Source organism: Triticum aestivum, chromosome 3B (genome assembly GCF_018294505.1).
Source record: "Triticum aestivum cultivar Chinese Spring chromosome 3B, IWGSC CS RefSeq v2.1, whole genome shotgun sequence".
Lineage (NCBI taxonomy): Eukaryota > Viridiplantae > Streptophyta > Magnoliopsida > Poales > Poaceae > Triticum > Triticum aestivum.
Window position 1 is genome coordinate 395,020,795 of NC_057801.1, and position 72,089 is coordinate 395,092,883.

A 72,089-nucleotide genomic window follows, 5' to 3' on the forward strand; every position below is an offset into this window, starting at 1 on the left:
CCACCGGGGGTGATTCCTTGGGTTTTCCTCTTGATGTTTGGACACACGGATACTTGGACTTTACAACTGTTACTTGGAAAGTGATGTGGAGACGGGTTGACCTGGAAGGTGCCCGTGAGATAATTACGAGGCGTGGCCGGGCATTCTTAGCCCTTGCCGCAAGTCCTCGAGACGGGGCAACGGGGTCACCTCTTTCGTGAGGCTCTGCTTGTTACCGCGCGTTCCTAATCCACTACGATTTGGATATTTGATCCGAGGGGCCTCTGGCCTGATAGCACTAACCATCACGTGGGCATAGTATGGGCGTTCTGCGTCGTATACATCAGCCAAAGCTTAATAGACGTCAGCGACGGAGCGGCGCGCGCCGGGTTGGACTGGTAAGCTCCTGCCTTTTTAGGGAGGTAGCTAGGTCTGCTCACCGGCCGCGTACGCAACGTGCAGGAGTTTCCGGGGAGATGGCCCATGACCCCTGGGGGCATAGGTTTAGTCCGGCGTGCTTGACCTCTCTGTTAAGTCTAGGTCGGGTTGCGGCGTATTGTTTGGCCGAGGCCGGGCATGACCCTGGAAAGTGTGTCCGGCCGGAGTTAAGCGAGCGTGGTGGGTAAGTTGGTGCACCCCTGCAGGGAAGAAACTATCTATCGATAGCCTGTCCTACGGTAACGGACACTTGGAGTTGTATCCCGATCGATACAACTAGAACTGGATACTTGTGATGAGAACTGGATGGTGATGAGGTTTTGATTGTGATGATAACTGGATAGTATGGCTCTGGGATTGCTTTCTCGCAGGGAGTCGAGAAAGGATCTCTGGCCGAGGTTGATAACACTACTACCACTTTACTTTATGCTACTCTACACCCTCCTGTTTGCTGCAAGATGGTGGTTTCCCAGAAGATGCTAGTCTTCGATAGGACTAGGTCTTCTCTCTATTCTGGCATTTCTGCAACCCAGTCCACATATATAGCCGTTCCTTTGATAATGTTGCATATGTAGTGTAGATCCTTGCTTGCGAGTACTTTGGATGAGTACTCACGGTTGCTTTGCTTCCCCTTTTCCCCTTCTTTCTTCTTTCTGGTTGTTGCAACCAGATGGTGGAGTCCAGGAGCCAGATGCCACCTTTGACGACGGCTGCTACCCCGAGGGTGCCTACTACCACATGACGGACGCCGACGACCAAGAGTAGTTAGGAGGCTCCCAGGCAGGAGGCCTTGCCTTTTCGATCGTTGTTGTTTTGTGCTAGCCTTCTTAAGGCAAACTTGTCTAACTCATGTCTGTACTCAGATATTGTTGCTTCCGCTGACTCTTGTGTTTTCAAGCTGATGTATTCGAGCCCTCGAGGCCCCTGGCTTGTAATATAAAGCTTGTATTATTTTAATTTGTGTCTAGAGTTGTGTTGTGATATCTTCCCGTGAGTCCTTGATCTTGATCGTACACATTTGCGTGTATGATTAGTGTACGATTGAATCGAGGGCGTCGCAGCAGTGGTTCCTGATCCTCTCCGGCATCGTCATCCATACCGTCGATGTCTTCGGAGTCGTAGTCAAGCATGTCGGTTAAGGCATCGACAATGGCTATAAAGTGGGTGGTGGGTGGGGAACGAATTTCTTCATCATCCACTTCCCATTCGAGCCGGACATAGTTCGGCCGAGAGTCCCCTGACAAGGAGAGGGCTCGTAATGAGCTTAACACATCGCCAAAAGGCGAGTGCTGGAAAATGTCTATGGAGCTGAACTCTAAGACCAGCGCCCAATCAGGTTCGATGGACATGGAGGCACGCGGCCTGGAGATCATGGCTGGAAACGAGTCTGAGGTTCCGGTAACACAAGCCCAGCCTCATATTGGGTCTATGTGCGGCTCGAGCACCACTGAGTCTGCAACCTCCGTGGCGGGATTAAGCTTCCCGTCTTCGGACGACGTAGCCCGCTCCGGCTCTAGGGCCAGGGCGGTCACATGTGCTATCTCCTGCGTGTGGCCTGATGACAGATCTAGGTCATGTTCATCGTGGTGGCCAGGGACAACCGTCATGGGCTCGAATCCGTTGAAGATCAAGTCTCCCCGGATATCGGCCACAAAATTCAGTCTTCCAAATCTGACCTTATGGCCAGGGGTGTAGTTATTGATCTACTCTAGATGGCCAAGCGAGTTGTCCCGCAGTGCGAAGCCGCCGAATACGAAGATTTGTCTGGGGAGGAAGGTCTCCCACTAGACTGCATTGTTGTAGAGGATTGATGGAGCCATCAAGCCTATCTTCGACGACATAGAGGAGCTGTCAATGAAAGCACCAATGTCGGTGTCAAAACCGGCAGATCTCGGGTAGGGGGTTCCCGAACTGTGCGTCTAAGGCTGATGGTAACAGGAGGCGGGTGACACAATGTTTACCCAGGTTCGGGCCCTCTCTATGGAGGTAATACCCTACTTCCTGCTTGACTGAACTTGATGCATACAAGTATTACAAGAGTTGATCTACCACGAGATCATAATGGCTAAATCCTAGAAGTCTAGCCTATGAGGGTATCATTGTCATGACTTACTGACTAAACCCTCCGGTTTATATAGACACCAGAGGGGGCTAGGGTTACACAAAGTCGGTTACAGAGAAAGGAATCTACATATCCAAATCGCCAAGCTTGCCTTCCACGCAAAGGAGAATCCCATCCGGACATGGGACAAAGTCTTCTATCTTGTATCTTCATAGTCCAACAGTCCGAACAAAGTATATAGTCCAGCTGTCCGAGGACCCCTTAGTCCAGGACTCCCTCAGCAGGGCTCTGAGGAGGTGTTGGATGTCTCTCATGTCATGTGGTCAGAACTCGTTGTGCGATCTTGGAGCACAAGTGCATCATTTATGGCCCCTACCTGATGCAGCTAATTGAGGAGACATGGGCATCTACGTTCCCTGATGAGGAGCTTCTCACTGGAGACCTTGTGTCTCATGATGTAATTCAGCTAAGACAGGAGGAGAAGTGGGGAACGACAACTCCTGCTCCCCGAGAGCATGACACAGTTAGGTCAGATGTTCATGACGATGATGAGCAAGACTATGAGCCGTCAGAGGATCCATCTTGGGCTAAGAAGCTCAAGCTGAAGATGAAGAAGTTGTTTTGCCTTCAGGCCAAGGGACATAAGGCTCATGTCGCTGAGAATAAGGCCCCTTGTCGTGACAAGGCCATTATGAGGCAGTTTGGCCTCAACATTTCAGATGGCTTAGAGGACAAGATCACTGATGAGGAGTCTTGGGTCAGAGTGCAGTGCCCATGGTTAGATTCTGAGGAGGGCACTGGGGGCCCTACACCTGCTGGAGAGGAGTCTAAGGAGGAGGAGCATGATTGGTGATGTCCTAGAGTTTTGCTACCACCGTTGTTCTTAGGTCTCCTCTCTACCCTTTTGGTGTCTCGATGCCAAAGGGGGAGAGAGTGTAGGGATTTGCAGTGTGTTGTCATGTGCCGTGAGTCGAGTGTCGAGTATGTTTCTCTCTTTGTCATTGCTTTCCTCGCTCGAACTCTTTCGTTTGCTTCGGTTTGTGTTTGTCCCGTGTGTTCGAGACCATATGGTGTGAGACATATGAGCTATCCTACCTCTAGAAATCTATGTCAAGTACTTTAACTTATTAATTGCTTGTGAGATTTATCTTATGTTTATGCTCTTATTCATATGCTCACAATGTATCACTTGCCTGCCTTCATCTTACTTTATTTATGCAAGTTTGGTTTGGTTTATAAAATATAGGGGGAGTGTGGATCCTATATGTGTGTACTTCGCATGCCAAAAGCATATCTAAAATAGTGCACACATCTAGGGGGAGCATGTCTATATTTTGTAGATTGTGTGGTTACACACCTCTTTTGCTATATCGTTTGTGCAAATCCCACATTGTCATCAATCCACCAAGAAGGGGAGATTTCTAGGGCATATTTCTCCCTGAGTGGTTTTGGTGATTAATGACAATGTGTTTGCGGACGAGTCATGTGCATTGAGGATTTCGGACTATCAATCATATGGCACAAGACAATTCGTGCCCCTCGGAGTCTCAAGTGAAGACGGTTTTATTTCCTTTGGTTCTTTTTGGTGGTTTTGAGTCGTAGGGAAAACCGTACTATCAAGAGGGGGTCCGCTTCCAAAAGGTTCAGGTTGAATCAACACGTACACACACTCCTATTGCACCCATCGTCCCTTTCCGCTTCTTTGGAGTTATCCTTCGTTTGTGCCGAAGAAGGGGAGAAAAGCTACAAGCGGTAGTACCGCGGGCAGCAGCGGAAGTACCGCGCCTATAGGTTGTAGTACCGCCTATAGGCTATAGTACTGATGTTACTTCCACTCGGACTATCGCTTGTAGTTGGGGCCTCGACTTTTTTGTGTCGGGTTTTATGGTAGTACCTCTGAGTCTCAACTGTGCCACCTATTCGCCCCTAGAAAACTGGCGGTTGTAGCAGCGGTAGTACTGCCTATAGGTAGTAGTACCACCCCTACTACCGTGTATACCACCGCCCGGTTCTCTACTTCCTCCCATTTTCTTCCAAATCTCCTGCTCACCGTTCAAGGAGCAGTAGTACCGCTCCCAGAACGGTAGTACCGCGCCTGGAGCGGTAGTACCGCTTGCTTGCAGGTTGAGAGGCACATAATAGTTGGATTTATCCTCTTCTATAAAAGGGGGTCTTTTTCCCCAAGAAGACTAACCTCTCCCTCCCCCAAAACTCTATTATTGCTCTAAAGCTCTTTTCACCCGATCTCTATCCCTAGCCAATCAAACTTGTTGATTTTCTAGGGATTGGTTGATTAGGCCCGAATCTACACTTCCACCAAGAGAAATTTGATTCCCCCGCTAATTCCTTGCGGATCTTGTTACTCTTAGGTGTTTGAGCACCCTAGACGGTTGAGGTCACCTTGGAGCCACATTCCATTGTGGTGAAGCTCTGTGGTGTTGTTGGGAGACTCCAACCGAGGTGTGGAGATTTCCCCAACCTTGTTTGTAAGGGTTCGGTCGCCGCCTTCAAGGGAACCTCTAGTGGAATCACAGCATCTCACATTTTGTGAGGGCGTGAGGAGAATACGGTGGCCCAAGTGGCTTCTTGGGGAGCATTGTGCCTCCACACCGCTCCAATAGAGACGTACTTCCCCTCAAAGGGAAGGAACTTCGGTAACACATCCTCGTCTTCACCGGATCCACTTGTGGTTATCTCTTACCTTCACTTTGTGCAAGCTTTACTTGTGTTGTATCCTTTTCTTGCACTTGTTGTAGTTATTGTTAGCATCATATAGGTTGCTCACCTAGTTGCACATCTAGACAACCTTTTTGTTGCTAAACCTAATTTGTGAAGAAAGGCTAAAAATTGGTAGTTGCCTATTCACCCCCCCTCTAGTCAACCATATCGATCCTTTCACTACCTAATGAGTCTAGGTTTAGCATCTTTCTTTTCCATAATATATTCTATAGCAGCATGATCAGTGTGAACAATTACTTTGGAATCAACAATGTAAGATCTAAACTTATCACTCACAAACACAACTGCTAAAAACTATTTTTCAGTAGTAGTATAATTTCTTTGAGCACTGTCTGGACATTACTAGCATAATGGATAACATTTAATTTTTTGTCAACTCTTTGTCCTAGAACAGCACCAACATCATAATCACTAGCATCACACATAATTTAAAAAGGCAAGTCCCAATCGGGTGGTTGAACTATAGGTGCGGAAGTTAGGGCTTTCTTAAGTATTTCAAAGGCTTCTACACAATCATCATCTAAAACAAATTGAATATCCCTTTGTAAAAGATTTGTAAGAGGCCTTTAATATCTTTAATATCTTTAGGACATAGCATTTAATATCTTTAGGACATGGCATTTTCTTAATTGCATCAACTTTAGCTTTATCCACCTCAATACCTCATTTGGAAATTTTATGCCCCAAGACAATACCTTCATTAACCATAAAGTGGCACCTCTCCCATTTCAAGACAAGATTAGTTTGCTCACATCTCTGCAAAACTCGATCAAGGTTGCTTAAGCAATCATCAAAGAAGTTCCGTAAACCTAAAAATCATCCATGAAAACCTCAACAATCTTTTCACAGAAATCAGAGAATATAGCCGTCATACATCTTTGAAAGGTAGCAGGTGCATTGCATAAACCAAAAGGCATATGTCTATAAGCATAAGTTCCAAAAGGACAAGTAAAAGTGGTTTTCTCTTAATCAGGTTGTGAAACAGGTATTTGAGAAAAACCAGAATAACCATCAAGAAAACAAAAGAGTGTATGTTTAGATAATCTTTCTAGCATTTGATCAATAAAAGGCACAATGTAATGATCTTTTCTAGTAGCTTTATTTAATTTTCTGAAATCAATTACCATTCTATAGCCAGTAACAATTCTTTGTGGAATGAGTTTATTTCTATCATGAGGAACAATAGTAATACCTCCCTTGTTAGGGACACAATGAACATGACTTACCCATCTACTATCAGCTATAGGATAGATTATACCTGCTTCCAGAAGTTTTATTATTTCGGTTCTTATCACTTCTTTCATCTTCAGATTCAAACGCCGTTGGTGACCAACAACGGGTTTAGCACCAGGTTCCATATTAATCTTGTGCTGACAGAGAGTGGGACTAATGCCCTTAAGATCATCAAGAGTATATCCAATAGCAGCACAGTGCTTCTTCGGAATTTTCAATAATCTTTCTTCTTCATGTTCTGAAATGTTAGCACTAATAATAACATGATATATCTTTTTCTCATTAAGATAAGCATATTTCAAAGTGTTAGACAATTGTTTTAATTGAAACACAAGATCACCTTTAGGTGGAGGACGACCTCCTAGAGTTTCAATAGGCAAATTGTGTCTAAGGATAGGTTGTTGTTCAAAGAATATTTTATCTATTTCATTTCTTTCATGTAAGTGCATATCATTCTCATGGTCTAGCAAATATTGTTCTAAAGTATCAGTAGGAGGCATAGCAATAGAAGCTGCCGGATTTAGGGTTCCGGCAAAACCCTTGAGGTTCTAACACTATGGTGCGCACGAAGATTTCCCCCTACCAAATCTCGCCCTCAGCCTCGCCACGATCTCTAAGCTTATCTCGATGAACTCAAAACACAAGAGACACAAGATTTATAAAGGTTTGGGCCACCGTTGTGGTGTAATACCCTACTCCAGTGTGGTGGTGGTGGATTGCCTCTTGGGCTGATGATGAACAGTACAATGGAAGAACAGCCTCCTGAGGAGAGGTGTTCTTGTGCTTGGTGGGTGCGAGGATGAACTGAGATTGTTCCCGTCTCCTTTTCTACTGTGGTGGCTAGCCCTATTTATAGAGGCCCTGGTCCTCTCCCCAAATATTGAGCGGGAAGGGATCCAACAATGGCCAATTTGAAAGGGGACAACTAGTACAAGCTATCCTGACTAAAGGTGGTCTTCGCCTGTCAAAGGCGCTGGTGGTGACGCCATCTTGGGCTCCACGATTACCTCCGTCCTGCCATCCTGCTGGTCTTGGTCTTGTTGCACCAATATGGAAACCTTTGCCTGATGCCTCGAAACTCCACGCCTGCGCTTGCCCCCTTAGCACCAAAGGGGAAACGAGGACACTGCGCGTGTTGGGGCCCGCTTGGCCTTGGTCATCATGGCTTGCATCACGGGAACCTCAGGAGGTACCCCTTGCCTTGATCTCTCCGCCCCATCGCGAGCCTTCCTGGGCCTTGTGTCGTCCGCCTCGCGAAGCTTGGCCCCTCGCGAGGGTCTTGAGTGCCGGCTGATGAAGACGGGCCGTACTGGGCCACTGGTGGAGCCATGCCATGGGCCGCAGGCAGGCAAGTCTGGGGACCCCCGTTCCCAGAACACCGACAGTAGCCCCCGGTCCCAAGGCGCGCTCAGACTTGGCTTGGCGGCGAAGCCAAAGGGCAAGTGCGGAGCGCCGCGGGCCTTGGCCGACGCGTGGTGACTGATTGGACATGGGCGTCTCCGCTTCCCCATGCTGCATCGGCAACCGCCCGTCTGACGAGTCCCTGCTGCATGCAAAAAGGGTTATCATCACCTTCGATCATGGAGGTCGACGACTGGCCTCCCTTGGGCTATAAATGAGGAGGGGTGAGATCCCTCGTCGCCCATTTCTTCTTGCTCCGCCTGCTTCTTCTTCCCTACTCCACCTCCAGTCTTGACACCAATGTCGTCGATCCGTAGATTCTCAGCCGAAGAGAAGGGGAAGGCTCCCTGGGACAGACCCGATCCGCTCCCGCCGAAGAAGAGGCCAGTCCACTGCCGTGGCGAGGTCGTGAGGCGGGAGATGACGAGGCCTTGGTGCGAGCGGCCACCTCCTAGGTAGCCGCTACCCCAGTGTGCCCAAGCCGAGGGCTCCGGAGAAAGGGGCGGCGAGCGGCGCCGCCCGCGCCATAGCCACGGTCGACACACCGTGGTGGCGCGCGCCGCCGCCCCTGGAGTCCATGCCGCGGACTCCTCTCACGAACTCGTGCTGCGGGCGGTGATGCCTCCAATCACCTAGATCTGCTTCCCTTCGTTCTTCGCCACCGAGATGCCGCCGAGGGGGCCTCTCGAGCTTTGGCTGCAGCACGTGGACTGTGGCGCCCCAGCGACCTGAGCGGAGGTTGAAGTCATTCCCTCCGGCAAGATCTTCATGACACGAGGCTGGGGCGAGGTCGCCCGGCTCTGCCGAACGGGGGGCACCATCCCGATCCATTTTGAATACGATGGCGCCTCCATGTTGTCCTTCAAGGTCTTCGACGCAGAAGGCCGCCGTCTCGAGTGCTGCCCCGGAGGGGGCACTCAGGATATCGATGCGGCAGGGGCTGGGCCTGCCGTCTGATCCTCCAGCGGCTCCTCCGGCAGCAGCAGTAACGCTTGGGATTCCGGCAACTCTCCCGAACTCTACGAGACTCCGGAGACGAGCGACGATAGCTACGCACCCCCGAGCTCTTGCCGCGCCCGGAGAAAGGCGACAGCATCGGGCCATCACCGCAGATGATCTGGATGGGGTTGGCGCCGGTCTCCCGTGGCCCATCGTTGATGATGGCGTCGGCCACAAAGGCGCGTGTAGTTAGGGCTCCTCAAAGTTCTTTTCTTTTGTTCCCTGCGAGGAATCGAGAAACACCCCGCGGGGGCGTGTATAGGGTCTGCGATGTCTTTTGTTGTTGTTATCCTTATTATGAAATCGTGCGAGTGCTTGTCCTGTCCCGGCTTGGCTCCCCCTTTCTAACCTCGCGGCGACTTGGCGCTCTACGCTGATAGGTCCCGGTCCCCAGGCAGGCTACAGCGGTCGCTGGTATGCCAGGTCGCGATGTTGTGGTCAAGGCCAGGAGGTGAGCAGCCCGAGGTCCAGTAAGAGCCCCTGAGGCGCAATGCTCAGGAGGTCCCCTTTAGCGCGCAAGCAGCCGCCGAGAGGTAAGAAAGGAAGGCAATGTTGCCGCCACAGGGCCGCATCAAGTGAGGATTTCGCGTCATAACGATTAGTTGTTCCAAGCGTGAAACTTATCTCGGTAATCTGGAGTCGTTCCCATGCGTTGTGCCAGACTTGTGCGTCGGCAGCCGTGGCGTATCTAGGTTAAGCCCGTGCGAGCCTCCCCCTTCTTCCCCGCACTCTCCTTCATGCTCTACGTCCTCAGGTCCCGGTCCTCGAGCGAGCTCAGTCGTCGCTGGTATGCCAGGTCGCGATGCCGTGGTCAAGGCCAGGGGGTGAGGACTGGTGAGCCACTAAGATCTCCTAAGTCGCGATGCTCAGGAGCCCCCCTTTTAACGCGCAAGCGGATCACATGGGAAAGAGAGGGACTCATGGTGCCGCCCGTTGTAGACCTCAGGAGGTTCCTGCAAATCAGCACGAGAAAGGCACGGGTTGCCATTATGATTGCCGGCTGGCCACTGGTTTCTCTGAGAGAAGGGGTGAGGGAACTGAGGGCCTGGTGAGGTGACGCGCGCGGGGCATGCTGCGGGCCAGAGCTCGACCGCTCAGATTTGTCAGGGTTACAGGGACGGACCCGTGCGCAAGCGTCATGCCAGCGCGGGCGGCTCCCGTGGTAGGTGGTAATTGAGCAGGTGATAATCATAGGTAGATTAGGCATGAAAAGGCAATTAGCTTAGGTAAATGCAGAATGGATACATGCCACTGGGTCAGACCCAAGCGGCTTGGGGATGATGCAGCCCGAGTGGTGCCCCAAGCAATGTAAGCCAAAGACATAAAAAGAGATACATGCCGCAGGGACGAACCCACGCGGCTTGGGAATGATGCAGCCCTGAGGGCGCTCGTAGCTGAAATGAACTTGGGAGATGTCACCTGGTTCTATTGTAGAGGGGGTGTTGGGGCAGCTGAAGATGCGCGGTGAAGGGGCCGACCCTCACGAGCCACCGGGGCCCTGAGCCTCAGGAGGCTCTGGGGGCCAGGTGGTTCTTTGAGGACAATCTCAATCTCTGCTAGGATCGCGTGGTGCCTGGCCTCCTGAGCCACCAGGATGCTCCGCAGGTGACGCCGGTAGGTGGCAGTCGCGTTCGGGAGGCCAAAAGGATGCGAACATAGCAGTGCAGCGGACCCTCGCAGCGTCCCACGCGCGAAGGCCAGAAGCGCTCCTGAGATGCGACTTGGTTGAGCCCTGGGACGTCAATGTAGACGCGCATCCCACCATCCTCGCCTGGATGGGGAGCTACACCAGGCGAGCGGCGGTCGCCACGCACGGCCCTCACTCCTTGAAGCTCCCGAGTGGTCTTGGAAATGAACTCCTAAACATTGGGCTTTCCACTCCCCGTGTCTTCCTGAGGGAAACGTGTCACGAAGCACACCTCCAAGTGGTGCCCGAGCGCCTCCCTCGTGATGTTTGTGAGGTGTGAGGCCCTCCAGAAGAGAGCCCCTGAGCCCTGCCCGAGGAGGGCACCGGGCGTGCCTTCCTATACGATGGAAGGAGGCGCCCCAAGCACGGGCGTTGATCCTGACGCGGCACCACCCGAGGTGCCGACCTCCTAAGGCCCTGTGTGCAGCGGTTGCTTCTTCTTCTTGGAGATGGCCTCAGGAGGGTTCTCGCCCTTGCTGTTTGGGTTCTCGATTGCTGCGGCTTGGAAGGCACGCTCGAGGGAGCACACCGCATCTCTCTCTTCACAGGGGACCGTGATGATTCCGCCGCTTCCTAGCATCTTGAGGACGTTGTAGCCGTGGTGGGTCACTATGAACTTGGCCGGGGCTGGATACCCGAGGATGGCATTGTACGGCAGGTGGATGTGGGCGATGTTGAAGTCGATGAGCTCGGTGCGGTAGTTGTCGCGCCATCCGAAGGTGACAGGGAGGCGGACCTGCCCTATCGGGGTGGTGGAACCGTCGGTAACTCCTGAGAAGGGCTTGGTAGGCTGAAGTTGATCGTATGGTACTTGAAGGCTGTCAAACATCTCATTGGACAGGACGTTAAGCCTTGCACCGCCATCGATGAGGGTCTTGGTGACTTGCACGTTGCTTTTGACGGGTGAACAGAGCATCAGAAGAACGCCAGTAGTAGCCGCGCACTTGAGTTGATCTGCTGAGCTGAAGGTGATGGCGCACTTGGACCACTTGAGCGGGCGCGTGGCCTCGATCCTGGGGAGGGCTGCGTTCACCTCGCGATCAAACTGCTTGAAGATACGCTGAGAGGCTGGGGCCCGAGCCCCGCCCAAGATGCAAGCGATAGCACGTGGCTCCTGAAAGCCCCCAGCCACCTCGTCCTGATGATGGTCGTCATTCCTTCTTGGCGGCGGCGGCGGTGGAGGAAGGCCTGCGTTCCCCTGGGGGCGGTCTTCGCGAGGCTGATCCCTCCAGGAGCCCTCATGAGGCTGATCCTGCCAGCGATCCTCGCGAGGTCGGTCATGCCACTCCTGGCGAGGGCCACGGTCGTCCCATCATCCTCCACCACATCCTCCTCCTTGGTCGTAACCCCGGTCGTTGCGCTTGGGGCGTCGACCAAAGCATCCTTCTCGAACAGCCCTAAGCTCTTGGCAATCGTTGGTGTTGTGGGTGTGGAGGTTGTGGTAGGCGCAGAACGGTCAGCTGCCCTTGGACGACTCCGGCTGGTCCCTGCCATGCTTCGTGTCTGGTTCCGTCGTGAGCATGGCCACTCCCTTGTGCTTCACATCCTTGGCCTTGGTCTTCTTTTCTTCCGGGTCGGCAGCTGGGAGCTAGAGGAGGGAGAGGCGTCCCTCTTCAGCTCTTGCACACTTGGTCGCCAGGTTGAAAAGCTCCAGGGATGTGCACAACTCCTCGTGGATGGCGAGCTCCTCCTTCATCTTGATGTCACAGACGCCATCAGAGAACGCTGAGATGATTGCCTCGTTTGTCACTTTGGGGATCTTGAGGTGGACGCTGTTGAAGCGCTGGATGTATTTCTGCAGGGTCTCCTCGTGCTGCTGCCTGATGCGGTGCAGGTCACCCGCGGCCGAGGGGCGGTCGCGAGTGCCTTGGAACTTGGCGATGAAGCGGCTAGGCATCTCATTTCAGGAGGAGATCGAGCCGGGAGGCAGGTTCAGGAGCCACGAGCGGGCATCGTCCTTGAGTGCCATGGGAAACCAATTCGCCACGACTTTCTCGTTGCCGTCGGCCGCCTCGATGCTCAGCTCGTAGAGCTGCAAGAACTCCGCAGGGTCGGGGGTGCCGTCATAGCGAGGAGGCAGGTCCGGCTTGAACTTGCCCGACCAGGCGACGGTACGCAGCTCGGGGTGAAGGCGCAGCAGCCTGCTATGGTCACCGGGGCCCTTTGCTGACGCAGAGCTTGCTCTTGATGGTACCCACGCACTGCTGCCATAGGCAGTATGCGGTCTTGTCGCGCCGGTGCAGGGAGCACGAGGGCGCCTTATTGAGGCTGAGGGATTTCTTGACAGCTTCTTTCTTCTCGCGCGGGCGTCGGACGCGGTGGGTCTGTGACAGTCTGGTTTTGCCCTCTTTTCTTTGCCTGGTTTCAGTTGAGTTGGTTTTGAATTTGGAGTTTTTGAATCACTTCATTTGGACTTAACCACTTGGGTACTCCTTGACTTTCACCCAAGTGCTCCCTCTCCTCCTCAAAACCATCACTTCACCTCTGGTTCAACTCAAAATATTGCTTGGAATATTTTTTCTTAAATGAAAAATATTCATTTTGCCCTCCAAAACCCTAGTTAGCCCTTTGTGCTCCAAAGCAACCCTAATTTTTCTTGCCCCAAAAATCCTGAGAAAAATCTCAATTATCCTTTGAACCCTAGGGCACCTTTCTGAGAAAAAATATTTCATCACACTTTGGAATATTTTGGCTACAGAAAATAAATTCATTTCTGGATAGAAATAGTAGTTTCTACAGCAACCACCATTTTACTAGCTCCATTGTAGCTGGTTTTTCTTATACCTATTTACCTTAGTAAGTGTAAATAAACCCCCAAAGCTCAGCCCTTAACTCCTAGTGGTTTGACCACAGTAAATATCCAAAGTTACTGTCCAAAAACTTGCCAGCAGTACAAATCCATTTCTACTACACCTGGATCCAAGCCAAACCGTGGTAACAGTTCAAACTACCAAGGACTACATGCCAGACATCAAGGTTAGCGCTTAGGGTGGCGTGATGTCACGGTTCACGCGGTGACCGCGTTCGTCCGAGCGTGCTGGCATGCAAAACACGCGCTCTGCGTGCCGCCTAGCGCTCTGTTGAGCGCGTGCTCGCTGCCCAGCCTGCCCAAGCATGCCAAGCCTCGCCACCATCCTCGTCTCCACCCCCTTAACACCCCCTGGCACTCACCGACGCCAGAGCTCGCTGCAGCGGGCACGGGCACGGTCCGGCGAACGACACAGTGCGCAGTGCACTATGCTCGTCGTCTTCTCCCTTGTCCCTGTGCTCGTCCAAGCCCGCCAATAGTTCCCGCATGACCTCCGTCGTCTTCCCCCTCTCTCGCTGGCGCCGTTCGTCGCCGGGCGCCATGGACAGGTGTCCTCCGGTGGAGCCCGAACCCTCCTTGCCGCCGGCCTATAAATGTCGCCACCCCCAGCCTCTATGAGCACCCGCAGCTACTCCCACACCCTCCACAAACTTGTAGAAGCCGCAGCCCGGCCGGGCAGGCCGCGGGCTGCCGTCCCGAAGCTCGAGCTCACCAGTGATCCCCTTCGGATCGTCCCCACAGATCCAGCCCCTCCCGGGCCAGGGTGACCCTGCCAGGGCCTCCGCCACTCTTCCGTGAGGGCGCTCCGCCCTGTTGGAGCCCCTGGAGCCGCCCCGAGCCGCCGCCGTCTTCGTCTCCGGCGACCGCTGCCCTCTGCCTCCGCTAGAGAGGCCGTTTCCGGCACCATCCGGTCACCTCTAGCCACGCTACGGGTATGTGCAGGTGCGCCATCTTCTTCTCCTTCGATCCCCCTCTCGTTTGAACCCAAGAATCCTCGTCACTGGCTTGTGCTCCGACGAAGCGCTGCCTCCCTCTGTTTCCTTCTCCCCTCCTTCTGGCCTGACTAGCAGGCCCCGCTAGTCAACGACTCATTGCGCGCGTGAAGCGGTATGAGTGCTGGCGCCCCGAGCGTTTACGCCTTCGACGTCATCCTCCCCCAATATGTTTTCTTTTTAAATCAAATTCATTTAAATCCAGGAAACTTCAAACAGCCATAACTTTTTATATGTAAGTCCAAATGTATTGATTCTTTTTGCATTGTGTTCTTTGTCAAAAAATCTAACAACACCCAAAAGATGGGATTTTTCCTTGCTGCCTAGATTTTCTGGTAATTTTCAAAAGGTTTCTTGATGTTTTCTTTTTGTGATTTTATTTATTTTCAGAAGAGCAAACTTGTCTTGAGGATCACCAGGAGATTTGTGAACCTCATCAGCACTAAGGCAAGCCACAACAACATTTTCATAGTGCCACTTCAATATTTGTGATTTCCTACTTGAACTTATGATTATTCCTGCATTTAAATAATTATTATGATAATTATATTTTGTTAAGTGCTTGTCATGTTAAATATGCTTGATTTGCAGAAAGTTTGAAATGAATCTTGCTGATAATATAACAAGAACTTAGATATGAGTAATGATAAGCTGATATGGTCATGTAGGTTAATAATTAGTTTAATTATTATTCTTGCATGATGAAAAATGATGAGATTGCTAGAAATGATTTTGGTTTAAGTGAGGTTTGATCTTAACCAGAGAAGTACCTTGAGTTGATGATGGCTCTGTGGGAGCGTAGTTGATTTAGTAAATTTTCATGGTTATGTGATGCATATGTTAGTGATGCATAGCATGGCATTATGACACCGATTACTTTCACTTTAAGTTAAACCTGGTAAATAACTCAGCTTGAATATGTTGTTGACCGGGTCATGGTGCCGCTCAAATGAGTTTTTCCCAGTGCAACCACATTTGCCGGTATGGGACGGCCTTAATGCGTTTCATTGTCGTGCCTCTGGTCGGTGCCTCCATCTAGGGAAGGTTATGGGCGTGCTGTACCCTGGCCCGGTAAGCAGGCATAACCTTGTGTGCAAGTTGATGAGTTAAGTGTTTGGGTCGCAGAGTGGATCGTTGCCGTGACGGTGGTTTGAGGTGTCTTGAGGTAGGCACAGGGCCACCCAGGACTAGCCCGATGGGGATTGAGTTGGAGTGACCGGGAGAGTGTCATGACAATGAAGTGGTTTCGTCCGAATGCCGTTGGTCCACCCAAATGGGAGTGCGATGCCATGGGTTCCGTAGTGTGGGTACAGTGCGCTACCTCTGTAGAGTGTATTAATCTATCGATAGCCGAGTTCACGGTTACGGACACGCTCAAAAGTAGGGTACACCATAGGTCAACACTTAATAAATTTGCACACTGAGACTTGCACTAAGGTAATGACAGTGAGGCCATCGTGTTGAGGTTCAGACCAAGTGTTGGTCAGGGTCGTGATCGCCGTAAGGATCACGAGATTGTCGTTGAGTTCTTCATGTTTTGTGGTCTGGAAATGATCACGTTCGGTAAGCCAGTCCATGGGATGAGTACTACTTGAGCATATTCACACCATGTTGGATATATATATATATATATATATATATATATATATATATATATATATATATATATATATATATATATATATACAGACGGTCTATTCTGCTAATATTAGCAGAATAACTATTCTACACACCACTTTCGCACTGCACGCTGAACGAAAGTGCACTGCATCTTCTTGACGACGAGCACTGCAATAGAGACTAGTGAACTTCGTGTCGAAAAAACTGCACGCGGTGTTTTTTCGGTACTGTTTTTGCTCTAGTTTTTAATCATTTATCGGAACAAGGCGTATAATACACCGTTGAAAAGCTATGGATTAGGCGCAACTTCGACATGTTGAACAGTTTTCGAGATTCCACACGGTTTAAGAGTAGTTTTGAAAATGGTGCGACAGATGACGAATGGCAGCGAGCGTTTTTTCGCGTTTTTTTCTAAACCGCTTGTTGGAATGAAGCAAATGATACGCCGTTGGATAGATATCATCGAGGCGCATCTTTTCCATATATAATTATTTCTCTAATTTGTTACGGTTGAAGAGCAGTTTCAAATTTACTAAATCACGGAATTCTGTTTTTTTAAATTTTTTCAAATTTTCGGTACTGTTTTCGCTCTAGTTTTTTAACCGTTTGTCGAAACGAGGCATGTAATATATCGTTAAAAAGCTATGGACATGACGCAACTTTCATATATTGCAATGTTTTTGAGATTCCTTACGGTTTTAAGTTAATTTTGAAAATCGTGTGGCGGACGACGAGTGGCAGCTGCTGTTTTTCGTGAAATTTTTACAAACCGCTGCTCGGAATGATTCAAACGATACGCCGTTGAAAAGGTATCGACGAGGCGCAACTTTTTCATGTAGAACACTCTCTCTAATTCTTTACAGTTTAAGAGCAGTTTTAAATTTATCAAAATGCGGACACTCTGTTTTTTGCGACACACCAAATCGACGTGCGTACTTCATCCGACTGAAAACCGCACTGCATCAGACGAAATGCCGCACTGCATTAGACGGGTAAGAGAACTGCATGGTTTCTTTTATTCAAACGTAATTTTTTCAAGACAATCATTCTTTTATTTTGTCATCTTAGTAACATTTTTTCAGCACTTCACGTTGCGAGTAAGTGAACCGCAACACTACCAAGGGTGAGCCGCATGAGTATTTTGTTGTCTTTTTTTCATACATTGCTATTGGAGGGGACTGCATTAAAATTAACTTTTGTTTTTTTATACAACATGTGGCAATCTAATTAACCTCTCATAGAGTGTGTTTTACATGGGTAAAGAAGTGAACCCCATGGTCGAGAGAAATGTACTGCGACACTAGTAGTTAACTGCACTGTTTTTTCTGCTCCCTAATTTTGTTTTTTCCACTTTTTGTTGACGAGTCTAAACTCCGATGATAAGGCGAGTGAACCACACTTATTCTTCATCAGAGACATAGTGAACTTCACGAACAACAATTCTTCAGCTTTTTCTTTTTTATGTTTTCAACCGTGAGATTTTGCGGACACTCTGTTTTTCGTGATACCAAAATCGACGAGTGAACTATATCGGGCAAAAAACTGCACTGCATCAGACTGAAAACCGCACTGCATCCGACGAGCAACATTGTGCACCGTTGTTTGTATAGAAAATATTACATAGCGAGATGCAGTTTTTTATTGAGTGAACCTCTAGGCCCACCGAAGTGAACCACCCACTCCCATACTAGCAGGGTACACTTTCATTGTGTCTCTTCTAGTTTGGATCACAAGGAACAGAGTGAAGCACAGTAGACAGAGTAGCGAACCTCTCAAAGAGTGATGCAGTGCGGCTCACATGGTGATGCAGTGTGGCTTGCATGGCGATGCAGTGCGGGAGGGGACGAACATGCCTCATGGAGGAAGCCACGATGGTGGAGGGAGAGTAGGAAGAAGGTCGAGCAGGGGTGAGGGTGTGGGTGCCACTCAACTCTTCTACAAAATGAAATGTAGTGATTTAAAAAAAATACAAATAGAGTCCTCATTTTTTGCGGAAAAAATCCTTAAAAACTAAATTAAAAAGCAATTGGGTCCATTTTTTCCTCCCACACCGAACTGCATGTTGGAGGAGTCAAATTCCATGCCCAGGCATGTACCCGAACTTGCACTAGCAGCACCCATTTTTTCAATGGAACCAAGTATAGAAGCCGTCCTTGGAGGTACCTTATAATTTCTTGTTGTATGAAATAGTTCAAAAATATGCACAATGAACCTCCCAGGTAGCGGAAACGAACTTCTGATATGCCCGCACACACATCTCAAAAACACACATCCAGCACGCGTCGTCCGCTGCTGAAAAACTGCACTGCTCCTATGCGGCCGCCGGCGGTCCTTCTGCACTGCTCACTGCACACGGGAGCCAAGGAGGAGGGAGAGGGGTAAGGGACGATTTTCCCTGTGAGATACCGTGGCTGCAGATGGGTGTGGACGCAGGCGGGCGGGGGGAGCCCTGACCTGGGACTTTGGGCGCGTCTCCGCCAAGTGCACTACTCGTCTCTGCAGGGCTGAACTACACGCGCCCTTGCACTAGAGATCTTAATCCGTCGTCTTCCCATGTCATGGCCGGTTGCATTTCGTCCCTGAGGGCGTGCTGCCGAAGGAACTGCAAGCGGGCATGCTGCCGAACGGCTTGCCGTCGTTCTCCTATCGGTGCTCGGTGAACTGAAAGCAAGGCGCGGCCCGTGCTCCATCCCGCTTGGCGCAGACGAGTCCCAAACCGGCAATCATGGAGGCTCATTCCTGTTGGGTGACAGAGAGATGAGAGAGAGGATGGCGAGGATAGATACAGGGGGAAAGGGTCTTGGTGGAGCTGCTTTCTCACCTAGCCGACAATGATTGCAAGGCCGCCGGAGGCGCGGGTCAGGGCGGAGGTACTGGATCCGGATCGAGGCAGCCAGGGATCTTGAAAATGAACCACACATGGAGCACAAACGAACAACACGAACCGGAAACCCGAAGAAGTAATCGGCGCGGGGGTGATTTGGTCAGCTCACGAGGCATGGTAGCTTCCATGGTCGTCTAGAAGATCAGATCGGGGGATGGAGGGGGAAGGAGGGAGCTGCTGGCCGGAGCACATACCGGAGTGGAGTTGGTTGCTCCCCGGGACTGCAGCTCGTGGCGGCGGTGCGGTCGTCCTCGATCTGAGGAAGACGCCGGCGAGGGGCGGCCCGATGGGTGAAGGTCGTGCACAAATTGGTCAGGCCATTCACGAGCGTGGCGGTGGAGGTCCGATTCGTCGCCTCCCGTGTGCGGCCTGGCGGTGGTGCCCGGATCCATCGCCAGGGGAGAGTGGGCCGGCGAGGAGGGGCGGCGACGGGTCTAGCGTAGGAGAGGATTGGGCGGCGTGGGAGGGGCCGAGGCCGCCTCGGATCCGGCGTAGGGGAAAGTGGGGCGGCGAGGAGGGGCAGGGACGGTGCGAGGCGAGCTGGGGCGCGGTGGCCGGCGGCGGGGTGGCTCCGGCGGGGCTCTGACGCGTGGAAGAAGGTGGTAGGAGGGGGCGGTGGTTGGGTCAGGGATGGGTGGGGTGGGTCGCCGGTTGCATCGGGGGAGTGGGAGGATGGAGGGATGTGGGCTGTTGGGGCGTGGGGAGGAGAGAGAAGAAGGTGTGATGGGTGGGCGTAGTGCAGTTTCTTCGGGTTTTTTTTGCAGTGCGAAAGTGTTAGCAGAATAAGCGTTTTGATGTGCATAATAAGGTTTTAAGAGGTGTTATCATAATAGACCCACCCTCTAGAGTTCCTAAATAAGCTTATTCGAAAACCACCTCCCCGACTACCTTGTTTCTTTTCCCGAAGGGGGTGAGCAAGCGGCGCTCCGGCGCGGCGAGGGAGTGAGCGAGCTCTGGTGTGCCGCCGGTTGCTGCGCCGCCATGCAGGTCCCGAACTAAACCTGGACCACACCCACCTCCTGGATACCTTCCCCACACCAGCGCCGCCCCTGGCTGCCTACCCCACACCCACCCCCTTTCCCTAACCGTGCGATGCCACTGCCAAAAAACACTGCGCGTCGCCGCCAGATGCAACTCTGTGAGCCACCACCTCCACGTCTTCCCCCCGCAGATCTCCGACGTACTTCCCGTCATGGGTGACGACATGTCCCCCGGATCCGAGTCGAGCCACCACTCACTGGCTGCCGGGGTCTAGAGAGTTCGGGTGCCAGATCCATGGTTGCTCCGTCAAAGCTGACTCCATCGCCCTCGTACCCCCTCCCCCGTCGTGCCCCTATTTCTGGGCGTGGAGCAGGACCATGGGGACCTTTGCCGTCAGTGGATCCATCCACGCGTTCAGCAGTTAGCCACCCGTTCTTGGCAGTTACTCCCCGACATCTCTGCTTCCCGTCAGCATCGAGATACAGGAGCACAAGGAAGGAAAACACACGATGGGTCCACCACGCAACGAAGCGCTAAGGCGGTAGGGGGCGATCGCAAGGCGATTGCGCTTCTACGCTAGGGTTAGGGTTTCGTTCTGACGGGGGTGGCTTGACTCCGGCAGGGACTTGGGCGGCGACGGCGCTCCCCTCGACTCTGGTCGGTGAAACTGTGATCTCTGCTGTGGAGCGGTGCTGATGGCGGGGACAGCAGATGGGAAAGCGGCAGCGACTCCGGGAAAAAAGACTCCAATCTCAACTGCGGCAGCGGCTACACCGCCGGCGCGGGAAGAGAAGGGTTCGGCTAGCAGGGGATCCACCAAATCCCCGGTTGAGAGCAAGACACCAGATCCGGCTGCAAGTCTGTCGGCAAGGATGGGAAGTATGGTGCTGATGGACAAGGAGGTAGAGGGCTTCATATTCGAAGATCCAGATCCTGTAGTTCAGAAACGCCATAGGTGGGCTGCGGTGGGCAAGGTATGTTCAGCAAGACCAATGAATAGGACAGTGCTAGAAAGGACAATGATAAGAGCATGGGGCCTGCACCGAGAAGCCCGATTCATGGAGATTGGTCCCAATATTATTGAGGTACACTTCGGAAGCGAAGGGGACTGGAAACATGTGTTGAACAATGGGCCCTGGCAGTATGATTTTTCAGTCTTGATCATGAAGGATTATGAGGGAGACAAGAGACCATCAGAGATGGTTTTTGACAAAATTGATATCTGGGTCAGGGTAACAGATTTGCCACCGGACAGGAGAACAGAGGTCTTTGGAACAGCTTTGGGAAACTGGCTAGGAGAGACGGTGAGAGTTGATGTGGACAAGGAGGGCTTTGCGAGAGGGACGCAGCTGAGAGTCAGAACTACAATTTCTGTGCATGAGCCTTTGGTCCGTGGATTCTATCTAAAAAAGTTCAAAGAGGATGTGGAGAAAACCTGGTTTGATTTCCATTATGAGAAGATCCCTCATTTTTGTTTCGAATGTGGAAGGCTTGTCCATGCGGGGGGAGTGTGCAAGCCACCTATCGACTCCGCTGCACAGTGGGGGGGCTGGCTTAGAGCATCACCGGGAAGAAACAACCAGGGAAAGGAAGGATCAGGTAGTGGTGCTGCAAGTAGCAACAATAGTATGAGCAGTTCTCGGACAGGAGATGGGCCACGCATGCATCATGAACAACCAAGAGTGCGAGACATGCCTACCAAGAGGGACCTGAATGCAGATTTTTCTCGGACTTCTAACACTCGCACTGGCGAGATGTACAGGCAGGACAAAGGAGAGGTGAATAGCCCAAGTAAAGATAAGAACAGGCAGGGGGTAGGCAAGGAAAGGGACCTGAGAGATAGCTTAGAAGCTCGTCATGAACAGGTGTTGAGAGATAAATTAATGGAACAGAGCCAACAGCGGCAAAGAGACAGGAAGTGGGAGGAGGCGTGGGGTAGCAAAGAAAGGGACAAAGGGGAAAGCTCCAATGTCGGGCGCCATGCAAGCGCTGCGGGCCGGGTCGACCCACTGGGGGGATCCAGTATGCATGGAGGGCAAGGCAGGCGAAGGGGCACATATGTTAGGAGGGCCAGGACGGAGTATGATCACCAGCAGTATAAGGAATCACATGCTAAGTACGACCATGATAGTAGGAAGAGGAGACCTATGCAGATGTGGGTAGTGAAGGGTGACACATATAAACAGGTTCCACAAGATGCTTTCATTCGTGATACGAGGCAAAAAACGGCTTCAGTGTTTGATCGCATCTCTGAGAAGAATGATGGAGCGGCGGCCTCTGGATCCCAGGGCCGCCGAGAGCAATGAATCTGTTAGCCTGGAACTGTCGCGGTTTGGGGTTGGACCCGACAGTTGGCGAACTTCGTGACCTGATACGGTCTTACAACCCAGCGGTGGTTTTTCTATGTGAGACTAAGAAAAAGGCAAGGGCGATGGAGCATTTGAAATGGAGTCTCGGTTTCAGACAAGGGGTGGCGGTGGACTGTAATGGAAAAAGCGGAGGTCTAGCTCTGTGGTGGAGGGACGAGCTGCAGGTTTCGGTAAGACCATGGTGTCAATATTTCATCGATGCAGAAATTATGTTTGAGAGCAAACAGTATAGATTCACTGGAATCTATGGAGAGCCAAAGACGGAGCTGAGAAAGAAAACGTGGGATGCTATCCGATACCTTAGAGCCCAAGATGATTTGCCGTGGCTTTGTGTTGGTGATTTCAACGAAACGCTTCTCCAGTCTGAACAACTCGGTGGCAATCCTCGTAGCTTTGCACAAATGGAGAGGTTCCGGGAATGCTTGGACGACTGCGGCCTAGCGGATCTGGGATTTATCGGATATGCATACACTTGGGATAATAAGAGAGATGATGAAGAGAACATCCAGGTCAGACTGGATAGAGGCACATGCAATTCCGATTTTCTGCAGTTATTCTCTGGAACGACGGTCGAACATGTGCTTACTGAGGAGTCAGACCATGCAGCGCTTGTAATTAGAGCAGTTGAATCCCAAGCAAATGGGACGAGAGATGGAGTGAGACCATTCCGTTATGAAGAGATGTGGACTCGCCATGATAAATATGAAGAAATGGTGCAGGAAGGATGGAATGGTGTAGCTATGGAAGGCACTGGCCTTGAGGCTACATGCACAAAGTTAACTAAACTTGCTGGTCACATGCAACGTTGGGGACGTACAGTTTTCGGATCAGTCCGGCGGCAAATTGCTAAATTAAGGGCGCAACTAACAGAGGCAAAGGAGAGAGCTGCGGTGTCTGGATGCTCACTGGAGGTCCATGACATAGAGGCTCAGCTGCATGAGATATATGCTAGAGAGGAAATCATGCAACGCCAGCGCTCACAGGTAGATTGGCTAAAGGCTGGAGATAAGAACACACAATATTTCCAGAACCGAGCGTCCCACAGAAAACGAAAGAACACGGTGAGGGCGTTGCAAAGACCAGATGGAAGCCGGTGCACTGTTGACGAAGAGATGCGAGAGGTTGCAGCAGACTTTTATTCACACCTCTTCTCGTCGGAGGGGTCAGCAGGAGCTGATCAACTGATGCAACATATACAAGCATGTGTCACGACCGATATGGGGGCGCGGCTGTGTGAGATGTTTACGGATGAAGATATCGAGGCGGCTTTGTTCCAGATGGGGCCGACGAAGGCTCCGGGCCCAGACGGGCTGCCGGCTTTGTTTTACCAACGCCACTGGGCGCTGGTAAAAAATGACGTTTGCAAGGCAGTAAGAGATTTTTTGCAGGGGGTGTCGGCACCTAGTTCCTTCAATGAAACTGTGATTGTGATGATTCCAAAAATTAACTCCCCTGAGCTCCTATCTCAATTTAGACCAATAAGTCTCTGCAATGTCCTCTATAAGATTGCGGCCAAGGTGCTCGCAAACAGACTAAAAGTGGTGTTGCCCATCATGATTTCTGAGGAGCAAAGTGCCTTTGTGTCGGGGCGACTCATTACAGACAACGTTCTTGTCGCGTACGAGTGCGTGCATGCCATCAGAACGAGAAAGAGGAAGAAGCCATTATGTGCTGTAAAGCTAGACATGATGAAAGCATATGATAGGGTTGAGTGGATATTTTTGGAACGGATGATGGAGAAAATAGGCTTCCCAGTGCAATGGATTGATATGGTTATGAGGTGTGTCACTTCGGCGAGTTTTTCTGTCAGGCTAAATGGAGGGTGCTCCAGAAGATTTGTACCATCACGGGGTCTACGGCAGGGCGACCCGTTATCTCCTTACCTCTTTCTATTTTGTGTGGAAGGTTTCTCGGCGTTGCTCAAAAATGCACAAATGGAAAACGAGCTGAAGGGTGTCTCCTTTGGGTGCACTGGCCCCAATGTGACACACCTCCTATTCGCCGATGACAGTATTGTGTTTCTTGAGGCCTCTCATAGTAACTTCGAAGTGCTCAAAAATATTCTACATGTGTATGAGGAAGCGTCTGGGCAGAAGGTAAATTTAAATAAGTCGTCGATTTTTTTTGGAAAAGGATGCCAGGACAATGAAAAGAATGTATTAAAGGCAATCATTGAAGTACAATCTGAAGCATTAAGTGAGCGCTATCTTGGCCTGCCAACGGTGGTGGGTAGATCAAAAGATGGCGCTTTCAAAAATGTGAAGGAAGCCTCAAGGGGCAAAGTTACAGGATGGAAGGGCCAAGGACTTTCAAAGGCAGCTAGAGAGGTGCTTGTTAAGTCTGGGCTTCAGTCTACCCCGACGTATCCCATGAGCTGTTTTCAACTCCCAAAGAAAACGTGCCGGAACTTGACTTCGATCTCTTCGAACTTCTGGTGGGGTGCAGCCAATGGAGATAGAAAGGTACACTGGATTGCTTGGGACAAGATGTGCACTACAAAACGTGAGGGCGGTATGGGCTTCCGTAATTTTGAAGTTTTTAACCAAGCACTGCTGACGAAACAAGCTTGGCGGATTTTGCGGAATCCTTCATCTTTGTGTGCGCGAGTGTTGAAAGCCAGATATTTCAGAGATGGGTCCATTATGAACGCAACATGTCCAAGCAATGTCTCCTTTACTTTTAGAAGTATTATTCATGGAAGAGATTTGCTTAGAGAGGGAATTATCTGGCGGATTGGTGACGGAAGGAGTATAAATATTCATCATGATCACTGGATCCCGAGAGTGGGTAGTCTCAAGCCACTGGGCGAGATATATGTACCCGGTGTCACCAAAGTGAGCGATCTGTTAAACTCACATGGCACAGACTGGGACGTACCTAAGGTTACAGAGATGTTCACACCAGAGGATGCACATGATATCATGCAGATCAATATTGGAGGACCAAACGTGGAGGATTACTTAGCCTGGAACTTCACAAAAAACGGTATTTTCACTGTTCGATCGGCGTACCACCTCGGGATGTCCATCCGACGTGCGAAGGTAGGACAGCCGGGGCCTTCGTCCTCAGTAATACATCATAAAGGGTGGCTTGCGCTCTGGGACACTTGCGCGCCAGGCAAAGTCAAAATCCACACATGGAGGCTGATGAGAAATGGATTGGCCCTAGGAAAGGAACTAGACAGGCGCAAGATTAAGAAGGGTGTGGTCTGTGTTGCATGTGGAAGGGAGGAGGACGTGATGCACAGGTTTTGGAGATGCCCTCACTCGGCATGTTTCTGGAAAATGATGCGCTCGGAAATGGGTGTCCCGGTGGCGATCCCGCCCATGTATGTTGACTCCCAGAGCGCGTTACAGCGTTGGATGATTGAATGGCTAGCGGAAGCATCGTCAGATCAGAGAGAGGTGATGATCCAGAGCTTGTATGGCCTGTGGCTTGCTAGGAACGAGGCAAGGGATGGGAAGAGAATAGTAGAGCCACTAGCTGTTGCAAAAACGGTGTGCTCATATATGAATGAATGGCGAGCTGTGCAGGTCATACGGGAGAAGACTCATTTGTCACCCAACCACACTGTGCGTTGGCATCCACCGACGGACGGATGGCATAAAGCGAACTCAGATGGAGCTACACTCAAGGCGGGGGAAAGGAGTGGAGTAGGCGTGGTAATTCGTGATCACCACGGTGCTTTCCGGGCTGCTGCATGTCATTGTTTTGCCTCGACGTCAGACCCGGAGATCGCGGAGATCCTTGCATGCCGACAAGCAGTGAAACTTGCAAGGGAGCTGCATGTGGAGAAACTCGAGATGGAGTTGGACTGCAAGAATGTGGTTAACATGTTGAATGACCAGACCAAGAACCTGGGTGTAGCTGGACCGGTGGTGGAAGAGATCAAGGGCACGCTTCAAGATTTTGAGGCTCATAAAATTAGTTGGATGAGAAGATCAGCGAATAGCGCTGCGCATATTCTAGCAAAACTTGGTGTTAGTGATGAGTTGTGTAATGTGTGGCTTCAATCCCCGCCGGACTGCATTCTGCAGGTCGTTGCGGCGGAAATCCCAGACTTTGTTGAATAAATGAAACATGTTTCACCCCTCAAAAAAAAAAGAGATACAGGAGCACAATGCTCCCAAACAGACCCGTATCACTGGTCGAGCCGCCTAACAGCTGATCGAGCTAACCCGTCTCCCTCGACAAATCCACTGACCTCCTCCTCTTGTGGTGGCTCTCCTAGCTATCCTGAGGTCTCCCTTGCACACGGGAGGTGGGGAGCGCGTCGTCCGGCCCCTAGCCGCCTCCCGATGGCCGCATCCCCATCGGCGACTGCTCGCCTCAAGCCCCTGTATGTGGATTCGACGCTGTGGAAAGCAGCAATCAACTTTTTTATACTTGGGAAAGCAAAGTTGGTTTGCACGCAGAGGCATCACTTATCCGCTGTTGTTTCTACAGCTTCAGCTAGCAGCAACCACAGCAGGTTGTTAGGGTCGGCCATCCCGGCAGTTAAGAAAGACTAGTTAGAAGTGTGTGTGTGTGTGTGCTTGTGTATGCGTGTGTGTGCGTGATGATTTAGCTTAGGCCATGGTTCATTTTCTGATGTGTGTGTGTGGCGAGTTGGCTTAGGCCATGGTTCATTTTCTGATGTTCATATTCTTTGATGCAGTAGCAGTTCGATTATAAAAGGCAGCGACAGTCAAGAAAAAAACTGGAGAATGGGGAGGACAAGAATCTAGCAAGGGAGAAGGGCAAAAAGAAAGCCGGTGATCAAGGTACATGTCTGATTCTTGCTGTGTCTTCATGATAACTCCTCAACTAGGACAATTAATTTTGTCGTCAGTTTGAGGTGCCATTGTGTTTCCTGTAAAAATAGGTGATATATTTTGCAAGGCATTTTCTGTTTCAGCAGTTATGTGTTATTAATAAAAAAAAATGAAACTCCATGGGCACTAGCACCCACGGTTTTATTGATATAGAAGAAGCATCCCTCATGAGAATTCCAGAAATTCGTCCCCGACGTGGATCGAACTCTGGTCGTTAGGTTTACAATCATGCGCCCCCAACCACTGGGCTATGCCCACGTCCTCAGTTATGTGTTATTAATAAAATAGGGTAGGTTTGGGTTATTCTGTAGTTAACTAGATAAAAAGGGGTTCGTCTTCATCCATACATGCACGCCATCGGATGTGTTTGTGCATTGTTCAGTTAGCTTCCCTTATTTCTAGCACGCAAAACGGTGGATTCACAAACACAAAAATCTCTCTATATCTCTGTGTGTGTGGAAGTTAGCAGGCAGATGGCAACAGTTAGGGAAAAAAATGAATGGTTTATGTATTCTAAAAATATTTGTTGTTTCTATTGGTGTTTCAATTGTCACAGGGTTTGAAAATTCAGCAGGTATCCCTTCCCAGAAAAAGTGTTAATTTCGAGTGTGATAGCAGTTCCTAAGAAAAAAATTGGCTACCCAGAAAAACAGGAAGTTAACATCATAATTTACAGCGGTTAACTTTACAAATGTATACTAGTTCGGGGTCTATAGCAGTTAGTTTATTTTACAAGAACCCGTGTAGCAGTTAGCTGAGTAGATTTTATAAGTTAACTTTTACAAAAAAAGTGCAGTTAACAAGACAACATGTTTTTTTAACTGTGAGTTAATTTTGAAGTTAACTTTTACAATTTACAGTAGTTAAAATCATATTTTGCAACAGTTTTCACAAAAAAAGAGCAAATGTATGCATGCAGATAAAGTACAGTTGCTTGCATCCGAAAGGTAGACAGATGGGAAGATTTTGCAAAAACTTGATATAAAAAATTGGCAGTTAGCTTGCAAGGTACACAAACATTTTGGTCATAACCGGGATGCATTGCAGTTTGCTAAAGAAATCTAATTTCTACTGCTCATAACTCCTTCCATGTCTGTTTGATCTTATTGAGAGTACAAGTGACTGATTAATTATAGCAATTGTGTACTCTTTTCTCATCATTTTATCATCTGGAGGTGTTGAACCCGTGATGCTCCTGCTTCATCTTTTATGTCTGTTTCGTCTTCCTGGGAATAAAATTGAGTCATTTTTAGTGCGTTCTTATTGTTCTAGTCATCAGTTTATCATTTCGCGTATTCAACCATCAAATAGTTTATCATTTCGTCTTCCCTGTCCGGTTTATTATTTTGGGGATCCAGTGAATATCATTTTTCCTATTAGCAGTTAACTTCTGCTCCATTGCGCCGGGGATCGACGAGGTGTAGGACCCCTGATGGGGATTTACTGGTGGAGTGACCTCTCTACAACTAGCTCAATTTCATGTATAAGTTAGCTTAGTTTCCAGGAGCAGTTTGCTTTACTGATAGTTATGTAAAAAAGAACGGCAATGATAAATCCCGAACATTCGGATTTTAAGCATGTCAATCCGAACGTTTTTTATGACAACTTTAGTTCATGTGAGGTTGGCGAACATTAATTTTCTGACAAAAAAACAAACAGGGACAAAGTTGCCATGTCTGAACAACTAAAGTTGCCACCTCGCGTCAACTAAAGTTGTCATGTAAAAACGTTTGGGATGAAATGCTTAAAATCTGAACATTCGGATTTTATCGGGGTCCAAAAAGAAACATAGACCACTGCTCAATTAGCTCTTGCCCCCATGTTGCCAGCAGGGCAATCCACGGTGCGCAGTTTGCCAATGCTCAGTTTCATGGAGTAGTTAGTTTCAGGGACTGGCTGCAGTTATCTTGCGTCCAAAAAAATTAAGTGATGTACACAATTATGATTTTTCCAGCCCCTGCTTGCGTGAGGTACAAAAAATAGCAATCTAATGAGAGGGTTCAGTTTTGAGCCCCTCCTTGCGTGAGGTACAAAAAATATTTTTAATCCCGACAGTTAACTCAGTGTTAACTGTCGCAATCCCTAGCAGTTAGCTATTTTACTCCTGGCCGTTAGCTTGAACCGGGCAAAAAACAAAAAAAGTATTTTCAATCCTGACAGTTAACTATTGCAGTCTTGACAGTTAGCTATTCGAGTCCAAGCGGTTAACTTGACGAGGGAAAAAATAGAAAAAATAATTAAAAACAAAAAAAGCAAAAAAAGTATTATCAACCATTGTAGTTAGCTTGCTCATCGCGTGCAGTTAGGTATTTCATACCCGCAGTTAGTGTGACCCAATCAAAGAAGAAAAAAACATTTTCAGTCCCGCAGTTAACTTGGTGCTAACTGTTATGATTCCTGGCAGTTAGCTATTTCACTCCCAGAAGTTAACTTGACCTGACGATAAAAGTATAGAAGAAAAAACCAATTGTCTTCAGTCTCAGCAGTTAGCTTGTCAGCATATGTCAGTTAGCTATTCTGCTCGAGCAGTTAGCGTGTACTGTAGCAATTCGGGTAAAAATGTTGAAAATGATGTTGGTTTTTTGAAAACTGCTCTTAAACCGTAGCAAATCCGAAAACATGTTATATATGCCAAAATTCGGGCTAATCGGTACCTTTCTAACGGTATATCATATGCATCATTCTGACAAAAGCTTTGAAAAATCCTTTCACAATAACATTGAAAACTTGTTTGATGGATTTTCAATTTTTTGAATTTTGTTTAAAATTGGATGGATTTTGGGAAAACAACCAAAATGAGTTTTTTGCTCCTTCTCAATAGCTAGCCAAAGGTATATTAGTTGCATCAGTCCGATTAGCGGTTAAATAATTATGACCCAAAAACTGTGCGAAAAAGTGATGCTAGAAAAAGTCCGCCCGGCAGTTAACTAGTATAGTTCACACAGTTAGCTGTCTGTTCTCGTGCAGTTAGGAACGATTCCTGAATAACTTATTCAGGAATGGGTTGCAGAATAGCTCGGATGTATATATATATAGTTGCATTGTATGTAATTGGTTAAGTATCACGATATGGTTTGTCATTATGTTTATGCTTGTTGTGAGCTTGCAAGTACATTCAATGTACTGACCTGGCGTGTCATGCCAGATTTCAGGAAAGTCCCGTTGGAAAGGAGAGCTGTCCGAGTCTAGATCGTGTCCACATCAGTGTGCCTGTGCTATGGAGTTCCGCTACGACATTATTCCGCTGCCGCGTAGTTGTCATGATCGAGGCCCTTTTGTGTTTACTAAATAATGTACATATTGTTCAGCCACACCGTGTGTGCCGCTTGGCCTCGCTAACTGTTGTAATATGAACTATGCTCCGCTAGCATGAATAAAGCGGTTGTTTTTCTGTATCAAGTTGTTGTGTGTTGCCAGAAGACAAGGTCTTTGGGCTGGTAATGTAGGGTGAACCGGTCGCTCTGAGCCGGGGTGCCACAAGGCTTGGTATCAAAGCCGCGCTGACTGTAGGCCACGCTAAACTACACCGAGTTAACTGGACGTTAGATACGAGTTGTAGCTGAGTGCCGGTAACATTTGTAGCTGGTTGTTGAATTGCATGCACTGATTTTTATTTTTATGCTAACATGCTAATGGTTGTGAGTGTAGATGGCTTCGGTGCTGTATCCGTGCCACTTGCAGCTGATGTCGTACACGTCGCCGCATCTCCTTCGTAACGTGTGGTGTCGGCTGTACCATCACGGTGACGATCCAGTCTATCGTGTGTACCGGGAGCGTCTAGCTGACTCAGTGTATGAGTATCACGCCGTGGTTACTCTACGCACCAGTTCCGATTCCAGCACTTACACTCGTACTTCCCGATGCGGCTACGCTTCTACCGCTTCTTAGGCTGTCCAGTTTGCTGCATTCCAGGTACTCGTTGACCTCCGTTACAACGAGGTCCGGATGCAGAACCACCCAGGTTTCCTCTTTTATCCTTCTCTCCACGATAATGGTCGTGTCCGTTTCCCTGTCATTGATCCGGAGTCTGATAGTGTAGCTAGCCACCTTTCTCGCTATATCACTGCTAGCTATCTTCTAATCTACGAGTTGGCTCATGAGCTGAGTCGCACATGTACTGCTTTAGCCTCTGTTTTAGTCTCTGCTAGCTCAGCCACTACCCCATCATCGATAGGATTTACTCCCTATATTCCTGCCAGATCTCGATCTCCTATTTCCCCGGTTACTCCTCCGAGTAGCTCGGGCACCGCGACTGTGAGTCCACTTAGTGCTCCCGCTGAGTGGATTTCACTCGCCTCTCCTGTAGCCCCGATGATTCACCCTCCACCTGCCCCGGAGGGAGAACCCTCGAGGCAGCATCGTCGTGTCACTTTTAACCCGGAGGTCTCAGTTAACCCCGTTAGTTCAGGATCCGAGTCCGCTTCAGGAGAGGACACCGCAGCACCAGCCGAGCCGTAGAGCTCCCGAGTATTCGCAGTCATCAGGATAGAGTATGGTTGTAGTCGTACGAGTCATGATGTTTCGTTTCATGTATGAGGGTAGTTGGACCTGGCATGTTGTCATCTTTCATGTATGAGTCTATCTATAATTATGTTGGAACTTTATTTTATTCGCCGTATTTTCTTCGCCATTTCGGTTTTTCTCGGATTTTGTTGCTGGCTTCTCCCCAACTTATTTTGAATGCTTCTCATCTCAGTTGCGTTGCCTTGGGAGAATAATGATATTAGGACGACGCGGGGAGGCTGCAGTAGCAACGTTCGCGAGGGTTCTCTTGTTCGTCGTTCCGCACGACAGGCAGGACACTCACCCGAGCCGTACGTTCCACCACCGCCTCCACCGCCAAATCCACCCTCCACCGAGCAAATTTTGCGTATGTTTGAGGAAAGACGAAATAATGATCTGATGGAAATAATCAGAAGTATTCAAGTGTGGTTGGACAGAATGGAAATCAGCCCGGTCATCACTCCAAGCTATCTGATTTTCAAAGGACTAAGCCTCCCAGTTTCTGCCAGGCCCTTGATCCCTTGGATGCAGATGATTGGTTGAGAACTATGGAAAAGAAGCTCGAGGTTCCTCAAACTGATGAAGGGGATAGAGTTTCATTTGTAACACATTATCTTGAAGGCGCTGCTGCCATATGGTGGGAAAATGAAAAAGCCATGTGGACCGCTGATGAAGAAATTACCTGGTCAAGATTCAAGGAACGATTCCGGAAATATCACATCCCTACGGGAATTATGAAGACTAAGCAGCGTGAATTTCTCGCGCTCCTCCAAGGAAGTCAGTCTGTGGGAGAATATTTGCAGGAATTCAATCATCTGTCACGTTACTCTCAATATGATGTGGCCACTGAGGAAAGAAAGATGGACATGTTTTTTGGTGGGTTAAAACCACAGCTCCGTTGTACTCTCAGCATGTTTGATTTCCCAGACTTCCAAACCCTGGTGAACAAGGCTTTCATTGCTGAAAGGGAACACAAGATGACAACAGATAATAAGCATGCCAACAATGATCACAAGCGCAAGTTTGAGCCAGGAAAAGAAATGCAACCAGTGCAGAAGGTTCGTACCTAGCAACCGACTCAGGTAGCATACAAGCCCAATTGGCAGCAAAATGTTAACAAGACCACCACCCAAGTCAAGAATGACATGCTCAACCCAGTTCCTGTTTCAATTGTGGGAAAATCAGACATTATGCCAAGCAGTGTCCCACGGACAATCGGACCAATGCTACATTCAAGCCACAAGTCCATTATATGGAGGCATGCCCAGATCAGCACGACCTCATGGGGTACATTCATCACATCTCCGCCGACGAAGCCCAAGAGAACCCCGAAGTCGTCATTGGTATGTTCCCTGTTAATAACATACCTGCAATAATTTTATTTGACTCTGGGGCTTCCCACTCTTTAATTTCTCGGAGTTTTGTTGCCCAAAACAAATTTCCCTGTTCGCTTTTGGTCAAGAATATGCTAGTGCAAACCCCGGGATCTCTTATCAGAAGCAATATAGTCTGCCGTAATCTGGAAGTCAATATCAACGGAGTCTGTTTTCCAACTTCTTTGATACTTATTGAATCCGATAAGTTGGATGTTATCTTGCGTATGAATTGGCTGACTCAGTATCAAGTATGCATTAATTGTGCGACTCGAGAAGTCAACTTGACCGTCCAAGAAGGACAAACTACAAAATTTATTGCTCGTAGGAGCATACCCTCCAAGCAAATGGTCTTTACATCAATGGCTGAAATGGAATTAATCCCGGTGGTCAGCGAGTTTCCTGATGTATTCCCAGAAGAACTGCCAGGCATGCCACCTGATCGAGAGCTTGAGTTTGCAATAGATCTTGTGCCCAGAACCACACCAATACATAAGAAGTATTATCGAATGCCGTCATCAGAATTAGTGGAGCTAAGGAAACAACTTGATGAAATGCTCTAGAAAGGGTATATCCGCCCCAGCTCCTCGCCTTGGGGATCACCTGCTATCTTCGTGGACAAGAAAGATGGTAGCCTCCGCATGTGTGTGGAGTACCGTCAGCTGAATGATGTCACAATCGAAAACAAATACCCCCTGCCAAGAATTGATGATTTGTTTGATCAGCTTAGTGGGGCCAAGGTATTCTCCAAGATCGATTTACGGACTGGGTATTATCAGCTCAAAATTAAAAAGGAGGATATTCCCAAGACCGCATTCACCACTCACTATGGTCTCTATGAATATACAGTCATGTCTTTTGGCCTCACCAATGCCCCTGCCTTCTTCATGCATATGATGAATAAAGTATTCATGGACTTCCTCGATAAGTTCGTGGTCGTCTTCATCGATGATATACTCATTTACTCAAGAAGTGAAGAAGAGCATAAGAACACCTCCGAGCAGTGTTACAACGACTCCGTGAGCATCAATTATACGCCAAATTCAGTAAATGTGAGTTTTGGCTCAAGCAAGTTGGATTCCTCGGGCATGTGCTATCCGCTGAAGGTATAGCCGTGGACCCAAGCAAGGTAAAGGATGTGCTCGACTGGTTGCCACCCGCAACCGTATCTCAGATCCGGAGTTTTCTTGGATTAGCCGGATATTACCGTCGTTTCATTGAAGGGTTTTTCAAGATTGCTAAACCCATGACAGGGCTGCTCAAAAAGGATAAGAAGTGTGAATGGACTAAGGACTGTGAGAAAAGTTTCACTGAGTTAAAGAAACGACTGACAACTGCACCAGTATTAACACTCCCAGATATCTACCGCAGCTTTGAGGTGTACTGCGATGCTTCTAGGCAAGGACTGGGATGCGTACTTATGCAAGATGGCAAGGTAGTAGCTTATGCCTCACGACAGCTACGACCCCACGAGGGGAATTACCCCACTCATGATTTGGAAATGGCCGCGGTGGTTCATGCTTTAAAAATTTGGAGACACTACCTCATCGGAAAAAGGTGCGAAATTTTTACCGATCACAAAAGCCTCAAATATATATTTACTCAACCGGATTTAAATCTCCGTCAACGAAGATGGCTTGAGTTGGTTAAGGATTATGACCTTGGAATAAATTACCATCCGGGTAAGGCCAACGTGGTTGCCGATGCGCTCAGTCGAAAGCCCGTTAGTTTAAATGTCATATTGGAATCCTTGCCTCCCAAACTTAAAGAAGAGATTGCTCAGCTCAACCTGGTCATAGTTGAGGCTGGCCTTGCCAATATTCTGAAAGTTACCCCAACTCTTGAGGAAGAAATCCGCAAGGCCCAGCCACACGATGCCAGTCTGCAGAAACGTGTCAAGCTTTCCGATTTCTCGAAGGATCAGTACGGTACCCTCTGGTTGAGGGGAAGGATTTGTGTGCCTAATCAAGCGAATTTGAAGTAGAAGATCCTGTCAGAAGCCCATGAATTCTCGTATTCAATTCACCCTGGAGGCACAAAAATGTACGAAGACCTTCGACAAATATTCTGGTGGGATGGAATGAAGAAGGACATTGCTTATTTCATGGCCTGTTGCGACATATGCAACAAAGTAAAGGCAGAACATCAGAAGCCAGCCAGACTTCTCCAACTGCTACCAGTGTCGCAATGGAAATGGGATGATGTCTGTATGGATTTCATCACGGGACTACCTAAGACCCGACGAGGTAATGATGCGATCTGGGTCATAGTAGACACATTAACCAAGGGATGGAGTTGAAGTACAGTACCACTTATCATCCTCAGACGGATGGACAGACAGAACGGGTAAACCAAATACTCGAGGATATGCTGCGAGCCTGTGTTTTGGCCCAAGGCCCAAAATGGGAAGACTGCTTGCCGTACGCCGAGTTCTCGTATAACAATAGCTTCTAGACCAGTTTAAAGATGTCACCGTATGAAGCTTTGTATGGCCGTAAGTGCCGCACACCATTAAATTGGTCTCAAACCAGAGATAACCATATTTTTGGAATGGATCTCATGCTGGAAGCCGAAAAGCAAGTCAAGGAAATCCGAGACAGATTGCAATTAGCCAAATCGCGAGAAAAAAGTTATTACGATGCAAAGCACCGACAGATCAGCTTTGAACCCGGAGAACATGTCTATCTTCGAGTCACGCCTATGAAAGGTATCAAGAGGTTTCAAACTCGTGGAAAATTGGCACCCAGATTTATTGGTTTGTTTCCTATTATGACGAGAGTAGGTGATGTGGCATATCATTTAGAGTTACCCCCTGAGTTGTCAGATGTGCACAACGTGTTCCACATTTCACAATTGCAACGGTGCATATCACCGCCCGAGAAAAAGACTCATTTGACAGAAATAGAGCTGGCAAAGGACTTAACGTATGAAGAAAGGCCGGTAAATTTTTTGGATCAAATGGAACGGGTCACTCGCAATAAAGCATGAAAGTTTTACAAAGTCCAATGGAAGCATCACATAGAGTCAGAATCAACATGGGAATCAGAAGAATTTCTAAGGGCATGTTATCCATAATGATTTTCCCAAGCAATCGAATCTCGAGGATGAGATTCATTCTAAGTGGGGGAGGTTTGTGACAGTCTGGTTTTGCCCCCTTTTCTTTGCCTGGTTTCAGTTGAGTTGGTTTTGAATTTGGAGTTTTTGAATCATTTCATTTGGACTTAACCACTTGGGTACTCCTTGACTTTCACCCAAGTGCTCCCTCTCCTCCTCAAAACCATCACTTCACCTCTGGTTCAACTCAAAATATTGCTTGGAATATTTTTCTTAAATGAAAAATATTCATTTTGCCCTCCAAAACCCTAGTTAGCCCTTTGTGCTCCAAAGCAACCCTAATTTTTCTTGCCCCAAAAATCCTGAGAAAAATCCCAATTATCTTTTGAACCCTAGGGCACCTTTCTGAGCAAAAATATTTCATCACTCTTTGTTATACTTTGGCTATAGAAAATAAATTCATTTCTGGACAGAAATGGTAGTTTCTACAGCAACTACCATTTTACTAGCTCCATTGTAGCTGGTTTTTCTTGTGCCTATTTACCTTAGTAAGTGTAAGTAAACCCCCAAAGCTCAGCCCTTAACTCCCAGTGGTTTGACCACAGTAAATCTCCAAAGTTACTGTCTAGAAACTTGACAGCAGTAAATCCATTTCTACTACACCTGGATCCAAGCCAAACCGTGGTAGCACTTCAAACTACCAAGGACTACATGCCAGACATCAAGGTTAGCGCTTAGGGTGGCCTGATCTCATGGTCCACGCGGTGACCGCGTTCGTCCGAGCGTGCTGGCATGCAAAACACGCGCTCTGCGTGCCGCCTAGCGCTTTATTGAGCGCGTGCTCGCTGCCCAGCCTGCCCAAGCATGCCAAGCCTTGCCACCATCCTCGTCTCCACCCCCTTAACTCCCCACTAGCACTCGCCGATGCCGGAGCTCGACGCAGCGGGCACGGGCACGGTCCGTCCAACGACACAGTGCGCGGCCCACTGTCCTCGTCATCTTCTCCCTCGTCCCTGTGATCGTCCGCACCCGCCAATAGTTCCCGCGTGACCTCCATCGTCTTCCCCCTCTCTCGCTGGCGTCGTTCAACGCCGGGCGCCATGGACAGGTGTCCTTCAATGGAGCCCGACCCCTCCTCACCACCCGCCTATAAATGCCGCCACCCCCAGCCTCTTTGAGCACCCACATCTACTCCCACACCCTCCACAAACTTTTAGAAGCCACAGCCCAGCCGGGCAGGCTGCATGCTGCCGTCCCAAAGCTCGAGCTCGCTGGCGATCCCCTTCGGATCGTCCCCGCACCTCCAGCCCCTCCCAGGCCAGGGCGACCCTGCCAGGGCCTCCGCCACTCTTCGGTGAGGGTGTTCCGCCCTGCTGGAGCCCCTGGAGCCGCCCCGAGCCGCCATCGTCTTCGTCTTCGGCGACCGCTGCCCTCTGCCTCCGCTGGAGAGGCCGTTTCCGACGCCGTCCGGTCACCTCTAGCCACGCTACGGGTACGGGCAGGTGCGCCATCTTCTTCTCCTTCGATCCTCCCCTCTCGTTTGACCCCAAGAACCCTCGTCGCTGGCGTGTGCTCCGGCGAAGCGCCGCCTCCCTCTGTTTCCTTCTCCCCTCCTTCTGGCCTGACTAGCGGGCCGGGCTAGTCAGCCACTCATTACGCACGCAAAGCGGTATGAGTGGTGGCGCCCCGGGCGTTTACGCCTTCGACGTCACCCCCCAGTCTGTTTTCTTTTTAAATCAAATTCATTTAAATCCAGGAAACTTCAAACAGCCATAACTTTTTATCTATAAGTCCAAATGCATTGATTCTTTTTTCATTGTGTTATTTGTCCAAAAAGCTAACAACACCCAAAAGATGGGATTTTTCCTTGCTGTCTAGATTTTCTGGTAATTTTTAGAAGGTTTCTTGATGTTTTCTTTTGTGATTTTATTTATTTTCAGAAGAGCAAGCTTGTCTTGAGGATCACCAGGAGATTTGTGAACCTCATCAGCACTAAGGCAAGCCACAACAACATTTTCATAGTGCCACTTCAATATTTCTTATTTCCTGCTTGAACTTATGATTATTCATGTATTTAAATAATTATTATGATAACTATATTCTGTTAAGTGCTTGTCATGTTAAATATGCTTGATTTACAGAAAGTTTGAAATGAATCTTGCTGATAATCTAACAAGAACTTAGATATGAGTAATGATAAGATGATATGGTCATGGAGGTTAATAATTAGTTTAATTATGATTCTTGCATGATGAAAAATGATGAGATTTCTAGAAATGATTCTGGTTTGAGTGAGGTTTGATCTTAACCAGATAAGTACCTTGAGTTGATGATGGCTCTGTGGGAGCATAGTTGATTTAGTAATTTTTCATGGTTATGTGATGCATATGTTAGTGATGCATAGCATGGCATTATGACACCGGTTACTTTCACTTTAAGTTGAACCTGGTAAATAACTCAACTTGAATATGTTGTTGACCGGGTCGTGGTGCCGCTGAAACGAGTTTTTCCCAGTGCAACCACATTTGCCGGTATGGGACGACCTTAATGCGTTTCATTGTCGTGCCTCTGGTCGGTGACTCCATCTAGGGAAGGTTATGGGCGTGCAGTATCTTGGCCCGTTAAGCAGGCATAACCTTGTGCGCTAGTTGATGAGTTAAGTGTTTGGGTCCCAGAGTGGATCGTTGCCACGATGGTGGTTTGAGGTGTCTTGAGGTAGACACAGGGCCACCCAGGACTAGCCCGATGGGGATTGAGTCGGAGTGGCCGGGAGAGTGTCATGACAATGAAGTGGTTTCGTCGAAATGTCGTTGGTCCACCCAAATGGGAGTGCGAGGCCATGGGTTCCGTAGTGTTGGTACAGTGCGCTACCTCTGCAGAGTGTGTTAATCTATCGATTGCCGAGTCCATGGTTATGGACACGCTCGAAAGTAGGGTACACCATGGGTCAACCCTTAATAAATTTGCACACTAAGACTTGCACTAAGGTAATGGCAGTGAGGCCATCATGTTGAGGTTGAGACCAAGTGTTGGTCAGGGTCGTGATCGCCGTAAGGATCACGAGATTGTCGTTGAGTTCTTCATGTTTGTGGTCTGGAAATGATCACGTTCGGTAAGCCAGTCCATGGGACGAGTACCACTTGAGCATATTCACAACATGTTGGATATATATATTGTTGCATTGTATGTAATTGGTTAAGTATCACGATATTGTTTGTCATTATGTTTATGCTTGTTGTGAGCTTGCAAGTACATTCAATGTACTGACCTGGCGTGTCATGCCAGATTTCAGGAAAGTCTCGTTGGAAAGGAGAGCTATCCGAGTCTAGATCATGTCCACATTGGTGTCCCTGTGCTATGGAGTCCCGCTACGACGTTATTCCGCTACCGCGTAGTTGTCATGATCGAGGCCCCTTTGTGTTTACTAAAAAATGTACATATTGTTCAGCCACACCGTGTGTGCCGCTTGGCCTCGCTAACTGTTGTAATATGAACTATGCTCAGCTAGCATGAATAAAGCGGTTGTTTTTCTGTGCCAAGTTGTTGTGTGTTGCCAGAAGACAAGGTCTCTGGGCTGGCAATGCAGGGTAAAACGGTCGCTCTAAGCCGGGGTGCCACAGGGTCATGCCGAGGGGCCGCGCGCCTTGGCGCCAGGGCACCGTCTTGGGGCAGAGGTGGTGGAGGCGCTCCATGAGCCACGCCGCTCGTACCTGGCGGAGGGCGAGGCAACGAGAGGGACGACACGGGAGAGCCCCCTGCGGCGCTGACGAGCTCAGTGATGCGAGCGAGCCATTCCTCATAGAGGTCGTCGATGGGGCAGTAACGCAAGAGCTTGCGGGCCATAAGCAGCGCGGCCTGCGCGTCCATGGGGCACAACGAGCGTGGGACGACGAGCCGGCTGGGGTCAGCGATGGAGTGGCCGTGCTGCCGTCCCGCCGCACCGAGGGGTGTAGCAAGGATTCTTGCTGCTCGTTCCCCGCGCAGGCCGGTGGTGGCGTTGGCGGCAGGCGATAGAGAACGACGGGGAGGTCCACCGATAGGAGCCGTCTGGGCGACGCGCGCGGCGAGAGTGGCCCGATGCTCAGCACGGGCTTGGCGTGCATCAGACATGGATGCGATGAAGCGATGGGACGCGGATCAGCGGAAGGAAGACTTCGGCGCACCCCTACCTAGTGCGCCAAATGTCAAATTTAGGGTTCCAGCAAAACCCTTGAGGTTCGAACACTGGGGTGCGCACAAAGATTCCCCCCTACTGAATCTCACACTCAGCCTCACCACGATCTCTAAGCTTAGCTCGATGAACTCACAACACAAGAGACACAAGATTTATACTGGTTTGGGCCACCGTTGTGGTGTAATACCCTACTCCAGTGTGGTGGTGGTGGATTGCCTCTTGGCCTAATGATGAACAGTACAAGGGAAGACCAACCTCCTGTGGAGAGGTGTTCTTGTGCTTGGTGGGTGCAAGGATGAACTGAGTTAATTTCCATCTCCTTTCTACTGTGGTGGCTAGTCCTATTTATAGAGGCCCTGGTCCTCCCTCCAAATATTGAGCGGGAAGGGATCCAACAACGACCAATTTGAAAGAGGACAGCTACAACAAGCTATCCTGACTAAAGGTGGTCTTTGCCTGTCAAAGGCGCCGGTGGTGACGCCATCTTGGGCTCCACGATGACCTCCGTCCTGCTGGTCTTGGTCTTGTTGCACCGATATGGAAACCTTTGCCTGGTGCCTTGGTACTCTGCGCCTGCGCTTGCCCCCTTAGCACCAAAGGGGAAACGAGGACACAGCGCGCGCTGGCGCCCGCCTGGAGCCCGACTGGCCTTGGTCATCATGGCTTGCGTCATGGGAACCTCACGAGGTACCCCTTGCCTTGATCTCTCCGCCCCCTCGTGAGCCTGCCTGGTGAGGCCGCTCCTGCGGAGGCCTTGTGTCGTCCGCCTCGTGAAGCTTGGCCCCTCGCGAGGGTCTTGAGTGCCGGCTAACAAAGACGGGTCGTACGGGGCCACTGGTGGAGCCACGCCGTGGGCCGCAGGCAGGCAAGTCTGGGGACCCCCGTTCCCAGAACTCCAACAGAAGCAATACGAATTATTTCATCCGAATTGGGTAATTCTTTCTTATGAGGTTGTCTATTAAACTTGGAGAAATTAAACTCATGAGACTCATCACCAAAGCTAACACTGACAGTTTGTTTATGGCAATCTATAGTGGCATTAACAGTGTTCAAGAAAGGTCTACCAAAGATTATGGGACAAAAATCATCTTGCGGGGAACCAAAAATAGAAAATCGGTAGGGTATTTCCCACAGAAGACTTCAACATCTCTAACAATCCCAAGTGGTGTGATGGTGTCTCTATTAGCAACTTTAATAGTAACATCTATGTCTTCTGCTTCAGCGGGTGCTATATCAGTCATAATTTCTTTGTATAAGGTAAAAGGAATAGCACTCATGCTAGCACCTAAGTCACATAAACCATGATAATAGTGATCTCCTATTTTAACTGAGATAATTAATAGCCATGCGAACAAAAGGTCTATGTTTATCTTTTTCATCCGGTTTGGCAATTCTAGCAGTTTCACACAGAAATAAATAGCTAGCCCATCAATATTTTCTACCAGGAGATCTTCAACCATTGCAACACAAGGTTCTACTTTAATTTGCCCAGAGGGTTTAGGTGCTTTAATATTACTTTTGCGAACCATAGTTGATACCTTAGCATGTTCCTTTATCCTAACATGGAAAGGTGGTTTCCTAACATTAGCAGTAGGTACAACTGGATTAACATTGTACATAATAGTTTCATCTTTGGCTTTAATCGGTTATTTAATTTCTTCTTTGATAGGAGGATGATATTTAAACCACTTCTCCTTATGGAAATCAACATGAATAGCAAATGATTCACAAAAAGAGGCTACTATCTCAGAATCAAGTCCATAATTAGTGCTAAACTTGTGAAAAGAATTGGTATTTATAAAAGATTTAACACAATCAAACTCAAGCTTAATACATGTCTCTTTACGTTCATCGAGTTCCCAATCTTCAGAGTTGCGTTTCATTCTTTCTAAAATATCCCACCTGAATTCAATAGTCTTCTTCATGAAAGAACCAGTACAAGAAGTATCGATCATGGATTGATCATCACGAGAAAGCCGAGCACAGAAGTTTTGAATAATAGTTTCTTTTGAGAGCTCATGATTGGGGAATGAATATAACATTGAATTAAGCCTCCCCCAAGCTAGAGCGATACTTTGTCCTTCACGAGGCCGAAAATTATATATATAATTCCGATCACGGTGAACTAGATGCATAGTATATTTTTTTTGTGGAAATTCCAATTTCAATCGATTCCAGTTCCAAGATCCAATATCATCACATAGCCTGTACAATGTCAATGCTTTTCCATTTAAATATAAGGGGAAAACCTTCTTCTTAGCTTCATCTCCGGATAAACCTGCAAGCTTAAATAATCAACAAATTTCATCCACATATATTAAGTGCATATCAGGATGTTCAGTTCCATCTCCTGCATAAGGATTAACTAGCAGTTGTTCTATCATACCCGAAGAGATTTCATAACCAATATTTTCAGTAGGTGCAGTAGGTTGAGGGGTCATACGTCCATTTTGCATCATGTTTTCTTACTATTATTAATAATGTTTTTATCCATAATAATGTTTTTTGGAGTAATTCTAATGCCTTTTCTCTCATCATTTGCAAGGTACACACCAAGAGGGAGAATTCCGGCAGTTGGAAATCTGGACCTGAAAAAGCTACGTCAGGCAACCTATTCTGCACAACTCCAAATGACCTGAAACTTCACGGAGATTTTTTATGGAATATATAAGAAATATTGGAGCCAATAAGTACTAGAGGGGGTCCACCAGGTGGGCACAACCCACCTGTGCGCGCCAGGCCCCCTCGCACGCCCTGGTGGGTTGTGGCCTCCTCGGCCCACCTCCGGTGCCCATGTTCTGGTATATAAGTGGTTTTGACCTAGAAAAAAAATAGAATAATACTTTCGGAACGAAGCGCCGCCGTCTCGAGGCGGAACTTGGGCAGGAGCACTTTTGCCCTCCGGCGGAGCGATTCTGCCGGGGGGACTTCCCTCCAGGAGGGAGAAATCATCGTCATCATCATCACCAACAACTCTCCCATCTTGGGGAGGGCACTCTCCATCAACATCTTCACCAGCACCATCTCATCTCCAAACCCTAGTTCATCTCTTGTATTCAATCTTGTTACCGGAACTATAGATTGTTGCTAGGGGGTGACTAATAGTGTTGATTACATCTTGTAGTTGATTACTATATGGTTTATTTGGTGGAAGATTATATGTTAAGATCCATTATGCATATTAATACCCCTCTGATCATGAGCATGTTGATTATTTTTGAGTAGTTACTTTTGTTCTTGAGGTCACGGGATAAATCATGTTGCAAGTAATCATGTGAATTTGATATGTGTTCGATATTTTGATGGTATGTATGTTGTGATTCCCTTAGTGGTGTCGACTACATGACACTTCACCATATTTGGGCCTAAGGGAATGCATTGTGGCGTAGTAAATAGATGGTGGGTTGCGAGAGTGACAGAAACTTAAACCCTAGTTTAGGCACTATTCCGTAAGGGACTGATTGGATCCTAGAGTTTAATGCTATGGTTAGGATTTATCCTTAAACTTTTCTCGTAGTTTGCGGATGCTTGTGGGAGGGTTAATCATAAGTAGGAGGTTTGTTCAAGTAAGAACACCACCTAAGCACTGGTCCACCCACATATCAAATTATCAAAGTAGCAAACGCAAATCGAACCAACATGATGAAAGTGACTAGATGAAATTCCCGTGTACCCTCAAGAACGCTTTGCTTATCATAAGAGATCGTTTTGGCCCATCCTTTGCCTCAAAAGGATTGGGCTACCTTGCTGCATTCTTATTGCTACTATCATTACTTGCTCGTTACAAACTATCTTGCTATCAAACTAATCGCTACTTAAAGTTTAAGCACTTGTAGACATTACCTTACTGAAAACTACTTGTCATTTCCTTCTGCTCCTTGTTGGGTTTGACACTCTTACTTATCAAAAAGAGATACAATCGATCCCCTATACTTGTGGGTCATCAAGGCTATTTTGATAGCAAGACAGTTTGTTGACCCAGTCAACGGCTGACTAGGCATCGATCCCCTGGTCTATTGACCCAGTCAACGGCTGACCGGGCATCGCCCACCCAATGCCAATGGGCCCCGCTTGGGCCCTGATGATTGGTCAGCTGGTCAGCTGACCGCTGATGCATTGATGACATCATGCTGACATCATATTCCTTTTCTGAAATAATTTTAAATGGTAATAATATTAGAAAATCTTTTAAAACTTTGAAAAATCATATAAAATTAACCGTAGCTCGGATGAAAAAGTTTTCTACATGAAAGTTGCTCAGAATTTCGAGACGAATCCGGATACGCGGTCCGTTTGTCCGCCACACGTACCTAGCATAGCAAACGTTGAACTTTTCCCCTCTGGTTCATCTGTGTGACACACGACCGGAACCGGGAAAACTTTCCCGGATGTCTCCCCCTTCGCCAGTATCGCCTAGCGCTGCGTTAGAACACCTCTAGCTTCGCTTATTGTCATGTTATGCATATGTTTGCGTGTATTTACTGTTTCTTCCCCCTCTTCTCTCCGGTAGACCCTGAGACCGCTGCTTTCGCCAGTATCGCCTAGCGCTGCGTTAGAACACCTCTAGCTTCGCTTATTGTCATGTTATGCATATGTTTGCGTGTATTTACTGTTTCTTCCCCCTCTTCTCTCCGGTAGACCCTGAGACCGCTGCTGATGCCACTGTGATCGACTACGTCACCGACGACCCTCCTTCTTGTCTGAGCAACTAGGCAAGCCCCCCTTTGACCATCCCGATATCGCTCATTCTATACTCTTATGCTTGCATTAGATTTTGCTACTGTTATTGTTTGCTCCTATTCTGATGCATAGCCTGCTTTTGTACCTGCTATTGTTACCTACCTACTTATCCTAAACTGCTTAGTATAGGTTGGTTAGTGATCCATCAGTGACCCCCACTTGTCCTTGTTGCCCCTGCTTCATCCTCGACGACTCGATCAACGTGATCGACGACCAGAGCCTGACACCTCACATCACATCACGCCCCTTTTTGTTGCTCGACTCTGCAGAGCTACTATCGAGTGCCGAGGGTGATCCCTCATAATGCACTCCTGGTAATAATTCTGTAGTGTAGCTATTCGGTCGTGGTCATCGAGGGTGATTTCCTCTTTCACCATTCCCGATACGGCTCTGTCGTTCAACACCTCAAGTGTGAACCTCGAGGGTGGTCCCTCTTACATTCACCTTGATGATTACATTGAGTGGAATCCTCCATGGGTGATTCCTCGGGTTTTCCCCTTGATGTTTGGACACACGGTTACCATGACTTTACCTGAGACCTTGGTGAAAGTCGGGCGGGCCCGGAGAGCACCCGCAAGATAATGACGTGGCACGGCCGGGCATTCTGAGCCCTTGTCGTAAGTCCACGAGACGGGGCGACGGGGTCACTTTCGATCATGAGTCTCTGCTCGTCTCCGCAAGCTAATAATACACTATGGTTTGGGTATTTGTTCTGAGTTGGCCTCTGGCCTTTACGCACTAACCACCACGTGAGAATAGATATGGGCCTTGACGTCGTGGTATCAGCCGAAGCTTTTTCAGACGTCCAGTTCAGCATTGTGGCCTGGCCGGATCATGCCATCCACTTCACGGGTGGTGCTGGTATCCCCTTGCGCACAACGACCCGGAGTGCAACGGGCGATGGGCCCAGACCCCGGAGTGCTTAGGATGTAAACCGACGGGGACCTCTCTACTGAGCCTAGGTCGGGCTGCGACGTGTTGATCTTCTGAGGGCGGGCATTGACCCCAGAAAGGTGTGTCCGGCCAGAGTGATCGAGCGTGTTGGGTAACATGGTGCACCCCTGCAGGGAAGTTATATATTCGAATACTGTGTCCACGGTAATGGATGTTCAGACTTATATCCTGATCTTATACAACTACAAATGGATACTTGAGATATGTGGCTCCGGGATTGCTTTCTCGCAGGGAGTCGAGGAAGGATCTCTGGGCATTAGTGTTACAACATGCTTGTTAATTATAAACTACTATTCTTTACTCTTCTACATGTTGCAAGATGCTCGGAGCTGCGTGAAGATGCTAGTCTTCGATAGGCTAGGTCTCCCCCCCTATTCTAGCATTCTGTAGTTCAGTCCACATATACAAACCTTCCATTTGATACCAGTGCATACTTAGTATAGATCTGATGCTTGCGAGTACTTTGGATGAGTACTCACGGTTGCTTTGCTACCCCTTTTCCCCCTTCTTTCTTCCTTCCGGTTGATGCAACCAGATGGTGGATCCCTGGAGCCAGATACCACCGCCGATGGATGCTGCTACGTTAAGACCGCCGACGACCAGGAGTAGTTAGGAGGTCCCAGGCAGGAGGCCTTGCCTCTTCGATCGTTGTTGCTTTTGTGCTAGCCTTCTTAAGGCATCCTTGTTTAACTTATGTCTGTACTCAGATATTATGCTTCCGCTGACTCTTGTGTATTGAGCTTGTATTCGAGCCCTCGATGCCCCTGGCTTGTAATATAAAGCTTGTATTATTTTGATTTGTGTCTATAGTTGTGTTGTGATATCTTCCCGTGAGTCCCTGATCTTGATCGTACACATTTGCGTGTATGATTAGTTCATGATTGAATGGGGGGCGTCACAAGTTGGTATCAGAGCCGACTGCCTGTAGGATACCTCTTTCCAACTCCTTGGCCGAAGTAGAGTCTAGTTTTGAAAAAAGGTTTTACTAACATGGTTGTGTGGCTTACGGGCCCACGTCGCCAATTGGGTGGTATTAGGATCTTTTATTCCTCGTCTATACTCTGGGAATCTGATCTCTCTTCTATTCGGGTTAAATGGTTTTGCAAACTATAACTCTAGGTTCTCGTAAATACTTCTCCCAGAGAGCCCCTCCATTCCAGATGATGGCCCGCTTCACAAGAAGATTCTGAATATACTCTCCAATGCTTTCTCGAGACCCTTGTGTCCTTCGCCGTTGCAATCCCTACCACCGATAAATCCTTATGCGTAACTACCTACGTTGTCGTTCATACCTTCATCCCCAGTTGCTCTTGCTATTACAAGATGTCCTGAAATACTCTTCGATGTTCTGAGGATCCTTTATGCTTACTGCCCTGCAGTCCTTGCCACATGAATACCCTTACGGATAATTACTCGCTCTTATCGAGTATCCATTCATCCCTAGTTATTCTTATGCTTCATAAGATATTTTTAATACAATCCAAGCTTTCGATTACCTCTATCGCCTATTGCTCTAGAAGGTCTTACCTGACTACACTCTGGTTAATTCCATATGCCTAGTAGTATCCATTGACGTCCTTTGTCATTATCATTTTCAGTCTTTCGATTTGATATGTCTATGTCGCAATCATCAGTTGATCCTTATAGATTATCTTTCCGGCCCAGACGTCTTCCCGAACATGAGCTGGTTCTCGGCCAATCAGATTGCCATTGATTGTGCCCTAAGTCTATTCAACTTAACCATCCTTGGTCAGAGCGTTTGCTTCAGATCCCTTGATTTTGGAAATCGTAATTCCTTTGCATTTGAACTCTGAATTAGTCAGTTGCTTCTATAATATGATACCCTTGCATTCTTTCTACCTCTGGTTGAGTATTGATGCTCACATCAGATCCCTTGTGAACCACTAGATCCTTTGTGGGTTTCTATCCGACAGCGACCTTCATATATAGTAACCTTGTGAGCTTTTCCTCGGATACATAATGCCTTTGGTAAATTGTATCTTCTGCTTCTTGAACCATGTTCTACTCTCGGGATTGAGTTATTTACTCGTGAAGTTTGTGGTATATGTTCCTCAGATGCCCCGATGGGTTGAATCTTTGTCTTACCTAAATCCATGTGAACCCGAAGATTATGCGAGTTATATCTACTGGTGTTTCTTTGGATAAATTTTCAATTCTACAACTTCTTCGAACGCGAGAGGTGAATGGAAAGTTGTGCATTAGAGAAGTGGGAGTCGACCTTGAACCTTTGTGTTCATGCCCACATACCCCGATGTGGAACTTATCATGGATGCTTCTTGTTATAATAATAATCCCCTGGTGATAAGTCCATTTTGTATCTATGTTTGGTCCTTTGCAATCATGGTTCCGACCATATTGTTCTTGTTTGATCCATTTATCGGACAAGTAAGTACTGGTCTTCTTCAGATCGTTTCACCTGTTCAGCCTCTACATTGATATACCTTCTAGTGTTACCCTCTGGTATCCCGAGAATATCACGGAACTACATAACTTCTTATGAGTTTTTCATCAGCTATTATTCTCGCCGATTCAAAATTTTCCACGGGTTCTGCGTTGTTAAACACATGAGAACACCGGTAATTGATTCAGGATCCATTGCTTTGTTTAACCTTTCTTGTGACCTAACATATCTGAGAAGTGATAATTCCCTGCTTATGTAAACACCTCGGTGTACAAACTCTGTCAGTAAGACCTTGTAACTATTGTTGATGACATTCCGGTAGCCACCGATGGATGAGAACTTTGCATATTGGTCCGCCTCGTCTTAACGGGCAGGAAAATGGTTCTCTTCGTCCCTCGTCCTTGGTACCGAAGTTGTTGCCGACATAACTGATAGGTTGTTGTCAGACATGCCTTGCTGTCAAGATCGTGCAAGATGATGTCACCCTTCCTACTTTTTGATCCAGATGGTGGGCCCATAACCCACAGTTCCATAGGATCGAAACCTGACTCTCCTGTACAACCTTGGTTCTGAAATCTTTTTTGCACTTGGCTCGTATGTAATTCACGAGCTAACTCCCTCTTCATTTTTCACTCTGGTATCAGAGGCAACATTATTCTCTATAGCTCTAAACCCCTTCAACACCTATTTTAAGCATCAGCTGGATGCCTACCTGGTTGAAACTTGTTGAACCTTCTTATAGCACTCCCGATACATTTCCTGGTGCTTCTAAAATCTTCTTCCTTGAGATAACTACCGGATGCCGATCCTTTCAGACGTCCATCCTTATAGCTTCCCCCTTATTTCACACGTCAAATCTTGGGATGAGATTTCTTGTAGTGGAGGATAATTGTGACGCCCGGATAATCAAGCTACAGTAATCCCCTGTTAATGGTGTCATATCATCATGTTACTATTGCTAATCTTCACTTGATCCAAATCACAAGTCAAATTCAAATCCAACCTAACGTCAAACATTCATATTTGCCAGACATGGAATCTAAAATGTTCATCTTGTGGCAAATAATCCATAACAAATATTGGTGGTGAACCAACTTTTTGCAAGGTGTTTAAATGACCTAAACCAATTAAAGCAGTGGCTAAAACAATAGATTTAATGCCTTTTCAGTTTATAAAAGTGGCAAACTTCTTCAAAAAGCCTCACAATTTTTTGTGACAGTGCCAACTATTGCAATGTAATTATGTGGCCAAGTCCCACATTTTACAGAATCCTATTTTGGCAGCTCAAATATTGCAAAAACTTTTTCTGTAAAAAAAAGAAAACAAAAGAAAGGGAAGAGGAGGAGAGAGAAGCCCCCCTTGCCACTGGGCTTTAGCCCACCCTAGCAGCGGCCCACCTAACCCCACCCAAGCAAGCCCAGCACTTGCCTCCCCCGGTCGCCTTCTCCCTCTCCTGTACAACCGACCGGGGGCACGACCGAGCGCGCGCAGCCACACCAGCTCGCCGGCGTCGAGGGGATAAGGCCGCCCCGGACGCCTCGAGTTCCTCGCTCACCTACTGCCACTCCCACTCCCCCACTCGCCTCTCCTCCCCCAGATCCACCTCTCCCCTCTCATCTCACTCGATCCCGAGCTCGGCCGCGCGAGCTCGTCGCCATCGATCACCGTCAACATGGCCACCGTCCACGCCGCACCTTGCCAACGCGTTCCCGAGCACCGCTGTCATCGACTACGTCCTCTACAGCAAGCCATTGGGGACGGGAGCCGCTACATCGCTGCCCTATCTTCTTCTTCTTCCTCGGGCACCGTCGCCATCCTCGTCGAATGCGGCCACCTCGAGCCTCCATCGAGCCCGCTGCCATCCCCTACGGCTCCACGGTGAGCTCCCGCGCGTAACCCCTCACCGCCCCGGCCGTTTCCATGCGTGTAACCGCCGTCGACATAGCTCCCATAGGCCATCGCCGCTCTGCTCCATCGCCGCCATGGCCACCGCTCGTTCCGAGCTAGCCATGCACGAGCACGTGCCGAGGGCCTCGCGGTGAAGCCGCCCGTGCCCTTTGCTTGTTCCCCCATCTCCCCTTGCACCGGATCCGTCTGCGCCCGACTCCGGCCGGCGCATCACTCATTGCTGTTGGCCCCACGGGCCTCCCCGCAGCCTCCCGCTACCTCCTTCGAATGCGCGCGAGCTCCAGCTACTCGTAGGCCCTCTCCGCGCGCCGACCCATGCCCTGCATCGTCGAATCCGCCATTGCCCGCCATCGTCCCCGCCTCTGCTCGACGCTGCCGTCGTTGCAACCTGCCTCAGCCCGAGCTGAGGCCATCGCTGGAAGCGCCGCTCCGCCCGCTTCCGAACGAGCTCGTCTGCGTTTGAAACGGCCCCCTGCGGTGCATTTCTGGTGAAGTTCCGAACCCCGCCGCCGTGATCTTCGTCGTCGGAGCATCACCGCCGGCCGCGCCAACGTGGCCGCCTCGGGGCCACCCGCTGGGTTGCTGACCGGTGGCCCTCGTGTGCCCCCTGGTCTGTTGACCCAGTCAACGGCTGACTGGGCATCGCCCAACCACAGCCAATGGGCCCCGCGTGGGCCCTGTTGATTGGTCAGCTGGTCAGTTGACCGCTGATGCATTGATGACGTCATGCTGACGTCATATTCCTTTTCTGAAATAATTTTAAATGGTAATAATATTAGAAAATCTTTTAAAACTTTTAAAAATCATATAAAATTAACTGTAGCTCGGATGAAAAAGTTTTATACATGAAAGTTGCTTAGAATTTCGAGACAAATCCGGAAACGCGGTCCGTTTGTCCGCCACACGTCCCTAGCATAGCAAACATTGAACTTTTCCCCTTCGGTTCATCTGTGTGACAGACGACCAGAACCGGGAAAACTTTCCCGGATGTCTCCCCCTTTGCCAGTATCGCCTAGCGCTGCGTTAGAACACCTCTAGCTTTGCTTATTGTCATGTTATGCATATGTTTGCGTGTATTTACTATTTCTTCCCCCTCTTCTCTCCGGTAGACCTTGAGACCGCTGCTGATGCCACTATGATCGACTACGTCACCGATGACCCTCCTTCTTGTCTGAGCAACCAGGCAAGCCCCCCCTTTGATCATCCCGATATCACCCATTCTATACTCTTATGCTTGCATTAGATTTTGCTATTGTTATTGTTTGCTCCTATTCTGATGCATAGCCTGTTTTTGTACCTGCTATTGTTACCTACCTGCTTATCCTAAACTGCTTAGTATAGGTTGGTTAGTGATCCATCAGTGACCCCCACTTGTCCTTGTTGCCCCTGCTTCATCTTCGACGACTCGATCAACGTGATCGACGACCAGAGCCCGACACCTCACATCACATCACGCCCCTTTTTGTTGCTCGACTCTGCAGAGCTAATATCGAGTGCCGAGGGTGATCCCTCATAACGCACTCCTAGTAATAATTTTGTAGTGTAGCTATTCGCTCGTGGTCATCGAGGGTGATTTCCTCTTTCACCATTCCCGACACGGCTCTGTCGTTCAACACCTCAAGTGTGAACCTCGAGGGTGGTCCCTCTTACGTTCACCTTGACGATTACATTGAGGGGAATCCTCCATGGGTGATTCCTCGGGTTTTCCCCTTGATGTTTGGACACACGGTTACCATGACTTTACATGAGACCGTGGTGAAAGTCGGGCAGGCCTGGAGAGCACCCGCAAGATAATGACGTGGCACAGCCGGGCATTCTGAGCCCTTGTCGTAAGTCCATGAGACGGGGCGACGGGGTCACTTTCGATCTTGAGTCTCTGCTCGTCTCCGCAAGCTAACAATACACTATGGTTTGGGTATTTGTTCTGAGTTGGCCTCTGGCCTTTACGCACTAACCACCACGTGAGAATAGATATGGGCCTCGACGTCATGGTATCAGCCGAAGCTTTGTCAGACGTCCAGTTCAGCATTGTGGCCGGGCCGGATCGTGCCATCCACTTCACGGGTGGTGCTGGTATCCCCTTGCGCACAATGACCCGGAGTGCAACGGGCGATGGGCCAAGACCCCGGAGTGCTTAGGATGTAGAACGGAGGGGACCTCTCTGCTGAGCCTAGGTCGGGCTACGACGTGTTGATCTTCTGAGGGCGGGCATTGAGCCCAGAAAGGTGTGTCCGGCTAGAGTGATCCAGCGTGTTGGGTAATGTGGTGCACCCCTGCAGGGAAGTTATATATTCGAATACCGTGTCCACGGTAATGGACGTTCAGACTTATATCCTGATCTTATACAACTACAAATGGATACTTGAGATATGTGGCTCCGGGATTGCTTTCTCGTAGGGAGTCGAGGAAGGATCTCTGGGCATTAATGTTACAACATGCTTGTTAATTATATACTGCTATTCTTTACTCTTCTACATGCTGCAAGATGCTCGGAGCTGTGTGCAGATGCTAGTCTTCGATAGGCCAGGTCTTCCCGCCTATTCTGGCATTCTGCAGTTCAGTCCACATATACAAACCTTCCATTTGATACCAGTGCATACTTATTATAGATCTGATGCTTGCGAGTACTTTGGATGAGTACTCACGGTTGCTTTGCTACCCCTTTTCCAACATCTTTCTTCCTTCCGGTTGATGCAACCAGATGGTGGATACCTGGAGCCAGATGCCACCGCCGATGGATGCTGCTACGTGAAGACCGCCGACGACCAGGAGTAGTTAGGAGGTCCCAGGCAGGAGGCCTTGCCTCTTCGATCGTTGTTTCTTTTGTGTTAGCCTTCTTAAGGCATCCTTGTTTAACTTATGTATGTACTCAGATATTATGCTTCCGCTGACTCTTGTATATCGAGCTTGTATTTGAGCACTCGAGGCCCCTGACTTGTAATATAAAATTTGTATTATTTTGATTTGTGTCTAGAGTTGTGTTGTGATATCTTCCCGTGAGTCCCTGATCTTGATTGTACACATTTGCGTGTATGATTAGTGTACGATTGAATCGGGGGCGTCACAGATTTATCCTTCAACTTTTCTCGTAGTTTGCGGATGCTTGCAGGAGGGATAATCATAAGTAGGAGGTTTGTTCAAGTAAGAATAGCACCTAAGCACTGGTCCATCCACATATCAAATTATCAAAGTAGCGAACACAAATCGAACCAACATGATGAAAGTGACTAGATGAAATTCCCGTGTACCCTCAAGAACGCTTTGCTTATCATAAGAGATCGTTTTGGCCCGTCCTTTGCCTCAAAAGGATAGGGCTACCTTGCTACATACTTATTGCTACTATCGTTACTTGCTCGTTACAAACTATCTTGCTATCAAACTACTCGCTACTTACAGTTTAAGCACTTGCAGACATTACCTTACTGAAAACTACTTGTCATTTCCTTCTGCTCCTCGTTGGGTTTGACACTCTTACTTATCGAAAAGAGATGCAATCGATCCCCTATACTTGTGGGCCATCAAGTGTAGGACCTTGAAGTATGTCTAGAGGGGGGGTGATTAGACTACTTGACCAATTAAAAACTTAACCTTTTCCCAATTTTAGAGTTTGGCAGATTTTAGCTATTTAGAACAAGTCAAGCAATCATCACACTATTCAAGCAAGCATGCAAAGAGTATATAGGCAGTGGAAATTAAAGCATGCAACTTGCAAGAAAGTAAAGGGAAGGGTTTGGAGGATTCAAACGCAATTGGAGACACAGATGTTTTTGGCGTGGTTCCGATAGGTGGTGCTATCGTACATCCACGTTGATGGAGACTTCAACCCACGAAGGGTAACAGTTGATCGAGTCCACGGAGGGCTCCACCCATGAAGGGTCCACGAAGAAGCAACCTTGTCTATCCCACCATGGCCATCGCCCATGAAGGACTTCCCTCACTAGCAGTAGATCTTCACGAAGTAGGCAATCTCCTTGCCCTTACAAACTCCTCGGTTCAACTCCACAATCTTGTCGGAGGCTCCCAAGTGACACCTAGCCAATCTAGGAGACACCACTCTCCAAGAAGTAACAAATGGCGCATTGATGATGAACTCCTTGCTCTTGTGCTTCAAATGATAGTCTCCCCAACACTCAACTCTCTCTCATAGGTTTTGGATCTGGTGGAAAGAAGATTTGAGTGGAAAGCAACTTGGGGAAGGCTAGAGATCAAGATTAATATGGTAGGAATGGAATATCTTGGCCTCAACACATGAGTAGGTGGTTCTCTCTCAGAAATGGTAAGTTGGAAGTGTAGGTTCGTTCTGATGGCTCTCTCAATGAATGAAGAGGAGGTGGAGGGGTATTTATAGCCTCCACACAAAATCTAACCGTTACACACAATTTACCAAACTCGGTGGGACCGATTCAACAGACTCGGTCGGACCGATTTAGCAAACCTAGTGACCGTTAGGATTTTCGGTGGGACTGACATGCATCTCGGTGAGACCGATTCGGTTAGGGTTAGGGCATAACGTAATCTCGGTAAGACCGATTACACAAACTCGGTGAGACCGGTTTTGGTAATAAGCTTTCCAGAGAGTTGGTCAGGTAAACTCGGTGGGATCGATTTGCTCTTTTCGATGAGACCGAAATGTTACAAAAAGGAAACAGAGAGTTTACATTGCAATCTCGGTGGGACCGATCGCTCACTTCGGTTAGACCAAAACGTTACGAAGGGAAACAGAGAAACTACAATCCCATCTCGGTGAGACCGAGATCCCTATCGATAAGACCGATTTGCTTAGGGTTTGTGGCAGCGGCTATGACTTTTGGAATCGGTGGCGCCAGATAGGAAGAATCGGTGTGACCGATTTGGGATTTGGGTTTAGGTCATTTGTGGATATGGGAAAGTAGCTGAGGGTTTTGGAGCATATCACTAAGCACATGAAGCAAGAGGCTCATTAAGCAACACCTCATCCCTCCTTGATAGTATTGGCTTTTCCTATAGACTCAATGTGATTTTGGATCACTAAAATATAAAATGAAGAGTCTTGAGCTTTTGAGCTTGAGCCAATCCTTTGTCCTTAGTATTTTGAGGGATCCACTTTCATCATCCATGCCATGCCATTCATTGAGCTTTCCTGAAATAATAGTCTTGGAATAGCATTATCTCAATGAGCTATATGTTGTTATGAATTACCAAAACCACCTAGGGATAGTTGCACTTTCAATCACCCCCTTTTTGGTAATTGATGACAACATATAGATCAAAGCTTTGACAAATGATAATAAGATTGAATAACATCGTCACTTTGAGAAGTATGTGATAAGCAAGAGCTCCCCCTAAATTTGTGCATAGTTTAAGATTTGCTTTGGACTGCAAATGCACAATGAATTAGGCTCATGGGTTACTCTTCCATGTCACATACATCTTGGTGGAGCGCTTAAAATAACAAACATTGAATACATGCACTCATCACCAAGCAAAGTGAATGATCACATAGGATAGATAAGATAATATCATCAAACATGCATAAGTGTACCTTATGATCAAACACATGATCATCAATGTGTCACAAGCATAGTATCTCAAGCACTCAAAAGCAAACATAGTTTAACCACCAAAGCAAGAGAGAACAAAAGCAACACACTCTCTCTCGAAGCCTATGATCTATACATTTTTCTCCCCCTTTGGCAACAAGTTACCAAAAAGTTCATAGAAAATGCATAGTGCTAGATCGACTCTCAGGCTTGATCTTCAAGTGGCGGTGTCCGGATAACTCCAAGGACGAAGGCTTCAGTTGAAGTAGAGGGTGCTGGAGTTGATGCTGGAGCTGGTTGCACTGGAGCTGAAGGGGCTGTAGCTGGTGCAGATGATGTTTCTCTAGTGTCTGTCACAGGCACTGCAACTGACCTCTGGGCTCTAGGCACTCTGGCAAACACATTAGTTGTAGTCTTGCCCTGCCTCTCCTGCATGTCATCCTGCAGCTGCTCTACAACTGACTGAATCTCAGTTACTTTGACATCAAGGTCATGGAATTTGAGTTCCATGATTCTCTCCAGGCTCTCTTGATTCTGAGTGAGGGTGGCCAGTCCCTTCTCAATCCTCAGTGTTGATGCTATTAAGTAACCAAGCTGCTCCTGCTTATTCTCCAAGAAATATTCATGTGCCTCCTCTTGAGTTGGCATCTTGGCAGCCTTCTCCTTCCTTGCCTTCTCCTTCTTCTCTTGAGCTTAAACTGATGATGGATCATTCTCATTCATGACAACCTCATTGTCCTCAAAGTCTGGATAAAGTGGAAAATGTTCCTTATCCAACTGGTATTTCCCTGTGCCCATCTTTGAGTTTATCAATTCCTGAATCTGAGGGGCATATCCACAACTCCTCTTCTAAACTACTGCAGTCCTCTTAATGGTTTCAATCATCAGGCTCATGACTTTAAACTTTTGTGGCACATCAAACACATGCAACATGTTGATGGCATGCCCTCTGATCATGTTATGGTCACCAGACTTAGGCAACAGTGTGTGCCTCAGAATCCATCATTGTTGGTAGCCCTGACAGCAGAAAGTGGACTGATCCAAACTTATGTGTCTCAACAGCCTTGTCTGGGATCTCCTTGTACATGTGTGCCATGGAATTTTGATCCATCTTCTTCTTTGCATAAATGTCCAGGTCATCCTCATTTTCCTTTGGGGCATTTATCAGACTTGCCCATTCTCCAACAGTGGACTGGTACCTTGTACCTTCTGACATCCAAACAATTCTTCCATCTGGATAAAAGTGTGATGTGGAGTAGAATTGCATGATAAGTTCATCATTCCAGTGGGTGAGCTTTTGCCCAACAAAATCAGCAACTCCACAAGCAAGAAAGCTGTCTTGCACTCCAGGATAGTGCTCTTCATTTTCCTTGATGTAGGTTCAGTCGACCCACCTCATATCACAAACTATGGGCTTCTTATCCAACAGAATTGTTTCATAGAAGTCCTGCTGTTCCTTTGTATGGAACCTGTAATCAACAACAGTTCTTCTCCTTGAGGCATATGGATCTTCCATCCTGCACAGCCTCAACCCTAAGTTCTTCCTGATCCTCATGTCCTCAGCCATAGGATGGGCATCATTGTGGTCTAGTATCTTGGGCTTGAGCTTCCTTAGGACCTGTCCTTCTTCATCTTCTTCATCAGCAACATTTGGCACTGGGGCCTTGTTCTTCTCAGCAGCTGGAATACTCCTAGTATTCCTCTCTGGTATAAGCTTGGCCTTGGAGGCAGCTTTGGGTGCTTCCTTGGGCTTAGATGTTGCAGCCCCTGATCTTATAGCATCACCCATAAGCTTGGGTGCCTTAGGTGCTGGTGCAGCAACTTCTTTTTCCTCTTCAGAATCTCTTCTCATAGAGGGCTTTCCAAGAACCTGGGCAGTTGTGGTTCTTGCTCTCTTCTTCTTCTTGTCCTGAGCACCTTCATCCTCTGATTCAATGGTAAACTTCATTGTCTCTCCAGTGGGAACTTTCTTGGGTTTGGAAGATGTGACTTTCTTTTCAGGTGCCTCTTTGGGTTCAGTCTGTTCTGGCACTTGAGTGGACCTTCTGGCCTTGGGCATTGGTGTCCTCTTGGCAGGAACTTTCTTTTTCAGTCCTGGCTTTGTGCTATGTGCTGAGCCATATTCCTTCTTGAGCACTACTTTCTTGGAAGTAGCCTCATCTTCTTCAGCTTTGTAATCCTCATCCTCTGAGTCTGAAGTTTTCTTCCTCCTTTGCCTGGTAGCAGCCTTAGGCATGTTGGTAGGAGTGCTTCTGCTCCCTTCATCTGTAGAGCTTCAGGGACTACTGCCCTTGCTCATGTCAATCTGATCTTCTGACCTGTTCTGGCTGTCACTCTAGTCTGACATGCTGCAAAAACTCACTACTGACCCTGTGAAGAGTTGTAGATGAGATAGAATAGATGAGCATCACAAAATGCAGAGATCTGACCGAGTGCTGGCTGTCACTCACTAGTCTGACATGCTGCAAAATCACTAACGGTCACTAGGTTTACTAAATCGGTCTGACCGAGTTTAACGATTCGGTCCCACCGAGTTTGGTAAATTGTGTGTAACGGTTAGATTTTGTGTGGAGGCTATATATATATACCCCTCCACCTCCTCTTCATTCATGGAGAGAGCCATCAGAGTGAACCTACACTTCTAACTTACCATTTCTGAGAGAGAACCACCTACTCATGTGTTGAGGCCAAGATATTCCATTCTTACCATATGAATCTTGATCTCTAGCCTTCCCCAAGTTTCTTTCCACTCAAATCTTCTTTCCACCGGATCCAAAACCTATGAGATAGAGTTGAGTGTTGGGGAGACTATCATTTGAAGCACAAGAGCAAGGAGTTCATCATCAACGCACCATTTGTTACTTCTTGGAGACTGGTATCTCCTAGATTGGCTAGGTGTCACTTGGGAGCCTCCGACAAGATTGTGGAGTTGAACCAAGGAGTTTGTAAGGGCAAGGAGATCGCCTACTTCGTGAAGATCTACCGCTAGTGAGGCAAGTCCTTCGTGGGCGACGACCATGGTGGGATAGACAAGGTTGCTTCTTCATGGACCCTTCGTGGGTGGAGCCCTCCGTGGACTCGCGCAGCCGTTACCCTTCGTGGGTTGAAGTCTCCATCAACGTGGATGTACAATAGCACCACCTATCGGAACCACGCCAAAAACATCTGTGTCTCCAATTGCGTTTGAATCCTCCAAACCCTTACCTTCACTTTCTTGCAAGTTGCATGCTTTAATTTCCGCTGCCTATATACTCTTTGCATGCTTGCTTGAATAGTGTGATGATTGCTTGACTTGTCCTATAGTAGCTAAAATCTGCCAAACTCTAAAATTGGGAAAAGGCTAAGTTTTTAATTGGTCAAGTAGTCTAATCACCCCCCCTCTAGACATACTTCAAGGTCCTACAAGTGGTATCAGAGCCTTGGTCTCCATTTGCTTTGATTTCCATAGCTTTTGGTGGTCATAGCCTTGGTTTCACAACCTAGGAGAGTATGGCGTCTAGCAAGGGAAATTATCACCGTAGAGGTCCTTACTTTGATGGTACTAATTTTGCTAGTTGGAAGCATAAGATGAAAATGCATATTCTTGGACATAACCCCACCGTTTGGGCAATTATTTGTATTGGCTTGCAAGGTGAATTTTTTGATGGGAGAGAACCGAACCGTGAAGCTAATGCGGAAGAATTGAAGATGTTGCAATACAACGCTCAAGCTTGTGATATCATCTTCAACGGATTGTGCCCCAAAGAATTCAACAAAATCAGCCGTCTTGAGAATGCAAAGGAAAATTGGGATACTTTGATTGATATGAATGAAGGTACCGAGTCCGTCAAGGAATCCAAGTTGGATGTGCTCCAAAGTCATCTTGACAAGTTCAAAATGAAGGATGGTGAAGGTGTCGCTGAAATGTACTCTAGGCTTGCTCTTATTACAAATGAGATTGCCGGCTTAGGGAGTGAAGAGATGACCGACAAATTCATCATCAAGAAGATCCTAAGAGCATTGGATGGAAAGTATGATACCGTGTGCACATTGATTCAAATGATGCCAAACTACAAAGATCTCAAGCCAACGGAAGTCATTGGAAGAATTGTTGCTCATGAGATGTCACTCAAGGATAAGGAGGAACTTCACAACAAGTCAAGTGGTGCTTACAAAGACTCAAGTGAAGCCCCCACATCATCAAGTGAGAAACAAACCTTCAATGAAGAATTGAGCTTAATGGTGAAAAACTTCAACAAATTCTACAAGAGTAGAAACAAAGAAAGAAGCTCCAAGTCAAGGTCTTACAATGACAAAAGATCTTCTAGTCGAGAGCGCAATTGCTACAACTGTGGGAGACCCGGACACTACTCCAATGAGTGTACGGCACCCTACAAAAGAAAAGAAGATTCTCCAAGAAGAAGGAGCAAAAGAGAAGAATCACCACCAAGAGATAGGAGTAGAGATGATCGTTATGAACGAAGACCCTCACGGAGAAGCAAGGATTGAGAGAGGAAGGACAAGTCATCAAGGAGCTACACAAAACGAAGACATCATGCTCATGTTGGTGAATGGGTATCCGGCTCCGACTCCGACAATCACTCCGAGAGAAGCTATCACTCCGACTCCGAATATACTCAAGATGAAGGTGTTGCCGGTCTAGCACTTGTGTCAACCAACTCCTACGACATATTTGATTCACCAAATGAAGGTGTTGGAAGATGCTTCATGGCCAAAGGTCCAAAGGTAACACATCCTGAGTATGTTGATTTCAATAGTGATGAAGATGACTTGCTTATGGATGATGATTTACTTGTTGACAACTCTAGTGATGAATACTATGATGAAACATCAATTAATCATGCTAATCAAGATAAAACGAATGACACTGATAATGAGAAGATTGAGCTTCTAACCAAAGAACTAAACACTCTTAAGTTAGCTCATGAAACTATCTACGAAGATCATCGAGAACTTTTAAGGGCTCATGAGAAGTTACGCTTTGAAAATCTCAATCTTGAGCAAGAGCATGAGTTCTTAAAAGCAATCAATGATGATCTCCGCGAGAAAAGTTCTTCTTACATTGCCAAGCGTTTACTCTTATCTACTTACATGCCTCAAGTCAAGTCTAGTAACAAGTACAAGAAAGATACTTCCTCTAGTAGTAACAATAATAATGTCAAATCCAATATTGTTGCTTCTAGTAGTTCTCTTGATTCCACTAACGATTCTCTTAGCCAAGTTACACTTGAGCAAGAAAATAGCTTATTGAAGGGAATTATAGAGAAAGGTGTTTACAAGAGCCTTGCCGGTAGTAAGCAATTCGAGGAAATTGTACGCAAGCAAGGAAGGTACCGGAAGAATCAAGGTGTTGGTTTTGAACGAAAGTTCAATGCAAATGGAGTTGAGTGGGAAGAAGATCAATACCCCAAGATGAAGTTTGTTCCTCAACAAGAGAAGTATGATCCTACTTCCTTCAAGGGAACACAAGCTCAAGATGAGCTTCCACCACAAGACCACAAGAACAAAGGCAAGGACAAGCTTCAAGAAGAGATTGATGCATTTGAAGAAGCACCTAAAGCCTCGTTCAAGTGGGTTCCCAAGACTACATCAAGTTCTACTTCATCAAGTACAACTACAACTCCAAGGATTCCCATCAAGATGATCTGGATCCCGAAGAAGAAGAACTAGAGAGTTCTTGAGGGTGACTCCGCCAACATTCTTCACTCATATCATTTTGGCAAGAACAAGTGCAATCAACTTCCACATCTTGCACTAGTTCAAGGAGTCACAAACCCTCATGTTGGTAAGGCAAGGGACAAGGTAACCAAATGATTTCATCGACATCATCTTGTGTGTGCATCACTCTATGTCTATGGATATTCTTGTTTGTTCCTTGTGGGACTAACCCATGTAGGTAAATTGAAAGTGCAACTCACTCCAAAGGATTGCTCCAAATGATCTACATCAACATTGAGCATCTACATCTTCAACACCTACATGAAGTCATCATTGACAAAACCCAAGGTTAGTTCATCCCTCTAAGGGGGGATCTCACATATAGGGGGAGCTTAACTCTAAAAATTGAGTCAAAGCAACTCTAATGGTGTGAACACATTAATGCATTATGTAAAAGTGGTATCCCCACTTGAGCTTAAACGATGAGTATGATCTATGATCAAATGTTCTCATTTGACTCCTAAGTCAATATACTCATATATAGATGACCTAGTCATCGCCAATTGTTTGATAGATGCTAGAATTGGTTGTGCATGCTTTGTCACATATTTCATTTGCCATCTTATTGTGTGAGCATGTTGGTGCATATTTTACTCATTCAAGGACATCCACTTGTTGTTTTGATTGTTTGGTTTTTCTTCTTGCCAAGTGGATGGACAAGAATGCCTAAGAACCTTCTTTAGCTATCTATGTTTTCCTCATCTCAAACTCTATTCATGCTACATCACAAAATTTGATCAAGTCAGATTCGAACCACTCTGTGTGAGGAGCACTCGGAGTCCCCGATTCGTCATAGACTTAAACTTCCAAAACCTCTTTGTGACTCTCGGTCTGACCGATTCCTCCATTTCAGTCCTACCGAGATCATTAAGTTGATCTGAGTTTTCAATCTCGTTGCAACTGATTTGAACCTTTCGGTCACACCGATTTGCTGTAACTGCACACAATTATGCATCTCGGTGCCACCAAGTTGTTCCACTCGGTCACACCGACAGGGTCGGGCTATATATAGTCACGGGCAAAATTTTGGAAATTTCTCTGAAACCCTTCGCCCGCGCAATAGCTCGCCCTGCCATCGGAGGTCTTCGAATTGTCTCCTCGTCGCCAGCCGCCTCCAGTAGCTGGTCTCCGCCTCCATCAACGGATTTCGCCCCCGCCGTTGCCGCCGTAGCGAGTCCACCGCCAAGTTAGGGTATGGACTCAATCTTTGTGCTATCCACGTCTGATTCCTAGCACATTGTATTCTTATGGATTCTTGCCACGATTGAAACACTTCTATCCAGCCAAAGTAATTCGTAGATTAGATGAGATTCAAATTTTTAGGGCTAGGTTTCCGCCGAAACCAACTCGGACCCACCGAGTTGAAAAACTCGGTCTCACCAATTTGGCTTATGCCATTGCACAAGTGACTCTCAGTCTGACCGAGAATTACTAATCGGTGCGACCGATTTGAGGATTCTGTGAAACCCTAGCAGTCTCGATGCCACCGAACTGTGACTCGGTCCAACCGAGATCATCAGTTTAGGTTCCAAAACTGCTTCGGTATCACCGAGTTTGAAAATCGGTTGATCCGAAATGCTTTCTATGGAAAACTAAAACTGAATTTTTGAATCATTCTTTTGCAAAAATCTCTGCATTTTGTGATGCTCATCTATTCTATCTCATCTATAACTCTTCATAGGGTCAGCAGTCAGCTTTTGCAGCATGTCAGACCATAGTGACAGCCAGAATAGGTCAGAAGAGCAGATGGACTTGAGTGAGGGCACTAGTCCCTCAACTACAGATGAAGGGAGCAGAAGCACTCCTAGCAACCCGCCCAAGGCTGCTACCAGGCAGAGAAGGAAAAGAACATCAAATTCAGAGGATGAAGATTACAAAGCTGAGGAAGATAAGGCTACTTCCAAGAAAGTGGTGCTCAAGAAAGAATATGGCTCTGCACATAGCACTAAGCCTAGACTGAAGAAGAAAGTTCCCGCCAAGAGGACACCAATGCCTAAAGCCAGAAAGTCCACTCAAGTGCCAGCTCAGACAGAACCCAAAGAGGCACCTGAGAAGAAAGTCACTTCTTCCAAACCTCAGAAAGTCCCCACTGGAGAGACTATGAAATTCACAATTGAATCAGAGGATGAAGGTGCTCAGGACAAGAAAAATAAGAGAGCAAGGACCACAACTGCCAAGGTCCTTGGAAAGCCCTCTATGAGAAGGGATGCTGAAGAGGAAGAGGATGCTGCACCAGCACCTAAGGCACCCAAGCTTATGGGTGATGCAATAAGATCAGGGGCTGCAACATCTAAGCCCAAAGAAGCACCCAAAGCTGCCTCCAAGGCCAAGCAAGTTCCAAAGAGGAATACTAGAAGAATTCCAGCTGCTGAGAAGAACAAGGCCCCAGTGCCCAATGTTGTTGAAGAAGAAGATGAAGAAGGTCAAGTCCTAAGAAAGCTCAAGCCCAAGATACCAGACCACAGTGATGCCCATCCTGTGGCTGAGGACATGAGGATCAGGAAGGATTCAGGGCTGAGACTGTGGAGGATGGAAGATCCATAGGCTTCAAGGAGAAGAACTGCTGTTGACTACAGGTTCCACACAAAGGAACATTAGGACTTCTATGAGACAATTCTGTTATATAAGAAGCCTATAGTTTGTGACATGAGGTGGGTCGACTGGACCTACATCAAGGACAATGAAGAGCACTATCCAGGAGTGCAAGAAAGCTTTGTTGCTTGTGGAGTTGCTGATTTTGTTGGACAAAAGTTCACTCACTGGTGTGATGAACTTATCATGCAATTTTACTCCACATCACATTTTTACCCAGATGGTAGAATTGTTTGGATGTCTGAAGGTACAAGGTACCAATCAACTGTTGAAAAATGATGATGATCTGGATATCTATGCAAAGAAGAAGATGGATCACAATTCAATGGCTCACATGTACAAGGAGATCCCAGACAAAGCAGTTGAGACTCACAAATTTGGATCAGTTCACTTTCTGCTGTCAGGGTTGCCAACCATCAATTGGATTCTGAGGCATACTCTGTTGCCCAAGTCTGGTGACCATAACATGATCAGAGGGCATGCCATCAGCATGTTGCATGTGTTTGATGTGCCATAGAAGTTCAAAGTCATGAGCCTGATGATTGAAACAATTAAGAGGACTGCAGCAGATCAGAAGAGGAGCTGTGGATATGCACCTCAGATTCAGGAATTGATCAACTCAAAGATGGGCACAGGGAAATATCAGTTGGATAAGGAACATTTTCCACTTTATCCAAACTTTGAGGACAATGTAGTTGTCATGAATGAGAATGATCCAACATTAGTTCAAGCTCAAGAGAAGAAGGAGAAGGAAAAGAAGGAGAAGGCTGCCAGGATGCCAACTCAAGAGGAGGCATCTGAATATTTCTTGAAGACCAACAGGAGCAGCTTGGTTACTTGATAGCATCTACACTGAGGATTGAGAAGGGACTGGCCACCCTCACTCAGAATCAGGAGAGCCTTGAGAGAATCATGGAACTCAAATTCCATGACCTTGATGTCAAAGTAACTGAGATTCAGTCAGTTGTGGAGCAGCTGCAGGAGGACATGCAGGAGAAGCAGGGCAAGACAACAACCAATGTGTTTGCCAGAGTGCCCACAGCCCAGAGGTCAGTTGAAGTGCGAGTGACAGACACCAGAGCAACAACTTCAGCACCAGCCACTGCCCCTACAGTTCCAGTGCAACCAGCTCCAGCATCCACTCCAGCACCCTCTACTTCAACTGAAGCCCTCGTCCTTGGAGTCATCAGGACACCACCACCAGAAGATCAAGCCTGAGAGTCGATCTAGCACTATGCATTTTCTATGAACTTTTTGGTAACTTGTTGCCAAAGGGGGAGAAAAATGTATAGATCATAGGCTTCGAGAGAGAGAGAGAGAGTGTTGCTCTTGTTCTCTCTTGCTTTATTTGGTGGTTTTTTAAACTTGTTTGCTTTGATTGGTTGAGATACTATGCTTGTGAGACATTGATGATCATGTGTTTGATCATAAGCTACACTTATGCATGTTTGATGATATTATCCTATCTATCTTATGTGATCATTCACTATGCTTGGTGATGAGTGCATGTATTCATTGTTTATTATTTTGACATGGAAGAGTAACCCATGAGCCTAATTCATTGTGCATTTGCAGTCCAAAGCAAATCTTAAACTATGCACAAATTTAGGGGTAGCTCTTGCTTATCACATACTTCTCAAAGCGACGATGTTATTCAATCTTATTATCATTTGTCGAAGCTTTGATCTATATGTTGTCATCAATTACCAAAAAGGGGGAGATTGAAAGTGCAACTATCCCTAGGTGGTTTTGGTAATTCATAACAACATATAGCTCATTGAGCTAATGCTATTCCAAGTCTATTATTTCAGGAAAGCTCAATGAATGGCACGGTATGGATGATGAAAGTGGATCCCTCAAAATACTAAGGACAAAGGATTGGCTCAAGCTCAAAAGCTCAAGACTCTTCATTTTATATTTTAGTGATCTAAGATCACATTGAGTCTATAGGAAAAGCCAATACTATCAAGGAGGGATGAGGTGTTGCTTAATGAGCCTCTTGCTTCATGTGCTTTGTGATATGCTCCAAAACCCTCAACTACTTTCCCACATCCACATATGACCTAAACTCAAAGCCAAAATCGGTCACACCGAATCTTCCTATCCGGCGCCACCGATTCCAAAGGTCATAGCCACTATCACAAACCCTATGCAAATCGGTCTTACCGATAGGGATCTCGGTCTCACCGAGATGGGGTTGTAATCTCTCTGTTTCCCTTTGTAACGTTTCGGTCTAACCGAAGTGAGCGATCGGTCCCACCGAGATTGCAATGTAAACTCTCTGTTTCCTTTTTGTAACATTTTGGTCTTACCGAAAAGAGCAAATCGGTCCCACCGAGTTTACCTAACCAACTGTCTGGAAAGCTTATTACCAAATCGGTCTTACCGAGTTTGTGTAATCGGTCTTACTGAGATTACGTTATGCCCTAACCCTAACCGAATTGGTCTCACCGAGATGCATGTCAGTCCCACCGAAAATCACTAACGGTCACTAGGTTTACTAAATCGGTCTGGCCGAGTTTAACGATTCGGTCCCACCGAGTTTGGTAAATTGTGTGTAACGGTTAGATTTTGTGTGGAGGCTATATATATACCCCTCCACCTCCTCTTCATTCATGGAGAGAGCCATCAGAATGAACCTACACTTCCAACTTACCATTTCTGAGAGAGAACCACCTACTCATGTGTTGAGGCCAAGATATTCCATTCTTACCATATGAATCTTGATCTCTAGCCTTCCCCAAGTTGCTTTCCACTCAAATCTTCTTTCCACCAGATCCAAAACCTATGAGAGAGAGTTGAGTGTTGGGGAGACTATCATTTGAAGCACAAGAGCAAGGAGTTCATCACCAACGCACCATTTGTTACTTCTTGGAGAGTGGTGTCTCCTAGATTGGCTAGGTGTCACTTGGGAGCCTCCGACAAGATTGTGGAGTTTAATCAAGGAGTTTGTAAACCAACATTGTTAATCCGGTTCGACTGTCAATTACAAATTGGTGGAACACGGTCTAATCCTAATCCGGAGACTATCTGCCCGGTTTGATTTTATGTTACCATCTTATTATGGAGTAAACCGGTGTTCATTAACCCGGCTTGACTTTCAATTACAAATTGTCAGTACATGATCAAATCATAATCCAGAGACTATCCGCCCGGTCTGGTTTGACTACGAGTCGCAAATATTATATATGGTTAAACCGATGTTTATCACAACCCGGTACGGTTTATCATAAACCGACACAGTATGAAAGGAGTTATCACCATTACTACAAAAAGTTGGTAAACCAATGATGTGATTCAATGTCACAGGTATGATATATTTCATTGATTATTCTTAAGTGCAGCCTTGGTTATAAACCTGGGTTATATGTTGGGCATTATGACCCATCCGGCGGTAAACCGCCAGGACACTTTAAACTTGTTGTATGCAGAGACAGGTTGAATAAAGCATGATGATAAATTATCCAGTGTTTGTTAACCCGGCCTAGCTTTGGACTATAAGTCGCCAGTACATATTTGGATTGCGCCATTGGAATCATGCGCTTATAAATCATTGGGTTATATTATTCAAATAGCCAAACCTGGCTGAATTTTCATTATGATATTGAATGAATAAGGTTTTTCATACCAGATTATATTATCTTGAATAGCCAACATGGCTAGATATTTATTATGGTTATCAATAACCAATATTATGATTGAGGTTTTCAAAGTCGCTTCAGCGCAATGGCTATTATTTTATCAATGGGTATGATTTATTCTATAATGGAGGGAATAGTCCCGAGTCGCTGCAGGCTTACGACCCGGCACTTGGGGGCTACATTATTTAAGTTGAGATTACATCAAATATGCAAGTCTCATGTCACTGCAAGCATGCACCATGACACTTGGGGGCTAATGCAAAGTAATTTTCTGCTCATATTATTGAAGACCCGACTCATCACATTATAATGAGTCGGCCCTTGGGGGCTACCAATTGCTCCTGTCAACAGTTGAAGGTACAAAGCTTTTTATTCATTATATTGAAGAGTCCACTGCTCAGTTGGTAAAGCACAAGGCTCTTAACCTTGTGGACGTAGATTCAAGTCCCATGATGAGGGTTACATCATATGATGTTATTTTCATTGAAGTATATATTAAGTCCCAGCTTAATATTATCTTACCAAGCCGGCCCTTGGGGGCTACACATCATTGCTCAAATCTACATGATTATACCTACAAAGTCCCTGCTCATTATTGCATAATGACCCGGCCCTTGGGGGCTACACTGGTTGAAGTTTTTATGAGTATAAGACAATTACAAGTCCCAGGTTGCTGCAAGCATGACAACCCGGCACTTGGGTGCTACATAATATGGAGTATTCAGTTTTTACTAAGTGACTGGGATGAACAACATGGATTTCTTCTTAAGTGGCGGTATTTATATTGAAGCAAGTCTTAAGCAATCACTTTGTTCTGCTCAAGACCTTGGGGCTACAGGTATTATATTATTATTGAAGAAATATTTTCAAATTCTCTGATTGAGCAAACTAGGTTGACCCGACGTCACCAATCATTATGACCCTGTGGCTGCAACCCGGCGTCATTAATAATCATGAACTGGCATTGGCAACAATCATGAACCGGTGTCTGCAACAATCATGACTCGAAATTATTAAGCTTTTATAACCCGACAGTCTTTGGCAATGATAAAACCGACAAATCCTGCATCTTCAAACCGGTTGAATATTAGATGAGTATTTCAAGACCAATATTTCTTAAACCAGCGCTTTGGAAGCCGACTCAAGTGGATTATTCTTCACAATATTTTTCTGTGAGAAACCAATGTCAGCAAATTGGGTATGACGCTGGCTTATTGACTTGGATTTTCTAGAAGGAGGAAATGACAAGGACTTAAGGATGATCAGGTGCCGGTTTACAAGAATTCTTAACACGGAGCACAACCTGTCAAGTTTGTTCCTGTGTTTATTTTACAGGATCAGTTTAACATGGATAAATCCAAATTAAACTGGGGGCTAATGTCGGGGATATACCCCGCGGTATAAACCGCTGGATGTATGACCCGGCTAGAGTTTGGCAATTCACTGGCGACCCATTTGGACCTGGCGGTTCACGACTCATTGGTAATCCTGCAGGCGGGTGCGAGGAGCGACAAGACCTGGTGGCCCAACAGGCGGTTCATGAAGGCCGGTTCATACTATGGTGGGCCGGTTTAAGAGGAAAGGCATAAGGAATATTTGTCTTACAAGGAGTTAAGACCTGGACTTGTATCCGGTTTGTATTAGAGATAGACTAGTCCTAATCCTAATAGGACTTCACATGTAACCCGCCCCTTCAACATATATAAGGAGGGGCAGGGCTCCCCAAAGAGGGGGAAGCTACAAGCAAGAAGAAACAATCTTAGGGCTAGACACAAAGAGGAGAGCCGGTTTACGGCGATTGCCTCGTGATGATAATGAGACCTAGCTTCAAACAGCATGTAGGGTTTTTACCGGATGATGTTTCCCGGGGCCCGAAGCTGTCTAAATCCTTGTCTTGTGTTGCGTCTCTCGATTCCGCTCAACCCCTCTCAAGCTACCACATAGATGCGTTGGCCTCGCGACTAAGTTCTGACACTAAGGATATCTGCCGTGACAAATCTACGACAGGCAAGGAGATCGCCTACTTCGTGAATATCTACCGCTAGTGAGGCAAGTCCTTCGTGGGCGATGGCCATGGTGGGATAGACAAGGTTGCTTCTTCGTGGACCCTTCGTGGGTGGAGCTCTCCGTGGACTCGCGCAGCCGTTACCCTTCGTGGGTTGAAGTCTCCATCAACGTGGATGTACAATAGCACCACCTATCGGAACCACGCCAAAAACATCTGTGTCTCCAATTGCGTTTGAATCCTCCAAACCCTTCCCTTCATTTTCTTGCAAGTTGCATGCTTTAATTTCCGCTGCCTATATACTCTTTGCATGCTTGCTTGAATAGTGTGATGATTGCTTGACTTGTCCTAAAGTAGCTAAAATCTGCCAAACACTAAAATTGGGAAAAGGCTAAGTTTTTATTGGTCAAGTAGTCTAATCATCCCCCCTCTAGACATACTTCAAGGTCCTACACCAGCCTAGTGAGACCGCCTCCGAGGAGGTCTTGCGTCGCCCGCCTCGCGAGGCTTGGCCCCTCACGAGGGTCTTGAGTGTTTGGTGGTGAAGATGGGTCATACAGGGCCGCTGGTGGAGCCACGCCATGGGGCGCAGGAAGGCAAGTCTAGGGACCCCCGTTCCCAGGACGCCGACAACATCATCTTGGTGGCATGACATTACATCAACCAAGGTTTCGTGTGTTTCTGATTTTTTTGTAATTAAAATGCCATGCCACTCCATGCATACATATTCATGCATATGTGTCCATCTCGTGATAGAAATATGTTTGAAAATTCCTTCTAGTTTGCTGCACATGGAATTAACTCGCACACAAATACACAAATATGATTTTTCAAACCGTTTTGTTTAGGCGTTGCATGTAGATGTAGTTCAAATTTGAATTACGGCCATTAAATGGCTAGAAAACAACTTAAATGTCTTTAAAAGGTCAAATGACCCATAGAATTTTCAAAATTTTCACATTATAGTTGTAGTAGTGCATGTTATACGTAGAAAAAAATTTGAAGGCCGTAAGAGGAAGCTATCTCCCGTTCGTCATCAAACATGCATTGTTCCTTCTCGGAACTACGAGCCTTCTAGTGAGTTGCTCCAGTTTGTGAGGGGTGTGTGTCCAAACTTTGGTCAAACATGCCAACCTTTTTACCACATCATCTTGGTGGCATGACATTACATCAACCAAGGTTTCATGTGTTTCTGATTTTTTTATTTTTTGGAATTAAAATGCCATGTCACTCCATGCTTAGTTGTGTCATAGCCGTTAGACCAATATGTTTGAAAATTCCTTCCAATTTACTGCACGTGGAATTAATTCACACACAAGTACACGAAATATGAATTTTCAAACCGTTATGGTTAGCTATTGCATGTACATGTAGTTCAAATTTCAATTACGGTCATTAAATGGCTAGAAAATCACTTAAATGTCTTAGAAGGTCAGATGACCCCTGAAATTTTCCAAAATTTGACATGACAGTTGTATTAGTACTACAAAATTTCTCGTTTATTTAAAACACCATCCGTTGGCACTTTATTCCAAATTCGTCTTTCATAGCTAATAAAAAATATCTACAACATCACACACAGTTGTTTTCTAGGAACCATTTGCGATGAATATATCTGGGTCTATTTAAGTCTCCCTCCTTAAGCTTCACCGACTCGTCTGCTCTAGTGTCGGCAACCCCCGAATCCCCAAATCCCGATCCCCATTCCCCCACTCCCTTCTTGCAAAGATGATGCCGTGGAAACGCTTCGTGAAGGCCCATACGATGGCCGCGTCCCCCCCCCCCCGAGCGCCGGCGTCTGCGCCGAGAGCGCGGCCGCCCATGCTGAGAGTGCCGCCGCATCCGCATTAAGCGCGGCAGCTTCCACCGAGAGGGCGTCTGCGGTAGCCGACAGGGCAGCTGCAGCAGACGAGACGGCTGCAGTTGCTGCTGCGACGGTGCCTGCAAACGCCGAGAGCGCTCGAGCTGCCGTCTGTGCCACTGATGTTGCCCTGGCCTGGCTCGAGGCCATCCACGGCAAGATTGAGGATGCACACGCCAAGATATTCCAGGCCACCTCGGACTCTAGCATGCAACCCACGTCTGAAAAGGTGGCAGTGGCCATGGAGCACCTGCTTCCTCATGAGGTCGCCGAGCGGGAGCTGGAGATGCAAGAGGCAGCGGAGATCGAGGAGCGCCAGGAGGAGGAGTTGTGCATGGCCGAGGTCGAGGTAGAGAAGAATCTGTCCATCGAGGAATCAGCGGTGGAGTACCAACGCAAGATCTGGCATAGCCACTACTACGACAACCTTGAGGGCGGCGCCGAGGATGAGGACGAGGATGAGGACGAGGACGCGGTCGACTTCAGTAGGGGGGACGCGGAGTCCACCAACGGCGGCATGTTGCCAGGACAAGTCATCGACGTCTCATCTCACACCGGCGATGCATAGGCCGGCTCAGCGGTGGATTTTTAATGATGCATACTTAGGCTTTGTTTTTA

The 72,089-nt window shown here is 47.4% G+C and overlaps 2 long non-coding RNA genes across 3 annotated transcripts; one reads left to right on the plus strand and one right to left on the minus strand.

Moving 5' to 3' along the window:
- Nucleotides 1-17,480: 17,480 nt before the first annotated feature.
- LOC123070035 (uncharacterized) lies at nucleotides 17,481-19,506 on the minus strand. The gene is made up of 2 exons (XR_006433302.1): nucleotides 18,781-19,506; nucleotides 17,481-18,698 (listed from the first exon to the last, which is right to left on the minus strand). It is a non-coding gene; the product is annotated as an uncharacterized lncRNA (long non-coding RNA).
- A 6,891-nt stretch (nucleotides 19,507-26,397) lies between these two features.
- On the plus strand, nucleotides 26,398-30,212 carry LOC123065420 (uncharacterized). Of its 2 annotated transcripts, none has more exons than XR_006431031.1 (3): nucleotides 26,398-26,664; nucleotides 26,851-26,956; nucleotides 30,153-30,212. It is a non-coding gene; the product is annotated as an uncharacterized lncRNA (long non-coding RNA). The 2 variants fall into 2 exon arrangements; XR_006431032.1 differs by having other exon boundaries at nucleotides 26,411-26,532.
- The last annotated feature ends 41,877 nt before the right edge of the window (nucleotides 30,213-72,089 follow it).